At 38.3% G+C, this 64,978-nt stretch overlaps 1 protein-coding gene across 2 annotated transcripts; it reads left to right on the forward strand.

Moving 5' to 3' along the window:
• Positions 1–23,723: 23,723 nt before the first annotated feature.
• rargb (retinoic acid receptor, gamma b) lies at positions 23,724–58,981 on the forward strand. Of its 2 annotated transcripts, XM_056735314.1 has the most exons (9): positions 23,724–23,856; positions 33,742–34,168; positions 51,359–51,507; positions 52,028–52,169; positions 54,102–54,265; positions 54,728–54,904; positions 54,996–55,200; positions 55,514–55,672; positions 55,872–58,981. In XM_056735314.1, the coding sequence occupies exons 2-9, from the start codon at positions 34,012–34,014 to the stop codon at positions 56,195–56,197; spliced, it is 1,479 nt and encodes a 492-aa protein (XP_056591292.1). In that variant the 5' UTR covers positions 23,724–23,856; positions 33,742–34,011; the 3' UTR covers positions 56,198–58,981. The 2 variants fall into 2 exon arrangements, with proteins under 2 accessions (XP_056591292.1, XP_056591293.1); XM_056735315.1 differs by lacking the exons at positions 23,724–23,856; positions 33,742–34,168 and adding an exon at positions 40,449–41,067.
• The last annotated feature ends 5,997 nt before the right edge of the window (positions 58,982–64,978 follow it).

Consider the following 64,978-nt stretch of genomic DNA (forward strand, 5'->3'; position numbering starts at 1 on the left):
GGTGCTTGGGAAAGGTTGATACGGTCAGTCCGTAAAGTGCTAAACTCCATTTTGAAGACTCAGACCATGGACGAAGAAAGCTTGGTGACAGTGTTTTGTGAGGCTGAAGCGATTGTCAATGGCCGTCCATTAACGAAAGCATCGACAGATCCTCAAGATTTGGAGGCATTGACCCCTAACCATCTTCTTCTGCTTAAATCGCAGCCGTTGTTGCCTCCAGGGTTGTTCGAGAAGGAGGACGTTTATGCTCGTCATCGCTGGAAACAAGTGCAGTATATGTCAGACTTGTTCTGGAAGCGCTGGGTGAAGGAGTACCTTCCTGGACTTCATGAGCGCCAGAAGTGGAATACTGCCAAAAGAAACTTTGTTCCAGGAGATCTCGTGGTGCTGGTGGATGATATGGCACCTCGAAATACTTGGGTTATAGGAAGAATTTTGGATACTGTTCCAGATAAAAATGGACTGGTGTGAAGTGTACGGATTAAAACTAAAACCAGCTATTTGAATAGGCCAATAACCAAAGTCTGCCTTCTGCAGGAGGCAGAGGGGCAGTGAAGATCTTCAGATATAATATACATGAACTTTGACATTATTGACCTTTAAAGGACTAACAGTTGGCTTTGCGTTTTTGACTGGGGTCTGTTTCCCACAAGGTAATGGTGATCAATTATTACTATGAAATAATTTGGGGCCGGAATGTAGGAGCCACACGTTGGGTTTGACTTCATTTCTTCTTCTTGTACTGTTGTGTATGTGCACACGCATCGTGACGTCATTACTGTGAGTGGCACCGGGGGTGTGGTGTCTACATTAGTGTGTTCACCTGGGAGGTTATGGATCATGGCTGCAGGGCGACCATGGGGAGAAACTTTCTATTGACCGTCACCATTATAGTCACCATCGGCCAACATCATCACCATCGTATGCACTGTCTGAGGTATCTTTGCACGGTTTTCATGAGTAAATCAATCAACGTAAGTGCTTATGTTTTCTAAGCTTGTGAAAGAGAGTAATAAAGACATTACATCATGTGCAATGGTTCAGCGTGACGCGTCTTCAATTGTTAATCCTCATGTTTCAGCCTGCTGCGCCGTTTGGTTTAGTTTTTATGTAAAATACGCCGCAATACACTGTTTTACTTTAATACAACAATACATATCAATCACAGATGCAGAGTATGCAACGCAAGGTTTTCTGACACAACGTTGAATTTCATCCGACATTACAAGATCCACAAGGAAAGGTAAGAAAGTAATTTCTGTATCGTCAGTGTGATAAAATGATTACTAATGTAATTAATTAATCGTTTCTCTTTGTCGTAATTTTGCCTTGGTTGTTTTTTATTATTAGAAATGTGATCATCAATCATCACTGATAGGCCTACATCTCATCTCATATAGATGAATTGGGGAATCTAGCTGTGACGGCGTAGCCCGAATTTTTATGTTCTTAAAACATTAAAATAATCTTAAAATAAAGAAGGGCTTCTCTGTATTACATATAGGCTAATGTCTATATTAAATGCGCGCATGTTCAAGTGTTTGTGTGGACTGTGTGTGGAAGCTGAATAGCAGCTCGCTTATATACTGCATGACAGGCTGACATGGACGTGCCGGTGAGATCACTTGCACTCAAACAACTTTTCGGTCATACTGACGAGAATAATTTCATAGTTCGAATCTGTTGACTGTCTACATTTTTTATACTCACAATAACAGCAAAACGTGTTGTGCTGTTAAATAATGAAACCAGTTCAAATAGAAAACAAATATTCTCAGATTATATATTATGTATGAAACGTGCATATTGCGGGTCCACCGCAGAGATGACGATTAAGCATCATAACTTCATCACTGGGCTATATTAACATACATTTTATTTATATTCTGCCGAAATAAAAAAGATCCGTTCATTTTGATTTACAAGATTCAAGATCTAAGTCAATAAAATCAAGCCAAATGATTATTTTGGTCTAAATGAGTCTACTCCTCCAAGCTACGGTTATATTCATGAGCCACGTCCGGTTGGTCGAGGTGGTGGTGTCGCAACAATCTTTAGAGACTTTCTTACCGTTACTCGGAGAACAATGCATACATTTAAATCATTTGAAATGCTTGCGTTGAACATAACAGTTCCAAACAAAAGTAAAAAATCATTGGTCTCTCTTACATTGGTTACTGTGTATAGACCCCCTGGGCCTTACACTAATTTTCTGATAGAGTTCGCAGACTTCTTATCGGATCTATTGGTTAACGTCGATAAAGTACTGATTGTTGGAGATTTTAATATCCACGTAGACAGTGCTAATGATCCATTAGCTGTGGCGTTTAAAGAACTACTAGACTCTTGTGGTGTAACACAATACATCAATAGACCTACTCATCGCCTTAATCATACCCTAGACTTGATTATATCTCACGGAGCCGATCTAACCAATATCGATATTATACCTCAAAGCGACGATGTTTCCGATCACCATCTTATAATATGTACACTGCGCACTGCAGAAATCAGTTGTATATCTCGTTATCGACAAGGTAGAACAATCACCTCAACTACTAAAGATAGTTTCGTAAAGAACTTGCCAGATCTGACTTCTCTTATAACCTTTCCAACGAATATAAAATTGCTCGATGACATGACCAGCAACATGGGCACTATTTTCTCTAATACATTAGAAGCGGTCGCACCTATGAAGTCAAAAAGGATAAATGAAAAGAACATAGCACCATGGTATGATAACACCACTCGCGCCCTAAAAAGAGAAACGCGTAAACTGGAGCGAAAATGGAAACAAACCCAATTAGAGGTCTTTAAAATTGCATGGAAAGAGAGCGCAAGCTGTTACAAAAAGGCACTAAAAGCAGCAAAAGCCGAGCACTTCCGTAACCTCATAGAAAATAACAAAAACAATCCAAGGTTTTTATTTAGTACAATTGCTAAATTAACAAACAAACAGACTCCACCTGACCTGGGTATTCCGCCGCACCTTGGTAGCAATGAATTCATGAAATTTTTTACCGAGAAAATCGAAATAATACGAGACAACATAGCTAAAACCAAACCTCCAAGTTTGTCGGAAGAATTAGTTTCAACCGTCACCCAAAAAGAAAAGCTAGAGTGTTTTTCTCCTATAAATCAGGAAGATTTAATTAAAATTATTGCAACATCCAAACCGACGACATGCTTATTAGACCCCATTCCGACTACTTTATTAAAAGAGTTACTACCTGCTGTAATTGAGCCCATTTGTAACATAATCAACTCGTCTATTTATCTAGGACATGTCCCAGGACCCTTTAAACTGGCTGTAATTAAGCCTCTTATCAAAAAACCAAATTTAGACCCAAATGAACTTGGAAGCTATAGACCGATTTCAAATCTCCCGTACTTGTCTAAAATACTAGAAAAAGTAGTGTCAACTCAACTGTGTACCTTCCTACAAAATAATGACATGCACGAAAAGTTTCAATCTGGCTTTAGACCGCATCACAGCACTGAAACTGCGCTCGTTAGAATTACAAATGACCTTCTTATTGCTTCAGATAAAGGAAACATCTCACTCTTAGTCCTGCTTGACCTTAGTGCTGCTTTCGATACTGTAGACCATAAAATACTACTAGATCGTTTACACCATTATATCGGTATTCAGGGACAGGCACTGCAATGGTTCAGATCTTACTTAACAGACCGATATCAATACGTCCATTTAAATGGGAAATCGTCAAATCTTACGCAAGTCAATTATGGATTACCTCAGGGATCGGTTTTAGGACCCTTGCTTTTCTCCATATACATGCTGCCCCTCGGCAACATTATTAGAAAACATGGAATTAGCTTCCACTGTTATGCAGATGATACTCAGCTATATATCTCATCAAGACCAGATGATTCCTTTAAGCTATCCAAACTGGCAGAGTGCATCGAGGACATAAAACATTGGATGACTAGTAATTTCCTCCTTTTAAACTCTAGCAAAACAGAAATATTACTTATAGCACCAAAATTAAGTAAACCGAATATCTCCGATTACAGCCTGCAAATTGAAAGCTGCACTGTTACTCCAACAAATACAGTTAAAGACCTAGGCGTTATATTAGACGGCAACCTGTCATTTAAAAATCACATCTCAAATATCACAAAAACAGCCTTCTTCCACCTTAGAAATGTTGCCAAATTACGAAATAGTTTATGTGTTGCAGACGCAGAAAAGCTTATTCATGCATTTGTGACCTCACGGCTTGACTATTGTAATGCTCTACTTAGTGGTTGTCCTGTATCATCGATAAACAAACTACAGTTAGTTCAGAATGCAGCTGCCAGAGTTCCTACTAGGTCAAGAAAATACGATCACATAACCCCAGTTTTATCATCGCTTCACTGGCTACCCATTAAGTATCGCATTGATTTTAAAATTATTTTAATTACTTACAAAGCCCTGAACGGTTTAGCACCTACTTACTTAACCGAGCTTTTATCACGTTACAACCCATCACGCTCGCTGAGATCTCAAAACTTAGGACTTTTGACAATACCTAGAATAACAAAATCCACCAAAGCTGGACGAGCTTTCTCATACGTAGCACCTAAACTCTGGAATAGCCTTCCTGATACTATTCGAGGGTCAGACACACTCTCCCAATTTAAATCTAGATTAAAGACACATCTTTTCAGCCAAGGTTTCACTTAATGCATAGTTAATGAACAGCAGCTACGCTAATTATTCTCTTTATTCTCTTTCCGCCTCTGCCTCGGGATGCCCATCCCGAGGTAGGAAGAAGTTCCACCATGTCCAGATGACCGACAGATGCCCATCCCCATGCCCATCCCGAGGTAGGAAGAAGTTCCACCATGTCCAGACGACCGACAGATGCCCATCCCCAATTTGAGATTACACCAGATACAGCTGCAGACTGACTGACCATCCCAGCTCCATCTAAGGCAATTCCACCAGCTGCCAAGAGAAATATGACCATCGGACCATCCCAGCTCAGACCACTACATCCCCAACCAAGAGCAAAGACGGACTATTTGTCTTATTAATGCTGAAGTTACAATATTTGGTATTAAATGCTAAACTAAAATCACATGTCACCAGTCTGAGTGCAGCTATGACACGTCAGAGGGGATCTGGCCCTCCCGGTTGAGCCTGGTTTCTCCCGAGGTTTTTTTCTCCATTAATCAATCATTGGAGTTTGGGTTCCTCGCCACAGCAGGGCAGTGTTGGCCTGCTCACCGGGAGACTGCATTCATTCATTCATTTATTTATTTATTTAGAAATTAGATGTTATTTATTAGAATGAACTTACTCGTTGTATAAATACCATGCACTGTGCTGTGTTTTAACTTTTCTGTTTTTCCTGTTTGCCCCTGTAAAGCTGCTTTGAAACAATACACATTTTGAAAAGCGCTATATAAATAAACTTGAATTGAATTGAAATTAAAATGATCCGGGATTCCCAGTACTAGATGCAAATTCCCTAGGCCCTAAGTATTACAGCATCATATATTTAAAACATATAATAGGTAGATTTTCAGTCACACTACTTAGTTTATAAGCTTCATAGCCTGTATAAATGCTTAAGTCTTAAGTCATTCTGTAGTATTTCCATTTCTGTGTAGACCGTTTCAATTAAATTGAATTAGATTGTACTATACATTTCAGACAGGATTTCCTTTGTGTAAGCAACACTTTTATATTCAGATATTAATGTTGCACAGATATGCATATAATTCATATATAGCAATGTGAATAAGATACAGAATGTATGTATATAAGTTCATCTTTTCTGTGCAAAAATAAACATGTATCGAAAAAATTAACCTCTGTTTATTTTAGTACTGCGACTTGACTTGACTTGAAACTTATCAGGACTCGACTTGACCTGCTTAGGGCAAACCCTTGATTTGACTTGCTTGATTTGTCTAAACTGTGACTTGAGATTTGACCCGAGACTTGATGGTTAAGACTTGAGACTTGCTTGGACTTGACCATATGTGACTTGTCGCCATCTCTGTGCTGTATATTATATATTTTAATGTTAAATAATTATTGCTGGAGCCAAAAATTTATTAATGTACCACTTGGCGCTGTGGAACTGAGGAACACCTCATTGTTGGGAACACCTGTTCAGATAATTAATGGTAGCTGGGGATATTGTTTGGTGTGTGCATGGGGGGTGGGAACATATGGTTCTTACCTTAGCCACAGCCATCATTTGTATTTGCAATATTTTTACTTGTAATATTTGAATTCTTCATTAAAAAACACAGCATCAATGGATTTAATTGTATGGACATTGTTTAAATATAAGCTATGTGTGAAAACCGTTTCAAAGCAACAAAATAAACAAACGTTACTGCGTATGCTCGCTTTCGTGGACTGCCCTTAAACAAAATTCAACAAATTGTTTATTTAATACCATTGTATTATGGTATTATACAATAAAATAGACAGAACTATCCCTTTAAGACGTAAACATCATAGTTTAATTATTACCTTGAAATGTAACTGTTGCTTTCCTGAAAAGAACAACCCCGAAATAATAAACCTTGATGATGTATGCTATCAACAAATGCGAACTCCGGAGGATGCAGAAAAAATCTTGGGCAGCAAGTGTACCGGAAAAATGGGCCATATAGTCACCCTACTTTACTGTCCAAGGATCAGGACAAATTGTATTTTGATGCTTTGGGAATACTGTTTTATTAAGATTCAAGATTCAAAGTGTTTATTGGCATATGCCGGTGAAGAAACAAATTCCCTGAGCAATGAAATTCTTACTTTGCTGTCCACAATGAATGGCAGGACAGCGCAAAGCTATAGACAAACTATACACACATACATACATACAATGTAAGAAACAAAATAATAATACTATGCTGAAACATAATATAAAAATAGACTACGTATATGAAATGTATAAATGCTAATGTACAGTATTAACTTATGTGCAAAAAAGAATAGTGCAGTAATATGTTCAAATTGAGTGCAACTACACGATAAGATAACAATAGCAGCAGTAATAGTAACAGATTTGCAAATTGAGATGAGGCTGCATGAGTTATATATGCAAATGTACAATGGTAGTAATAACAGCAATAACATTACAAATGTTCAAATGAGATGAATCAGCGCGACCGACTGTTCTCTGAGCTACCTGTTAAGAGTCTTATAGCTGAGGGGAAGAATGAGTTCCTTAATCTGGAAATCCTGCAATTTACACTCCTGTACCTTCGTCCTGAGGGTAGGAGTGTGAACAGTCTGTGTTTGGGGTGGGTGGGGTCTTTAATGATGGATGCAACTCTCTGCAATGGTAAATGGACGGCAGAAAGGGCAGTGGAGTCCTGATCCTCTCTGCAGTCTTCACAATTCTATGCAGGCGTTTGCGGTCTTAAAGCATTCATAGGTAAAGTTTAATAAATGTACTACCTTTTGCAAACCCCAGATTGTAAAGTATGTAACAACTACCCATTTAATCAATTGTTTGCATATCCCTATTTTACATTCCTAAAATTCAGGCATTACAAAAGGAACATAATTACTGCTGGCCTAAAAGACGAATTGGAAATATTTAAATAGGGAACATTGGGCATTGTGTAAAAAACCTGTAGTAGTTATCCGGACTGAAGGGAAAAATTATTCTGCCAGAATTTACAGTATGTGATGGCCTATAAAATGAACAAGAGTAATTCATTTAGTACATCACTATACCAATACAGAACACTAAGCCATTTTACACAGACAGATGAGAAAATTAACAAACACAATACAGTAAACAAAACACTAAAATATTATTGAAATGAATCGTAATGTATCGTGAAAACGATTATTTTCCACAACTCTAATATATATATACATGAATATCCTTTCTTTCTTTTTTATTTACCATGCTGTTAATGTCAACGTATTTGATAGAAAATGAACAGTGACACAACACGTTTCTGTAAGTGCTGTAATTGTTTGGTTGATCACTATAATCAACTAATTGGTTCCCTGCTGTGATCCCTTCCTGTTTGCTCAGAGCACGTGGTTTGAGACAGAGCTCCGTCAATTTTTTCTAAATATATCGTTTATTCCTGTTATTTCTTAATATTTATGTTCTAAATTGATAACTCGGAGAGGGTAAAATTTATTCTTAAGTTTATCCCATACCAAATATCGTCATATAACACACAGATAAATTTGTTTTATAGGACCATTCCCTATTATCACTCAGGCGACAACTTTGTTTTTCCTACAACATTTCAAATGCTATTAGATTGTTAATGATAATCTTAAATCCTTAATTTTTATATTTTTATTAAGCCTTGTTGTGCAAGCACTGTTGAGCCTGTGCATAGGCAGCAACTTTCGCCAGAGGGGAACTGGAATCTCCTGGTTGGGCCTGGGTTCCCCTGAGGTTTTTTTCTCGATGGGAGTTTTGGCTGGGGGGGCTGCTTTAGAATTTAGAAATCATACTTGTATTCAATGTGTCTCATGTACAGCTGCTTTGTAACAATGAAAATTGTAAAAAGCGCTGTATAAATAAAGTTGAGTTGAGTTGAGGCTGTTAGCATTTCCAGCCTTTAGTTTCTGAATATTGCCTTTACTGCTTAACCCACTTTTCTCATTATGACACCACTAATGGCTAATGATTCAGATATGTGTTTAACGTTACCTTTGAGTGCAGATGATGAATCTTTCTTCGCACTTCAGTCAGAACTGGAAGCATTGGAGAAGCAGATCCACGATCTACTCGAGAGGCAAACACATCTGCGAGAACGTAAAATGGTGCTGGAAACATCCCGGGCTGACGCTCGCAAAACTGCGGTAAGTTTTCGACGTGATTGTAATACCCCTACCACTTCTACTCTGAGTGTTTATTTGCACAGAGCCCAGGCTTCAAGATCATGACGAGCCGAAATGAATTTCACTCCTGCACCGGCACTGTTGGACTTTAAAAAAATGTCCTGCATGTCCAAAAATTGGAGAGAGGCGAATTCTAATCAAACTGAGGTTTATTAATCAGATTAACAAAAATACAGCGCGCTGGGTTGCTGGACAACACTCCTCTGTCCTTCCCAGGAACAACAACCCCCACAGCACATATTCACAGCATTTATTGTTATTTCACGCCGATCTCTCTTCTGCCGGGGGGCCAGGATCCCCCTTGCCTCCACCAATCACCAACTTCTGCCTTATCTCGTTCCTGTGAAACACTTCTGAAACAACATTCCAAATACCTCCCCCAACCCCCTAAACAACTGAAGCCGAAGATGCCTTTTCTCCCCCACAAACTCGCATTCCTTTGTTGCAAGCACTTCAATATCAGCACATAGCTTGGGTATCAAATGTATGTATTAAAACACTCACAATATTATGACTTCACCTCTATATAAGACAAAACTAATTAAATGATTAAATGTAATTACGTAACTAATTAAATGATAAAATCCTTCAGCACGCACAAGGCGAAAGGCGAAGTCCAGGACCAGGGCGTAAACTGGAGCGAAAATGGAAACAAACCCAATTAGAGGTCTTTAAAATTGCATGGAAAGAGAGTGCAAGCTGTTTCAAAAAGGCACTCAAAGCAGCAAAAGCCGAGCACTTCAGTAATCTCATAGAAAATAACAAAAACAATCCAAGGTTTTTATTTAGTACAATTGCCAAACTAACAAACAAACAGACTCCACCTGACCTGGGTATTCCACCGCACATTGGTAGGAATGAATTCATGAAATTTTTTACTGAGAAAAACGGAAAAATACGAGACAACATAGCTAAAACCAAACCTCAAAGTGTGTCGGAAAAATTAGTTTCAACCGTCACCCAAAAAGAAAAGCTAGAGTATTGTTCTCCTATAAATCAGGATGATTTAATTAAAATTATTGCAACATCCAAACTGACAACATGCTTATTAGACCCCATTCCGACTACTTTATTAAAAGAGTTACTACTTGTTGCAATTGAGCCCATTTATAACATTATCAACTCGTCAATTTATCTAGGACATGTCCCAGGACCCTTTAAACTGGCTGTAATCAAGCCTCTTATCAAAAAAACAAATTTAGACCCCAATGAACTTCGAAGCTATAGACCGATTTCAAATCTCCCTTACTTGTCTAAAATACTAGAAAAAGTAGTGTCAACTCAACTGTGCACCTTCCTACAAAATAATGACATGCACGAAAAGTTTCAGTCTGGCTTTAGACCGCATCATAGCACTGAAACTGCGCTCGTTAGAATTACAAATGACCTTCTTATTGCATCAGATAAAGGAAACATCTCACTCTTAGTCCTGCTTGACCTTAGTGCTGCTTTCGATACTGTAGACCGTAAAATACTATTAGATCGTTTACACAATTATACCGGTATTCAGGGACAGGCACTACAATGGTTCAGATCTTACTTAACAGACAGATATCAATATGTCCATTTAAATGGGAAATCGTCAAATCTGACTTACGCAAGTAAATTATGGATTACCTCAGGGAGAGGTTTTAGGACCCTTGGTTTTCTCCATATACATGCTGCCCCTCTGCAACATTATTAGAAAACATGGAATTAGCTTCCACTGTTACGCAGATGATACTCAGCTATATATCTTATCAAGACCAGATGATTCCTTTAAGCTATCCAAACTGGCAGAGTGCATCGAGGACATAAAACATTGCATGACTAGTAATTTCCTCCTTTTAAACTCCCAGCTCAGACCAATACACCCCCAACCAAGAGCAAAGACTGACTATTTGTCTTATTAATGCTGAAGTTACAATATTTGGTATTAAATGCTAAAACTTAAATCACATGTCAGCAGTTTGAGTGCAGCTACACATAAGTGGGGATCTGGCCCTCCCGGCTGAGCCTGGTTCAATCATGGGAGTTTGGGTTCCTCGCCACAGCAGGGCAGTGTTGGCCTGCTCACCGGGAGACTGCTTTTATTTATTTATTTAGAAATTAGATATCATTTATTAGAATGATCTTACTCGTTGTATAAATACCATGCACTGTGCTGTGTTTTACCTTTTCTGTTTTTCCTGTTTGCCCCTGTAAAGCTGCTTTGAAACAATACACATTGTGAAAAGCGCTATATAAATAATCTTGAATTGAATTGAATTATAGAAGGTTGTGACAGAACCAAATCATCTCTGCTGCATAGCTGCATTTCTCCAGTTGCTAAATATGTTAATGTAGTGATTTCTTCTATTTATGGTGCAATGGAGCTCTTATAGATATATATATATATATATATATATATCTGGTGCTCTTATAGATATATATGTGTTATATATATATATCGGTCACAAACATGTAATGTGTTGTGTCTTATTAACTCACTGTTATTCAATTCAATGTCATTTTATTTTATAGCGCTTTAACAATTTGCATTGCATCAAAGGAGCTATACCGTTTTTCCAACGGTTCCAATAAGAATTAATCACTATTGACTAAACGATAACGGCATAAACGTAGAATCATTGTTGTTGCTGTGAACTTTTGACACGTTCGTGAATGTACACCGGTCTGTTACTGAGGGAACATTTCTGTCATGAAACACTAAGGGTGGCGAGGACATGGAAACAGAGGACCCAAGTGCAGACAGGGAAGTAAACAAGACTTTAATAAATAAGAAAATACAAAACAAACACCCACGAGGGGGTAACATAACAAAACATGGAAACAAGAACAGGAACAGACTAGACTAGACTAGACATCACAACAAAATAAACTAGACTCACTGACAAGACAGAAACTTTCTCTTCGTTTCTCTTCATTTCATCTCGCGTTTCTCTTCTTGGACTCAAGGCATTCAGGTGTTGTCATTTTTGGTTTCCGGTTCCTGATTGCATCGCTGCCGGCGGCTAGTTTGTATCCTCTGACACTTGCTTCACCTCACATTTGTTCTTGGTCTTATTATTAGTGTATTTTACTATCGTTACCTATCACTGTCGTTGCCGAATTATTTATAACTTTATATTTTAAACCTATATTAATTGAAACGTAACGCCGCTAGCAATTTTGCGTGTTAGCTTGCCTTCTGTTTACATTGTGGAATATCATCTCCCCCTATTTGTCTTGTGTGCTAACTGTTTCTCTTTTTAAGTGTATATACTAAGACTCATCAAGCAACCTTGGTAAGTTAGGATTGCACTTCATACCCGGTGAGTTATGGCTTATATTCCTATTGTTGTTACTTGCACCTCATGTCATATGTTTAGCTTAGCCTTCTCTGTCAGCGGCGAGGGTTTTACATGTGATAAATGCAGGGAAGTAGTTAGGCTGACGGAGAAGATCTTAGAATTAGAGTCTCGCATCCAATCTTTATTTGAGGATAGTAAGAGTGTTAGGACTGTAGAAAACACTTCGGATGCAAGCAATGTTAGCGCACACAGCTCGGTTCCGGTTGAAAATCCCCTGCAGCTGGGAAACTTTGTGACGGTGAGACGGCATAGTCGCAGGACAAAACATCACTCAACCGTTCCGATTAAAGTCTCGAACAGGTTTGCCCCGCTCAGTGACGCACCGACTGAGAAACCTGCTGAAAGTGCCCTAGTGATCGGTGATTCTATTGTCCGGAACGTTAACATAGAGACACCAGCCACCATAGTCAAATGTTTACCGGGAGCCAGAGCGCCTGACATCAAGTCAAAGTTAAATGTGCTGGCTAAAACTAATTGTAAATTCAGTAAGATTGTTATTCACGTCGGCACAAATGATGTTAGACTCCGTCAATCGGAGATCACTAAAGATAATATTAAAGAGGTGTGTGAGCTCGCACGAGATGTCAGACAATGTAATATTGTCTGGCCCCCTTACTGCTTACCGTGGTGATGAGATTTATAGCAGATTATCATCACTAAATGGCTGGTTGTCTGAGTGGTGCCTGCAGAATAATATAGATTTTATAAATAACTGGAAGAGTTTTGAGGGCAGACCTGACCTGTTGAAACGAGATGGTCTCCATCCCTCCTGGGATGGGGTTTCCCTCCTCTCTAGAAATTTGGCACACAGTCTTAATAATGCTAAAGTCTGACTACCTCGGGCCCAGGTCAGGAAGGAGACAGAATGGCTTAACCAACTGTCTGCTTGCTGTCTCGCGTTACAGAATACACAAAATATACAACATGTAATAATCCCTTTTTACAAACAACATAAAATAGAGACTGTTTCTGTCCCCCGGATTAGCAAACATAAGATATTGTGTAAACCTCTTGAAAGTAATTTAATAAACGTTAAACAAATCAAACATGAACAAAATACAGATAATCAACTGTTACGACTCGGATTGCTTATTAGATCTCTCTCAAATAAAGCACTTTTTGTTAACGATTTGATAACCGATCATAAAATAGACATGCTTTGTTTGACAGAAACATGGCTAAAGCCAGATGATTTTATTACTCTAAATGAATCCGTTCCCCAAGATTATTACTATAAACACGAGCCTCGTCTAGAAGGTAGAGGGGGAGGTGTCGCTGCACTTTACAAGAATTCTTTTATCACCTCTCAGAAGTCTAATTTGAAATACAATTCTTTTGAAGTCATGGTACTTCACGTATCGACACCTAATACTAAGGATAAAACATTTTTTAAATTTATTCTAGCTATTGTATATAGGCACCACACAGATTTTATTAAAGATTTTGGTGGGTTCTTATCAGAACTAGTACTGGCCGCAGATAGAGTCCTTGTCGTCGGTGACTTTAATATCCATGTAGACAATGATACAGATGCCTTGGGACTGGCTTTTCATAGACACTCTTAACTCCATGGGCGTTAGTCAACATGTGTCAGGAACCACTCACCTTCGTAATCATACTTTAGATTTAATACTTTCTTATGGTATAAATGTGGACGATGTTAAAATCGTTCAGCAGAGTGAAGATATTTCGGATCATTATCTGATATTATGTTTGCTTCAATGGCCTACGGCTGCAAATCAAACTCCTTGTTACAAATATGGTAGAACGATTACTTCAACTACCAAAGTTGCGTTTCTCGATAATCTGCCTGAATTGTCTAAAATATCTTGCATGAGTAAAAGCGTTGACGATTTTGACACTACTATCGAAAATTTTAACTCTACTTTCTCTGGAATATTAGACACAGTTGCTCCTCTGCGTTTAAAGAGAATTAAAAATAGCAGCCCAACACCGTGGTATAATGAACACACTCAGACTCTAAAAAAAGCGTTCCGGAAAATGGAGCGCAACTTTAAGAAAACTAATTTAGAGGTATTTCGTATAGCATGGAAGGATAGTACTCGAAATTACAGGAATGCCATAAAAACGTCTAAATCCTCCTACTTTTAACACTAATAGAGGAAAACCATCACAACCCGAGGTTTTTATTTAACACCGTGGCTAAATTAATAAAAAATAAGTCGTCATCGATGTCAGATTCTGATTATCAGCATAACAGTGATGAATTTATGAACTACTTCACGAGTAAAATCCAAGATATAAGAGAAAAAATTATAACAATGCAACATGTAGTGAAATCCGCTGAACAAACTAACTACAGCACCCCTAAGGAGAAATTGCAATTATTTTCTACAGTAGATCACGATGAACTGTCTAAAATCATTAGATCATCTAAATCAACAACATGCATGCTAGACCCTATACCTACAAAACTACTGAAAGAAATGCTCCCAGAAATTATAGATCCTCGTCTAAGTATTATTAACTCATCTCTGACATTAGGACATGTGCCTAAAGCATTTAAGGTGGCTGTTATAAGGCCTTTTAAAAAAAAAAAAACTCGACCCTAAAGAACTAGGGAATTACAGGCCTATATCGAATTTACCTTTTATATCTAAAGTTCTGGAAAAAGTAGTTTCAACTCAATTATGCTCCTTCTTCCAAAGGAATGACATTAATGATGAATTCCAGTCTGGATTTCGAGCATGTCACAGTACAGAGACTGCTTTTATTAGAGTTACAAATGATCTGCTTTTAGCATCAGATCGTGGCTGTATTTCATTATTGGTGCTGCTAGACCTCAGTGCTGCATTTGACACCATTGACCACAGCATACTTCTACATAGACTCGAAAATTACTTCGGCATTAACGGAATAGCATTGAAATGGTTTAAGTCTTATTTATCCGACCGTTTTCAATTTGTAGCAATAAACAATGAGGTGTACCGCAAATCACAAGTCCAGTACGGTGTACCACAGGGCTCAGTCTTGGGGCCTCTGCTCTTCGCATTATACATGCTACCTCTAGGAGATATATTAAAGCGACACGGAATTACCTTTAACTGCTATGCGTAACAACCAAGAATACTGCTTAACGATTGACGGATGCTCCATAAAATCCTCGTCATCAGCTAAGAATCTTGGCGTTGTATTCGACAGTACTGTGTCATTTGAAAGCCATGTCGCCAACACCTGAAAAATTGCATTTTTCCATTTTAAGAATATATCCAAATTACGTCATATGCTGTCACTGTTAGAAGCAGAGAAATTAATTCATGCATTCATGACATCAAGACTAGATTACTGTAATGCACTTCTAGGTGGTTGCCCTGCGGGCCTATTACAAAAACTGCAACTGGTTCAAAACGCGGCAGCTCGAGTTCTTACACGTACAAAAAAGTATGAGCATATAACCCCGGTTCTGTCAACCTTGCACTGGTTACCTATAAAGCATCGCATCAACTTTAAGATCTTGCTTATAACCTATAAAGCCCTACATGGTCTAGCGCCGCAGTATTTGAATGAACTTCTATTGTATTACAGACCTCCACGTACATTACGCTCTCAGGCGTCCTGTCAGTTGGTAATACCTAGAATTTCAAATTCAAGTGCAGGTGGTAGATCCTTTTCCTATCTAGCGCCTAAACTTTGGAATATTCTTCCCTGCACTGTCCGGGAGGCAGACACACTCTGTCAGTTTAAATCTAGACTAAAGACTCATCTTTTTAATCTTGCATACACTACACCTCCATAATTATCAATAATATTAATCCTAAAAGGATTTAGGCTGCATTATTTAGATCAACCGGAACCCGGAACACATCCAACAACAAATTATGTACTTGTTGCATCAAAGAGTGCAGAACAGTACTCTACTCTCAGCCAGTCTTGTCTCTTTGTTCCAAGGTTACCGCAGGATGCGGTTCATGCCCAGACCCGATGGAAGAGCTGAGAATGGGAAGCGGTGACCTGACAAGAGCTAAGAGGATAGAGCTGGATAAAGGACGCGACAACTTTGTTTTTCCTACAACATTTCAAATGCTATTAGATTGTTAATGATAATCTTAAATCCTTAATTTTTATATTTTTATTATGCCTTGTTGTGCAAGCACTGTTGGGCTTGTGCAGAGGCAGCAGCTTTTGCCAGAGGGGAACTGGAATCCCCTGGTTGGGCCTGGGTTCCTTGAGTTTTTTTTTTTTGATGGGAGCTTTGGGTTCCTCACCACCGTTTGCATATTGTTTTGCACTATCTGCCTGGCCGGGGGGGCTGCTTTAGAATTCATACTTGTATTCAATGTGTCTGAATAAAGTTGAGTTGAGTTGAGAAACTCACCCACATGACAAGCAATGAACCAGCACAAGACGAGAGACACCAGGTCAATATAAACCAAATCAAGAGGGGACAGGTGCAGGGGATAAACTAATTAACACTAACTAGGAAACAGGAGGGCAGGAACAATGACAAGACCGGGGAGAGAGAGAGAGAGAGAGAGAGAGAGAGTATGGCAACCAATAGGTGCCAAAATAGTCTCTGTCCAACATAAAACAAAGGATCCTGTCTGATTCCGCCTCAAAACCAAGTAATACCTGACATGGTGAGGTGGAATCATGACACATTTCTACCCCTGTAAACATAATGTGGCGCAAATTGGTGATTGGTTGCTTTATCTGTCAGTCATATGGCCTCTTTGGCGGGCCTTGGCCAAAGAAAGCGGCTACAGTTCCCAGACCTTCAGTATTAGCAACAGATGCTATTTACAGTTAGCTTAAATATCAGTAGGTTCTGTTTACACAAAGAGAAAATAGCTGAATTTCGTTGCGATATGCTACTACTTCCACTCAAAAGAAAATAGCTTTATTTTCTTTGGATTTAGTATAGTAGTAGTTAGATGCTATTGGTACTTGCATACAGCGGTAGATACCGTTTGTTGCAAAATTTTCAATGCACAACAAATGATTAGGTTGAGGTTGTAAATCATTTTTATTAAAAAAAGAATATTAAAAGGATTATCATTTACTGAGATAAATCCCTACATCTACCTCTAACCCTAACCCAAAACCTAAGCTTTATGATTAAACACTTTTTTGCCAATTTTTAAAATACTTTCTTAATTTTATTGTAAACAAATGCCTTCATGACCTGATATGTGGTGGAAAAAGTAAAAGAGCGAGTTTGGCCTCAAGGGGTTAACTACTATACACTTTACATTACTCATTTCTATGCCATACTCCCTTTGAAGATCATATTTCTTGATTTGGTAACTTCTAAGCAATGTTTATATTTCCTGGAAGCCTCATGAAACCCAGCAGTTCCATCGAAGAAAGGAATGCATAGTTGATTTAAAAAACTGGATGAGTAACACTTTTTTACTACTGAACTCGGACAAAACAGAAGTGTTACTTACTGGACAAAAAACCGCCATACGTAACAACCAATAATACTGCTTAACTATTGACGGATGCTCCATAAAATCCTCGTCGTCAGCTAAGAATCTTGGCGTTGTATTCAATAGTAATCTGTCATTTGAGAGCCATGTCGCCAACACCTGTAAAATTGCATTTTTTTCATCTTAAGAATATATTTAAACTACGTCATATGCTGTCACTGTCAGATGCAGAGAAATTAATTAATGCATTCATGACATCAAGACTAGATTACTGTAATGCACTTTTAGGTGGTTGCCCTGCAGGCCTATTACACAAACTGCAACTGGTTCAAAATGCAGCAGCTCGAGTTCTTACACGTACAAAAAAGTATGAGCATATAACCCCGGTTCTGTCAACCTTGCGCTGGTTACCTAAAAAGCATCGCATTAACTTTAAGATCTTGCTTATTACCTATAAAACCCTACATGGTCTAGCGCCGCAGTATTCAAATGAACTTCTTTTGTATTATAATTCTCCACGTGCATTACGCTCTCAGGCGTCCTGTCAGTTGGTTATACCTAGAATTTCAAAATAAAGTGCAGTTGGTAGATCCTTTTCTTATCTAGCGCCTAAACTTTAGAATATTCTTCTCTGCACTGTCCGGGAGGCAGACACACTCTGTCAGTTTAAATCCAGACTAAAGACGCATCTTTTTAATCTTGCATACACTACACTTCCATAATATTAATCCTCAGAGGATTTAGGCTGCATTATTTAGATCAACCGGAACCAGGAACACATCCTGGTTGTGTGAACACACTCACACAAAGAGTGCAGAACAGTACTCTACTCTCAGCCAGTCTTGTCTTTTTGTTCCAAGGTTACCGCAGGATGCAGTTCATACCCAGACCTGATGGCAGAGCTGAGAATGGGAAGCGATGACCTGACAAGAGCTGAGATGATAAAGCTGGATAAATCACGCGGCAACTTGACACGATTTTTCTACAACACTTCAAATGCTATTAGATTGTTAATGAAAATCTTAAATCTATAATTTACCTTATTCGTAAGTTTTTATTTTTATTTAGCCTTGTTGTGCAAGCACTGTTGAGCTTGTGCAGAGGCAGCAGCTTTTGCCAGAGGGGAACTGGAATCCCCTGGTTGGGCCTGGGTTCTCCTGAGGTTTCTTTTCTCGATTGGAGTTTTGGGTTCCTCGCCACCGCTTGCATATTGTTTTGCACTATTTGCCTGGCGGGGGGAGCTGCTTTAGAATTTAGAAGTTAGACATAATTAATATTGCATATAAGAATTTATAGTCCGTTTAATATTTGACCTGTGGTTCTCTCTCCTATGTGTGCTTTCACTGTGCGTGTGTGTGTGTGAGTGTGTTTGCGTGTGTGCGTCTATATCAATGTGTTTAAGTATGTATGCATATTGTGTGTGTGGAGCATCTGTATGTCTGTCTTTTGTTGTTTTTCATCTTTTTCTTGTTTTAACAGGTATGTGCCTTTAGTTGTTTTTCTTGTATTCAATGTGTCTCATTGTACAGCTGCTTTGTAACAATGAAAATTGTAAAAAGCGCTATATAAATAAAGTTGAGTTGAGTTGAGTATACTTCCCCCTTCCGAAGTGTCCTTCGCAGGATGATATATCCAGTTTTTAATGTGCCATCAGTTGTTGTTTTGAAAATGTAACTTCTAGCTGTGAATCCTGTAGTTGTGCCTTTACTATCTTATCTAATTTCAGTATTATTTGACCACTCCCTAATATGTGACTTTGCTACCTAGACTTCCTAATGAAACCATAGGCTCAAAGTTGTCTGTAGAGAATTTCTGTTATGTCACTGTACTATCTTCCTCTAACCACAAGAGGTCAATATCACCTGAATATTAATACTGGACTTCATTCCTAACTCTCGCTGCTGTCTATGCTGGATGCTTATGTTCTTTACATTTGTATTTGTTGTCTATCTGGACACTGAAACACAAACCAAAATATAGGAACCAAGTGACAAAGTGCTTTTTTACGGGAAACAGCTCTGCACATTAATGATGGGTATGTGTAAACAATGTTTAACACCAACAATTACACACATCACCTTAGGCATGTGACATAATTTTATGAAGTAATAGATTAAAGGACAGTGTCTCTCTAGCTGTGATTTTAAAGTCATGCTCCTGGTAGAAATGTTACAATTGTTTCCATATGTGCATCAAACTGCTTTTCCACTCCTCCTTTCCTTAACCCTAAGCACACCAGCACCACCATTAAATTTAGATTTTTTAAAACACTTTTATGACGTCTGTCTTAATCAGAACAACCTGGCACATTTTGGCACAGCTAAAAACCTATGGAAATGCAATCATCGTGGGGATATGTTAAAGGAAAATCATGAAATAAATGAAAGAAAAAATAGAGTAAAAACAGAGAGAGACTGTGGTGAGCAGCTCCATTATGAGGCGACTCAAGCAAAAATAGATGTTCCATTACAGAGGAATGGAAACTAGTGGAGGCTTAAATGAGGGAAAAAGGGGAGAGAAGAAAACGACCACTGCAAGGCAGACAGCAGTGGGACAGTAATAGCAGTTGACAGACATGAGTTCATAGCACGTTCATGATGACATCGTTGGCTGATTTAAGAAACATTTATCTCTTAATAAATGCATGTAATTGTGTAACATACACCCCTGCTGCATTATAAAGATGAAAAAAGTTACCATTTTTGTGTTTACACAAAACCACCACCACTAAGTCGAGGTGAGGTGGATGTTAGCTAGTGTTTTCTATATGCTTGCAAAAGTGTTTTGGGTGGTTGCTAGTGTATGTCCAACACAATCTATAAGCAATTTTTATCATATGACTAATTCAAATTAATTTGTATGATCTTGTTTGTGTTTTAGTATGATCCGCATTTCCAAAATTGATGGTTGGGTATAGGGCTACAGTATAATTTGTATTTATTTATATATATATATATATATATACATTTTTTAAAGAATGTATTGTATACAATTCACAACATACAAAGAGAGAAACTGGATTACGGACACAAGGTTTACATTTACGCATTTGGCAGACACTTTTATCCAAAGCAACTTACATTGCTTTATCGTATACATTTTACAAAGGTATTTGCAATCCCCTGGGAACGAACCCACAACCTTGCGTTGTAAATGCAATGCTCTTAACTCTGAGCTACCGGAAAGCTTTTAATGATAAGACAGGACAATGCACAAAGCAACACAATGGGAATATATACAGTCTGATGATGAGGCTTATGACAGTCAGGTGTGGTTGATTCAAAACATGGGGCCGGTGAGGGAGTGTGGAGAATACTGGGAGGTGTAGTCCGGGGGCAAAACTCAGGGGAACAGAATGTTTTAATTACCCTGCCCAGTACAAATCACTTAGGGGCGATTAACATTTCTCATCTTTTGCACACACAAGTTGATCATTAAAGATGCACTGAAATCAAAATGAAAGTTTCTTTCCTTTTATTAAAAAAAAGTTAGCATTAAGGACATCAATAAACTGACATGCTCCTTAGAGCCAACAAAGTTCCTATTTACAATATATAAGCTTTCAAAAGCTTTCATTGTTACTTTTGAAGGGAGGCGGGGCCTCCCAATGTCTCGTGCTCTCTGCTCTTTTCAGTTGAAATTACGTCAACACATCAGATTTTGCTGCGTGTCCATGTGATTCAGTGGGTCGTTAAATGTAGATGCTTGTGATGCTTAAATGTAGATGCTCGTTTAAGTCGCGACACGTCAGGAGTGCTGAGAATCGATTTATCTTTTGCCCGAACCTTCTCGTCTTCATGACGAACTCGGCTCATGGTTGCTTAGCAACAGCTCCATGCATGCTCCACAGCTCTTTAAATTTTTTTTTAAAAAGCAGCGCCATTTGCGTTTTTAGATGCAAAATGTGCACAGCCCCATATGTTTTTAAAGTGTATAACATTTTTTCTGAAAATGAATGTCTCTGGGCTAAGCTGCCCCTCAACCGCCCCTGCTGCTTACAATCAATTTTTATCAAGTTATTGTAATTGTGTGATTTTTACTGCCCATTTTGTCAGTTTGTCAATTGTAAGGTTAAATAGCACTAATCAAATTGTCATTGCATTCTAAACATTGTTGGTGGGGGGGTCTGTTTTTTGAACATTTATCTAGGCTATTTTATGCACACAGTCATGCCTACATGTCCCAAACTTTCCTCTTCAATTTAATGCTTAATTTTGCGGAGCATATATTTAAAGTCCATGTAAATAGCCGGCAGATGCTATTTACACCAGGTCTGCCCACCAGTATCTGATTGGAATAGAAAAAGTACGAGAACCACCATGATTTAAACAGTGACTTTAGTAGCATAGGCAGTAAAGCATGCTTTCGGTTGTTTTGACGTGGTAGACCTACATTATTTTACCTTTATCCATCATACAGTATATCAAATTTTAAATTCATTTATTTTAAATAAAATTCAAAAAATGTGGTAATGCTTTAGATTACAGCCCACAATGTATCGCATAATTAAACAGAATTTACAACCTAACTAATTTTAATTTTAATCCCTACAGTTCATATCTGTAGGAAAAGAGAAACAAAGTTTAGGGAATAAGGGGTTGGAATCAGGGAGATTTAAAATATATTTATATTGTAAGTATTTTAAGTACAGGGTACCATTTTCAAAATTACCTATCACATGCATGACCTACTCTTCTAGACAACACTATATTTTTTACAAGAAATGTGCTTAATCTTCTGCCTGTTTCTGTACATTTCTGTCACTCTTTTGTAGGTTGCGCTTAATACTCCAGAGAATGCTTTGCTAACTGCCACCAAACACTACAGGAAGATCGGACTTAAGATGTTTGGCAGAGGGTGTAGATTACATTTTATTATGTAAATACCGTTCAGTTACTTACAAAGGCTGATTGATTCACTGATTATTTCACCTCAATTTAAAGTCAGTATATTACAAGGAGCCGCAGGGATTAGTTTTGTTTATTGCTTGCTGCACAATACCGTCTCTCTACAACCAGCATTCTAGAAATCATAGAGAACTGCACTTTCTGAAAAAAATTATCTTTATTGATCTGGTAAAGAGAAAATGTCCCTTAAATCTTGGATCCTAAGAGTGAGTAAATAAACATCACATTTTATTTTGGGGTTAATATTTCCTTTTACAACACATTAAGCATGTTACCGTAAAAAAATATTGGTGTTAAAAACATTCCTTCCCCAACTGGTATGTGAAACTTGTTATATAGGTTGTTACATTGTATTATCATGTATAGACATGCATCTACAGAGGTTCAGTGTCTGGAAGAAAAAAACATGGCAACAAAGAGAACTGACCCAAAATCTAATCCCAGAACAATCCCAGTCAATTTTTGGACTACAGTGTTTATAGAGTATATCATCCGGAAACAGTCACTTAAAACCACACATTGATCATGATATTCCCACAGAGCGCTACGCAAGGGGGGGCGTGTGTTGTGTGACTGATGAGTGATGACATTTGTTTTGTGTGTGTGTGTGTACATGAATGTAATAGCATTCGTTGCACACAGGAAGTGGGATTAAACATAATTTTTTGGAGGGGCATATATCATCGTGGACTTGGAAGAATAGAAAATAAAACCAAATGAAGAAACAGTAGGATGGTTTGTATGGGGATTGAAAGAAAAGAGTAGAAAAAAGCAGAGCAAGCAGTTTGAAAAGCAAATGCGAGAAGAGAAAGAGAAGGATAATTGGATGTAGAAACTGATACCTTAAAGAAGGTGGGAGGTGATGAAGGGGGCTGGAGAGATGCTATAAGAGCAGAAGTATAGAGGCAGATGGCATCGGAGGGGGCAGAAAGAGGGAAACTTAAGCTTTCTGGAACTGATTTTCCATCCCTACAGGCATTCCGCAGCTTCTAAAAAAAGCCCTGTATATTTGATGGACTGAGTTTACATGTGTCACATGACAGGAGCTGCATTTTTAAATCGAAGGGCATAATGATTTCTGAGAGGAAAACGGAGGGATTAAAATTGAAAATGTGTGAAAAAAGGCAGAACGTTACTGTATTCATGAGAGCAGGTTTTAAGAGCTCGGCAGAGACAGTCTGATTGAAAGAGGGAGGGCATAAATGGCAGAGCGAATGAGGAGGTAGACTGAGTGTGGGGGTGAGCGAAAGAGAAAGGCAGAATGCAACAGGCTTCTTTATTCAGAAAGAGAGACACAGATCTGAAGTCCACTGAGCTTCACTCGTCTGTTCGGTTCAACTCTGTCTTTCCATTGCCCACCAGAATCACCACAACAGGTATGTTTAATCTTGGATCATCATTTTCACAGATGATGTTGAAATACTGAGAGAACTTTTTACAGCTTTGTTCCTAATGTAGAGCCGTGCTCATTAGAATGAGAAAGACATGTCAGAGCAAGAATATATGTGTGTGGAAACATATTAAACAGACTTAGACTGCTCTTTTGTATAGGTAGTTCATGTTCAAACACTTTTGCATGCAAATTTAAAAACCTTCACCTAAACCAAAACCAGTGACATTTAAGTGAAAGCAAAGAGATACGGCAGAGTGACATAATTCACTCATTGTTTTGGCTCAGTTTTGTTAATCCTCCTGCGGAAAACAGTCCAGTATTAACTGCTTAGTATTACTGAACTGCAAGAGACACCTCAATGAGTTGAGCTGGGCAGCCATCAAAAGAAAATTGCTCATCAAGATCATCAGGTTCTTCTCACTGAGACATTCATGATAACAAGTTCAGGCTGTTGCTCAGAATTGATCAGAACTTCACCAATACGCAAACCTTTGTTTTCAGTTGCTTTGGGAGTTACTTTGTTTCTGTTACATGATACTGGAAAAAATCTAATTTATTGGCCACTTTGCTTTGGATCTTTTAAACAGTGTACCACAGACCAAATTTCTAGGTGTCCTGAATAAGACTAAAGCAAGACTGTTTTCTCTGTTTTAATTTTCTCAAAGACTACCTAGCTGCACAGGGCAGTTCATAGTCCTTCCAAATGACAAAACCAATAAAATGCCTGTGATCTGACTGCTGTTTTAATGAAATTCCAATTTTTCTTGTGACCTTTACATCCGTGTAAACATATAAATTAGAGTCATGCTGACGGCAAAATCAGATTCTTATGCAAAGAAGATATGCTTAATTTTCATTCCTGCATCTTCGAAGCATATGGCAGCAAATGTGTCACATTCATCTTGAAGGCTACTTCACATTTTGAATAAATACATTTGTTATCACAGACATTTTACAGATCAGACCTTCTGTATGCTCCTCTATAAATGCCAGGTAAACACCTTAAACAGCAGGGCAATTATACAAATTCAATGGGAACATTTAAGGGAGCTGATTTGAATGTTGTGAGTGATGCGTGAGGATCGCTGGATGCTTCCTTACAGGAAAAATGTTGTGAGTTTGCACAAGGAGGTCAACAAAGAACGACTCCACTACCTGTTATTTAGATCCCCTCTTCAAAATTTACAGGTTACAGGAACCTGATGCTTAAGGTACCCAGAAACCGATGCTATAATCAATGATGAATCATGAAAATTAATTGTAAACTCAAAACCCTTAACACTCAGTCTTGACATCTGCCACTCAGCATTTAACAAATACATAAAAGAGCATGTCGTCCAGATACGTGTTTATTTGGCCCTGGAAAAACAATAAAACAAAACATTTCGCTACAGAAAACCACAGTGCCCACAGTCTGCTGTTTTATTTACAAACAGAATTGGGTTTGTCTTATTGAGTGATTAATACAGTATCCCACTCAAAATCATAAGTTTGTCAAATTAAGTTAATTACACCTACTACTGTGTAAAAGACGTTAAGTCTTTTAAGTATTTAAAATGTTATCATTATTTTACACTATTAGCTTTCTTGTAGCTCAGTGGTAAGAGCATAGCATTAGAAACGGCAAGTTCATGGATATGATCCCAGGGATTTCATATACTTAATAACAAATTTGTAGAAAAATGCCATGTAATTCGCTTTAGATAAAAGCTTCTTCTAAATGCATAAATGCATTATATTTGTTTCGTCATATGATATTTTAAGCAGGAAAAGCAAAGTGAATTTACAAATTATAGATACAAAAACGTTAAAAAAAGATGCAAAAAATATTACTATGTATTTAGTGAATTCTTTGGTTGTATAGAAATTTGCACGAAAAACATTTTTACAACGTATTTTGTGTATTGTGCAAAAGAATTGGAAAATATGTACATTTTAAAAATAATCACTGTTATTTTTAATATCCATTATATGCGCCCCTGCATGAGATTTCTGCTTTTGACATCCTTTTAATTTTTTTATAATAATCTAATCGCTTTGGTCTGTTTCTCCAGAGCTGTACTGTAATATTTTGTAACATTTTTTTGAGTTGTTTGTTTAAGTTTGAGGTGGCTTGCTATCTATAATGAAAATAATAATGTATTATAATGTCTCCCAAGAGAGGGCAAGAGGAATGAATTTATATTTTAATCTCATATAATGATTTTACAACAATTGCCGAATTGAAGTATACTTCCATGACTTTGCTCATTTGTCTGTAGACATTTTTTCTTATACAGGTTTGAAGGTAGACATCTTTTACATTCATTAGAACATTATTTTATAACATCATAATTTACTTGAAAAGTCATGCCTTAAAACTACCATTACTATCATTACAGATAATTTGCTAATGTTTACAAATAAATAAATCATGGTTAAAACACACCTTGAAATAGTTTGTAAACAAAATGTTTTTTCCTTTCCGAGTACATGAGTACAATAATTAGAGCATGTTTGCATGTGTGTTTAGCTCATCAATCAATCTTTCAGCTCGAGGACAGCAGCATCTCATCTGACGAGTGATGTTGTTCACCTTGTCTAGCATGCCTATTAAACAATGCTTCTGTATTTCCTGCGCTACGTTTGTGTGTGGCTATCAGAATCCTGTGTCGAAATACTTCATGTGCATCTCCCACTTTTAATTTGTTCTTTGATATTTGTGAATGACCGTTACTATCCTGTACCACCTGAATTAGGAAAGTGAACAGATAAGTTCACTGTAGATGGTACAATTTGTGGACAGGACATAATTCATGTAAGTTTTGCAGGAATGTAGCCCATCTGGCTCGCCATTATGTAGTTATGTAATTGCTTCGGCATTCACAGCGCGTTTTAAATTTCAGGTTGCAAAAAGGATGATGAGAAAAGTGAAAAAAGAAACAAACAACAGTTGGCCGAGATACTGAGAAAAACAAAGCAAGTGACTTGAACCATTTGGAATTTTAAAAACAGTTTACACGTAGCTTATTAGAGAAATCTGCCACGGTAAATCTAAACAGATGTAAGGCTTAGAAATTAAATTAAAACAGGACACACACTGTCCTGCCATTCTCATATATATTCGATATAATGCAGATGTGCAGTAAATATTAAAAAAATGTCTATGTTGACAGGAGTGAATGCAAGCATAGAAAATTGCCACATAGTTTATCTAATTCCAATATCATCCACAAAACTAGTAGAAGTTAAAAATCACAAATGTAGTATTAATGCAATAAGCCCACAAAGCAGTGGGTTACAGTGCATTTTATAAAAGCTAAGGGCATTGTGTCACAATGAGAAGCGGAGTTATGCAGTATATCAGCCAATCGTATTATAAATTCTAATCTGCAATATTCGAATGAGACAGCTTTGATGATAAATGTTATTATTTGAGTTTACATAGTGAAGAGGCTTCGGAAAATAGATGCAAAGTGTTTTTCAATTCACTTATTTTTTTTAAATTGTTTTTCACAATTTTGCGTTGTTGCAACGCAGTTTTAAATTTACAATTAGGCAGTGGTGCTCACAAAAATAAACAGAAATATGACAGGACATTTGATATTATACACATGGTAAAATACAACGTAGCTACACTGATTAAACCTTACCTGAACTAATACTGTGTTGGATTGTCAGCCAAAAGCTGGCGATTGTTTAAAAGCAGTATCACAGTATGCGTAGTATCTGCACATACATATAATTTACACACGCTAGAAAAACATGTTACTTAACTCATTATTTGCACTTTGTGTCAGTACCTAGGCAAAGTCTCAATTAGAAGCTGACATCTGACCCATGCTCGCTGCTTTAGGCGCTTTAGAAGTGACCTCAGCCACAACCTTTGAACTCCTGGGGTCAATCAGCAGGTTCTGTTCAACATAACGGCACCATTGTTTCTTATTCAGACTGGTTTTGGCATTCATCATATTACAAACCAAGTCACTCTTTTTGTAAAAGCAAAATGGCAATTTAAAGACTCACCTGGGGATATATTTATTTCAGGCCTGTGGAGATGTGAAAAAGTAGCTGAATTAACTAACGCACTGTAAACATGTGGTCCCTTAAAACATATATAGTGTACGTTTTTCAATTAGCCTACTAGAATAGAACAAACCTAATCGAGACATGTAGTTCCTTATTCATTGCATTCCAATACAGATTATCGTTCGGGCCTGAGGAAATTAGTTAATAATGCCTTTAACTGTAAAAACGTAGTTATTCAAATATGAATGATTTCAGCTGAGCATCTTTGCTTGCAGGAATCCCATCCTGTCATTTATGAGCGTAACCGATGGCAGCCCATGCCACCAGTATCAATTTCAAACAAGTTCTCATATTTATTAACTGTACATCGGTGATTTAAACAATCTGGACACATGCACACTTGTATACAATAATGGCCATCTGTATCTGATGAGTCCGTAGATGTGTGTGTGAAAATCCGTGCCTTGCATATGTGTTAATATGTCAGTGTTTTAAGGCACCACATCTTTTAGTCTGAAGTTCATAACCTCCCTAAAGGAACCTTGATTTATAGCTTATATTTCAGCGACGCAATTATTTTCACCCAGAGCTCATGTTTTTCCAGACATGTTTCGCCTTTGTGGCTGTTCGTCGTTTCTCTGGAAAACTGCAGGGCTCATGGAGGTGCCAAACACACATTCAGTAACCACATCAAAGGCAAGCTGTCTCGAACTTGGAGCAGTGCGAGCGTGTGCGTCATACAAGGCCGTGATCAGGTACTGAGGTGGACTTTTATGAAGGTCCCCTTTCAAATGTACACAAACAGGTTATTTCAAATGAACAAATCCTTACTGTTGAGGTGAAGGGCCCCAGCAGCACTGCTAAAATCCTCAGAAAGTGCTTTATGATTCATTCTGTGCCAGGTTATGACACACAGTGTGGTTAAATGGTGTAATATTGTCTTACATTGCCTAATATTCCACAGACATTTAACATCTGAAGTTTGTGTCTGTGGCAGAGGGTATGTTATGTGAGCCCATTATTCCTCCATACGTTTATTACTCAGTAGGTGTCTGATTTGGTCCAAAGTGCCATTTTTATAGCTAATGAAATGTTCCTGCAAAGTTGGAGTGTTTTATAGGATTTCAGACCAATTACTATAGTCAGTAAACAGACACTTTTGGCTTGTAATTAAAAAGGTACGTGGCTCATGTGAAACCATGGTTTAGAAAAAATATTTTAATTTTAGATGTGGAAATGAATGGACAAGCAAAAGCATAAAAACAAGAGAACATCCACAAGAATATCTAATAAAGTTTCTTTCATAACTTTCTCTATAGGATGCCAGAGGATTGTGGTGCAACTTTTATGTTACATGCATTGTAATTCATGCATTACAAACATAAATCCAATCTGACAACAAAAATGTCCACAATAGTTACATTATATCAATGATTTTTTGTGAAGCTTGTCCATATTTTGCATTTGTACCATGACAAGATTTTTTTTTTTACATTGGGCTGCTGATCAAAGTATACAATTAATAATCTACTGCACAATACTTTGAACGAAGTACGTCAGCAAATGTTTGTGTAATAACACTACGTTATTTCAGCAGGTGTATGAAAAAGTGTATGAAACTGTTTTAGTCTATGGGTAATATTGGACTTATTAGCGCAATAAGATGTGGTGGTGCTTCCAACCTGAGATATTAACACAAACATGAGCCATAGGTTTCGCATGATGATTTAAATATCTGTCTCCTGTCATTATGGCACTTTTTGACAGTTAAAGACTTGTTAAAGCTGATAAACCTTATAGTATATTTCAAATCCTTTAATCCGACATTGAAGAGAAATAATTTTTAATTACCTTATCGGAACAAATGGCTGAGTTCATGCCAAACCTCGATCTGGGTAAAGTGGTAAAGTGACGACACGTCCACACCCTCTATAAGTGGCTTGAATTTCTCCAGGTGTGGAGGTAACTTCATTCAGTCGCTCCCTCATTTGTAAGTCGCTTTGAATAAAAGCATCTACTAAATGAATAAATAAGTTGACATGCTCAAGGGTTTGTGAAGCATCTGTTTGGTGTTAGTGCTAGCTTTGAAAACCTAGAAGTGGAAGGGTAGACTTTTTACAGCCTGACATCATTTGAGAAGCTTTTTGCATTCTCAGTTCTCTGAGTGAGTTAATGAAACTAGTGCACTCACCTGAAGAACTAGTTTTGTAATCTTTAAAGAACACCACAGAGTATGAAAGACCGGACAAAAGTGGTTCTAAGTCATCTTATTTTCCCAGATAAAGCATACATTCTCAGGATCTAAATGATCATTTGATTGAAAGATGTACACATGGAATAGTGATACTCCCTTCGTTCACTCTGGTAGGCTACATGAGCAGAGACCCAAACCGTGCAAGCCTTGCCAGGCGGCCGGCCCAATGAACATGTACACATGACGGAGGGCCACTGGAGAGGGTGAGAACATGTGTTCATCTAGTAGATAGGATGGGTTTGGGGTTTTGTGTATGAAAAGTAGGAGAAAAGAGAAAATATAAGCTTAGTTTGTAAAATAAACAAAACTATGTGTATTTCAAGGGAAATCAAAACAAAATCTGACAAAATGTATGTATTATATGCAACAATATTACTAATTATATATGTTCCCAAATGATGGTTCTGGTAAACTAAATCAAACTTATGTCCCAATAATGTGGGGGACATTTTTTTATATAGGAAAGGTTTGTGCTATGTTTACATTTGGGAGTGAAAGTTAAGGAAATAGAGTTTGTATAAAGTAAAACATGGAAATCCATCACATGTGGGCGTGTGTGTTTTAAACGATATAAGCCATCTTTTCTTGCATAGTTGCACATTTTTGTTCATTTCACTTGTGAAAATAAAACTGTTGCATTTTATATCCTGTAGGACCTCATTCACACTGCCCCCCAAGCCCCGACCCACAACACACATTCACAGTAGACTTCTTTCTTATGTCCAATGTGTATCTAATTAATGAACAACCACTGCACAAGAGAGGAATGTTTCTGAACTGGCTTTACTTCTCCCTTTTGTTTTGCTCTTTAATTCATTTCAAATGAATCTTTTCACTCAAGTGTGATTAAATGCATATAGTTCCTACAAACATTTTCCCTCTCTGCTTTCTTTCAGTCGTGCATATCATACTATCATGACTATATATTCCCTCTTTCTGAAAACACATCCTTTTGTTTTATGTTCTATTTTTCTTTTCTTGTTCGTCTCATCAAGCTGTTGAAAATGAATGAACTACTTACAATGAAAACATGCAAAGAAAGAGCGTTTTAAAGGGGAAATAGGGATGGATAAAAATGATGTCAGGAACTGAGATTTGGCTATTTTAAATGGGTGTTTAATAAATGAACATGAGTCATATCTCTGAGCCAAACCAAAAAGAAAGTATAGTTCTTTGTTTGTGTGCGATTGATCAGAGTGGGATTGGCTGATGATGGTTTCTGAAACGTGGCTGTTCTGCAGAGGCCCCACATGTGGAATAGTTTACTGCAGTCCTGTTCCAAGTGAACACAGCGACAGACTGCAATTAAAAGAGAAAGAGAGACCGAGTGTTTTCTCATAAGAAAAACTCTGTGTATGTCTTTGTGTGTTCAAAGTCGGGAAGAATGGTACGCTTTGTGCTCCAGACCTTGTGTCACGTTTGCATATGGTCCCTGCAATAACAAAACAACCAAATGTTTCAATGTGAAATGTTTTTTGTCGGTTGGGGTTCAGAGGTTTGATGGGTAAGATGTTACCAATAAAAGTAAATGGGTTCACATATAAAAGTAAAAACCTTACAAAATAAACAACAACAAATAACCATCTGTTTGTCAGTTTTTCCATTAATTTGACATTAAAATATTTGGTAACGTAGATTGTGGCCCACAATGTAACGCATAAATAAACAGAATTTACAGCGTAACTAATTTAAATAATAATGTACCTCTACAGTACATATCTGTCGGCAAAGTGAACATGTAAAGTTTGGGGAATAAAGTCAGGAAATAAAAAAAAATATTTATACTGTAAGTATTTTAAAACTAAAGGGTAACTATTGTAATATTAAGGGGAATGAATGACCTGCAGTATGCTATACAACAATCTAAGCGTGAACATACTGCATTTTATAATCTCTATGTACCCATAAATAAGCTATTGTGGATATTAACTAAGAACGGGGTTCTTATTTTATCATTATAGCAAACATGAAATAAGGGGAAATTATTTGTTCAGTTGTTAATCAAGCAAAACAGCACAAATGAAGCAGACAGTCTGTCATCTTTAAATTTGACTTTAGTTTTTCTTATTGATTTAATGATTGTTTGTCACAAATGTTTTTTTTTTAATTATGAGTTATTATTATGAGTTTTAATGTGTAAAATATGCAAAATCAATGTTGATCTTTTGATACTATAATCAACTATTTCAAAAGCGGTTTGATTTGGATGCTTATATGGCATGTAGTGCCCTCATAAATATTTGTTGAAATGTTCCCCAAACTTTATATATTGTTCCTCTTTATCTACAGATATGTCCTTTAGAGGAACATTATTGTTACAATTATTTACACTATAAATTCACTACTTTTGTTAGGGTGACTACATAACTAGGCAAGGCAAGGCAAGTTTATTTATATAGATCATTTCATACACAAGGGCAATTCAAAGTGCTTTAGATAAAATGATTGACTTTAGATTTTAAGAAACAATAAAAAAGCAATAAAATTGATTCAAAATGTGAGTGCAAAAGAAAAATAAATTAGAAATAGAAGTGCAGTTGATGTAAACAGCACAGTGCTCAGGTTGTGAATGCACAGCTAAACAAGTGTGTTTTTAATCTTGATTTAAAAGTAGCTACTGTTGATGAATGTCTGATGTCTTCTGGAAGCACATTCCAGCTACGGGTGGCGTAATGGCTAAACGCTGACTCGCCTTGTTTGAGTGAACCCTTGTTATCTGACTTGATCCTAATGATCTGAGAAGTCTGTTTGGTTTATATTCAATAAGCATATCTGAAATGTATTTAGGTCCTAGACCATTGAGTGATTTATAGACAATTAATAATACTTTGAAGTTGATTCTAAAAGTAACTGGTAACCAGTTCATGAATAAATGAACACAGAAATATTCAACGGAGAAGACATCAAGATGTTTGGAAGTCAGTGTCATATAAATATAGAGTATTACAGTCATGTACATCAGTTAAGAAGCAAAATGCATTACACTAAATCCTGAAAGTCTGGAAATTTGTGTTCTGGAACTTTCCATCAAGTCCTGATGAAGGCAGAAGGAGGGGTTTGCTGAATGCCCTCCACCCTGGGCATGTGGCAGTAGAACAGAGACAGCTTTATTGAGTAGCGCTTCTGATTTAAATCATATGGCATCGCCTGGAATCACTTCATGGCTTGGAGGCCGTTCAAATGAATGCCCAAACAAGAGGCTCTATTTCTCTCATTCATTTCATTTGTTTATTGGCTCTCGTTGTCTTTCACAGCATTTCTGTCTTAATCCAAATGACTTCATGTCTGTTTGGATATGATCAAGTTTGGGTTTGTCCCTATTCTGCTAAATGTCATGTAATGTCTTTTTATATCATTTAAATTACAAAAGAAACATTTTTGTTTAGACATGCAACAGTAACTGTTTTTGCTCTGTTTATTTGTTTGCAGTCTGAACAGCAAAAAATATATATATTTTTTCTTTGCAAACTCAATCTAAAGTTCACAGTTTATAGTCTAAAATCGAAAAATGTTGGCCTTTTTAAGGTACGTTTATTGCTTATGCAAGTTACAGGAATAGCCTATTTATTGTGTATCTTTATCTTTCTCTTGTGTTTTCTTTTGCAGGCATCTGTTGCTTTTCGTAGTAGTAGCACATCAGTTTTGGATAACTTTTCCAGTTCATCTTCTTTTTACATCTATGCTGAAACAAGCACAACTAATGTTTACAATGGATGTATGACTGTCATTTGTAGCTCCTTTTTGACTTACATCAAGACAATATTTTTGATTAAAAAGCATTCAAGAGACGCTTACATTTAGAGAGGAGGTACAAGACACGCCTTGACAAAACCCAACAGGACCTTTATTCCACACTGGGAGAACATCATTGTCAAAATGGCAACCAATAGGGAGAGGCCTTTGAGTCACATGACAGGGTTTTACCCTTTTGCCTTTAATTCGATGAGAAACAACTCCCCCTTTGATCTTCTGGCGAATGGCAGTCTATTTGGACGATTTGGGGCAGACCTACCCAAAGAGATGGCAGCACTTTGTAAGTACCTTTCATTAAAGCCTCGCATTGTCCCAGTAACATCATATGTTAACAACTGTTTTTCTGCACTCATACTTTATATAAACGACGTATGCCCACACATCATTAATAATGCAAGACATGGGTTTTGTCTTTAATATCCAAGAATCGATTTCCTTACATTTTAAACCTTTAAAATTGGTTAAAGCTTTAACATTTTTAAATCGGTGAAGAAGAGTATTACACAAGTCGTTGTCAGGATAATTAGGATTTTTTAATAATCAATCCATAATAAATGATTATTTTGCACCTGTAAGATGCTTTGAATAATAAAACACCACTTACATCTCATTGTATGCTAAATACAATAATAACTAAGTTGGTTGGTATTAATAAGAGCTTAAAATGTTCACATTCTGTCAGTAAACTGTGATTTGGGTTTGGGGCATTTCTGTGTGCTGATGTGATTCAGGGCTTGTTTTTTTATGTGGTTGGCTTTGTTTAGACATGCACATGCACTGTATGAAACAGACCACATGTCAGTCACCATCTTCTAAAGTAATCCTGCTGACACACACAGGCAAATTAAAAACCATCTCAAACGTCCATTTATAATTAAGAAGGGTTGAAAGAGTGAATAAAGCTCCAGCAAGAGCATTTCAATAGAAAGAATATGCCAAAAAAACTGTCAAAAGACGGTGGTTTAATGGTTGTTGTAGATAATACAATCAGTGCTTTACTGAATGTGCTGTGCCTTCACCTGCCCTCAACATTATACACTGAGTATGTTATTGATGTGTCACCATTGGAATTGAGGGCAATGATCTGTATGTTTTTGACCTGATGAAAATAATGAATACACATCTTGGATTTTACACCCTGTCTGGTTTTATACTAGACATTCTGGGAAAGGTGAAGGTTGTAGGTAAATTATTATACTACAGACTAAAGTTCGGAAGTGTGAATACACTTCATTCGATTTAATTTTATTTCTAAAGCACTTTACACTCTTAAAAGTGCTGGGTTGTTTCTGACCCATCCTGGGTAAATATTGGAAAGAACACAGTACTTGGTTAAAAATGACCCAATGCCGTATGATTTCGACCCACCTGCTGGGTTGTTTGCAGTCATGGTTGGGTAAACACAACCCAGCAATTGGGTTAAAAATAACGAGCATTGGGCAATTTAACCTAGGAGTGTGTTTTGTCCAACAGTTACCCAGCATGGGTCAAACCAACCCAGCACATTTTAGAGTATACACATTTTGAGAGATGCACTTTTGGAGAAAAGAAAAGAGAATACAAGAAAAAAGTTTTAACTAATTGTCTATAAGACAACTGTCTACATAGAAATTGACAGAAGTTGATGAGAAATACATCATATTTTTACCTGAATCAAATATACCTGTCTTTGGTCAAATAACTGCCACAAAAACTATTAGAACTTCATGAAAATAAAATGTAACATAAAATATATAACTTTGAGACTACAAGATATTCGGACAATTAGGATTATAATTTATCAGTCAAATTACACTATTAGACTTTTTTGGCCAATTAAGAGAGAGATAGAGAGAGAGAGAGAGTGAGAGAGAGAAAGACTGTAACCTTTGTGGTTCTTAAAGCAGAATATGTTAAACATGTGCTTTACCCCCACCTGCTGTAATAGGTTGCAGTGTGAAACTGTGGCTGTTTTTTTCACAATATTATTATTTCCATAGTATGCTATCAGTAATCAGTACGATTCATTTAGTTATGATCAGTACTGAAAACAAAAAAATAAAACTGAAATGTAACAATATACCTGAAAAATTGCAATAATACCATATGCAAATTAAATACATATATGTATTTTACAAATGTAAAACCCTAGCTCAATGTCAGCAGAAGTGAGCAAGTCAAAGACAACATTGCCAGGAAACCAAAACTTCACTGTTGTTTATAAGTCGAATTTAAAGTATCATAAAATGTCACAAAAATAATACAGGCTATAACTGTACAAGCAAGCGTGTGTAAATTTGGTTGGGAATCCAGTATAGATTCTAGCTTCACAAGTGCAGATTGTGCCATTAAGGTGACATTTAAAAAACACAACACTTTTTAACTTATTTGAAGAGAGACAGAGATGCCAAACACAGAGGTTACAGCAGGACTGAGACTGTGAAGGCACAAACTCCACATTGTGCCTCTTTATTTATTTATATGGAATTGGAGTGGAATTTCTGGGGTTTGGCAAGCTCTTTAAACCACTTGCGGTGTGTGTTTGTGTGTGTGTGTGTATGTTCGTGCCCTGGTAAAACCTACAGTATGAGAAAAACAGCTTAAAACACATGTTTATTTAGAATTTAAATAATGCAAAAGGTTTGTGTGACGGTTTAGTTTAGGGGTATAGGGAAAGAGAATGCATCTTGTACAGTATAAAAGTAATTACGAAAATGAAGTCCCCCAAAGAATGGAAACCAGTGTGTGTTTGTGTGCGTGTGAAGGGGGCAACGTAACTGAGAGTATTTGCACAAGAGAGGATGCAAGAAAGCTGGCCATATTGGCTAGTTTTCACATGTAAATAGCAGCGGGAAAACTATTGGCATAATATATTACCATTAAAACAGGAGCCAGTCAGCTGATTTCATGCCAGTAGCATTCGCCAAATTTTCTGCACTTAAAATTTTCTGTTTCTTCGGTTTCAGGAATAGCCGGAAAATTGCAACTACTACAGGACAAAAGAGAGACTGTTATCAGTCTATTATGACAGGATTTCTTTCATGAAACACAAATAAGCAGATTCTCACATCGTTTTGTTCCAACTACTGAACGTTTAAAAAAACATTACATGTGGAAATGATTACACTTTTCATTGGATATTGATTGTCAATTTAAAATATTTTTTTGCATTTGTATGTATATGTGTGTATGTATCAGTGCTAACCTTTAATGAAGGAAAGCCTGTTTTCCCCCTTGAGGCTCAGATTACAATTCATGACCAGCATCTACGCACACATACACCACAGACCCCCACAGAACTGCACATTCCAAAACAAGCAAATCCAGCACACATGCAATCAGAAATCCAACCACAAAAATATGAGAGCTCGGTTTAAGATCCATGCTGGAAGAGTAGTTAAACAGAGTGAGTTTTGTTCAGTTCATCTGTGCAGCTCATGACGCCAGCGCTGGAGGATAAAAAAACCTGTGTGAACCCTGCAGACGAGCTGCTGACACCAATTGAGAAAAAGAGAGATGCTAAGATTGGCAGACATACAAAAGAAGAGGCACGGATAGACATAATGATTGACAGATAGATGAAAAGCAGCAGGGCTCTAAAAAGAGAAAGACCCTCTTATATAGTCAGTCTGGGGCACCTTTTCCTGTCTGCTTTCTGCCTTCTCGGCCCTTGGCTTGCGCGTGTGAGTGGAGGGCCTATAATTGCCTCAAGGTGTGGAGAGAATAAAACTGGCTGAGATTGTGCAGCCCGCCTCCCTGCTGTGTGTGACTGTGTGTGTGTGAAAGACGGAGAAAGAGCAGGCGAGCGTGCGAGAGACGGGGGATGTGTTGAAAGACAGGTGAAAATGTTGAGACAGAGAGAGCTGAAGGTATGGGGTGAAACAGGGGGTAACGTATGTGCGGATTAACAGATGTCGACGAAACAAAAAGGATGAATGTTTTACAAAGGATGAAACAAAACAAAAAGGATGAATGTGGGTTCGATCCCAGGGGATTGCAAATACCTATGTAAAATGTATAGGAAAAAGCAATGTAAGTCGCTTTGGATAAAAGCTTCTGCCAAATGCATAAATGTAAATGTAAATGTACAAAGCTGCATAAGTTTGAATTGCATTGTGATCTGCATTAAAGTGGTCGTGCAAAAAAGAATATTTCGCTTAAACTTTGTTAACACACAATATTTAAACCCATCTCAGATTACCATTAAGGATCAATGGAAAAAAAGGTTCCTGTAGCTCCAAGAGCACAGCATTGTGGTAATGTTACAAAGTTGTGGTGGGTTTGCCAAATTTTGCTAGTCTATTTTGTTGTAAAACATTCAGTAACAAAATCTTTTAGCAAACAAAAGTTTCTGTAAAAATGACTGGTAAAACAAACAAATATAGAATATGCAAACTAAAAAATATATGAGATGCAAAAACATACAAAACACAGTGAGCCAGTTGAAAATGAAAGAGAGAGAGAGAGAGAGAGAGATGGGGCAGCAGGAGAAGTTTTGGGGGGAAGTTAGCGCCCCACTGGGGATGGCTAATAGAGTTCATTCCTCTTGAATGAGGGGAGGAAAAGGAAAATGCAGGGAAGGAGGAATGGTGGTTTATATAGATTGTGGCTTTGAGTATATTTATTGTAATGCCATATGGTTTCTCTTGCCCTCCTTTAGAAATGTAATTATAACTGGACTTATGAGTCAGTTATGTAGACTCGCATGTCATATCATTTAATATGTTAAAACCTTATTTCTGACATCATTAATGACTTCTTCAGTTTCTGGCAATTTTACAGATTTGGACAAGCTGAGTGAAAATGTAGTAGTTTGGATAGACCAGTAAGAATTAGAACAGGTAAACTGTTTAAAATGAGAGGTGACGGACTAATTTTATCATAAAAAAAATTCACATATGTGCTTTACTGTGCATGTAGTTTTGGGTTCCTCACCACCGTTTGCATATTGTTTTGCACTATCTGCCTGGCCAGGGGGGTGCTTTAGAATTCATACTGTGTTCAATACATTCAATGTGTCTCATGTACAGCTGCTTTGTAACAATGAAAATTGTAAAAAGCGCTATATAAATAAAGTTGAGTTGAGTTGAGTTGAGAATCCAAAAACTTTTGCATTCAAACCAAAAATACATCTGTTCGATTCCCAGTATTGACAAAAGAGAAGGAAAAAAATGATATGCTGTATAAGGAAAGGATGTGATTGCTGGACATACTAGAGAGGTGTGTCCTGTAGTTTTTAACGTATACTTTAACCACTCTGCACCGCTTCGTGGGATAGGTAGTGATGTGCTGACACTGTCACAATTTACAAGCCTTAAAGCACATTTAATTTAAAGTAGCTTTTCATATTAGTTTGTACTTGGTAAATAAATGTATGTAAATATAAAGATCAGGCACTGCACAGGCAACAACTCTTTACATAATTCACTCACACTAAGAAAACAGATTCTGTATTTCTCAAATGCAACAGTAACTGCAAACTAAAAGCAATTTGACATTACTTAAATATGATAAATTTCATTGTGCTGATTCTTTATTTATTGTGCCTTACAATAATTTTTGATTATTGTAAGGTGTATTAATATTATCGTACCTTCACTTTAAAAATTATGGGTTGATTTCAACATGTGAATGGGTAAAATAAGTACACAACATACTACATGGTTCAAATTAATCTGTGCTGAGTTATTGCTACATTTTTGTTACAATTAAGCATTTCTTTTATACTGACAATGGGCATACATTCCCTCCAGTGATAACTGTCCAATGCACATCTCTGCAGACCAGCTTCATTGCACAATGTTTTGGTAATCTTCTGTTAATCAGTGCCACATTTTGTACTGGCTTAAATATGCTTTTTTTTAATCCTGATGCCGATTTGTTTTGTTCTTTAAACTTGCCTATTCCTGAGTGATTGGATTTGCTGATTTGAATCGGGTTTGGTACGTTTTATTGAACATTTGTTCTTGAAGCTCTGTTTAGGTGATTTTTTTGTTTTTCACACATAACTGTGATCATGCCCTTTGTAAAGACACCTATCCTCATAGCTGCAGTGTCCAACTCTAGAAACATCCTCTTCATAGTTCATAATTGTCATCATGATCATTGTTTTGTGAACTGATTTCTAAACTGGGCTTAAAAAAGTCAATATAGCATTATGTGACTGCCATTAGAAGCTTTAGGAAGCTTATGGCTTAAATCCTAATACTTAATAAAATGCTTCACGGAATTTTGCACAGAATATTTAAATACTAATAAAATGATTGAGAAGTATGCCTAATTGCTATTTTTATTTTTATCATATCTATCATTTGCTTTAATGACACCATGTCAAATGATGCAAATCATGTGTTTAACATTTTATTTTTGGTAACATGGATAATAACAATGATGTTTTAGAACATAATTTTTTTATACTATTTACAATCATAATGCAGATTTATAATGCATCAAAATCAAGAGGAGAAAATTGAAACGAAGCCATCAAATCTTTCGGATGATCGGATGTCTTATAGAAAATGGCATCAAGAGAAAGTTTTTGTCTTTCAGCCAATCACACGAGGTCCCGCCCTCTGCCTCTCTCTCCTGCCCCTCCCTCACGCTGTAATTCTTCCCCTCTCCTTCAGCTGTGAGCTGAACTAGTTGTGGTGACTCCCTGGGAGAGAATCCAGCTCAGATTGCTAAACCACAGTGTGTTAACTCACTCCATGTGTTTTGACTATCCGTTTAGCTTTAAAGAAGTCGACATAATCAAGAAATTCTAACAGTGGAGAGTAGTCTGGTGGTGGTCATCATAGAGCTAGATGGTGACCATTTTGCAGAGAAGACAAGCTACAGAAAAGTCACCAAGAGAAAAGGAACTGGCCACTGTGACAGCTACACCTGAAACCTGAAGCCTCAAATCCCTAACCAAGATCCTTCTGTTATTAATTGCAATAATAAGAGACTCTCTGGAAATCTGTTGTTGTTGGGCTCTTGGACTGTATCTGGGCTTGACAGGCAGCTGAAAGCAGGGCGCAGAACATCTGGGAAAAGCTTTGCAGGTCTTGGTGAAGCTGGACATCATGTTTGACTGTGTGGAGGCTCTCGCTGTCGGGGCTGGACCCATGTTTGACATGTCGGCTCAGAGTTCCTGTATGCTCAGGAAAGCAAGCTCTTTCTTTCCTGGCTTCTTGTGGAGCAACAGCACTTGCCTGCAGTGTAAGTCTGATGTGTACGAATATCTCTTCAACTATCATTGATGCAATCTGAATCTAGATCAGTTCTTGTCAATGGACACAATTATGAATTACTGAACTTATGATAGATGATAATACATGGTGTTAATAGTTATAATGATGTTACAAAAGGTGCAGGTCAACATTTTAGTCTGGATTCATAAATATTAGACATTAGTGTTTGAATCATTGTAAGCATCATGAAAATACTATCTGGCTTGTAATATCTTCCCTTACTTAATTAGTAGTAGTTTGCTCACCTGCATATGCATATGTACAGATACTGGCAGCCAGATTAGACAAATGTTTAAAAAAAGAAATAAAACATTTCTTTAATGATTCAATTAGAAACACAATGGAAACACAGTGATATGAGATGAATAACGAAGTAATACATGTAAAGAGAATTAGGGAATAACAATTTATAAGAATATTTATTAACTGCCTCATCTCAGTGGTCGCCTAATGAGATCTGAATTATTTGCATAGCTGATTCATAAGATGCTAACCACTTATTTAAGATAATGATTATCAAGAACAGATCAACCATGTCATATAAGTTATGCAATTATTCATTATACTGGTTTTCCATTAATGACCTACAGCTGCTAGCTGTTATAGGATAGTGATGTTATTTGAAAACACCTAATACATGCAAAATATACAATACCCTGCCTATAGGAACATTTGTTCTAACCATGCTGGAGCCCATCACAGATTTGGATAAAATGTCAAAATGTCAAGGCCCCTTCATTTCAACTTTAATCTGGTGGTCTTTGTAACCATGTTCATACCATATTAATTTCATACCATTCACGTGCTATTTAAATTCTGGACATTTTATTCAGTCTGAGAATTTGAGGTGGCATTTAAGATCAACCACAGTTACAACAAAGAAATACAGGAGGAAAAAGAGAAAGATAACCTAGACGGTGAAAGCCCAATGGAGTATTCATAATGTGGGAGAAAGAGCTGAATTTAGAAACATGAATGACAGGAGAAAGCTCATCCAAATGTATCTGTGTGTGTTACTCTGTGAGGGCCTGAGTAGATTTCACATGCCCCTGCTGGAATTTGCCCTTGCGTCGTAATAGCACTTTATAGCTAGACTGGGCTGCATGAAAGAACATTGTAAATAACATTAGCCTAGCCCACAATGCATCATTTACGATGGTCTGTTCTCTCCTCTAACCTATTGTAAAGCAGCCACAGAGGCAACAGCTGAAGACCCGAAGTCATACCTCACCATCTAAACTTGAACTTGTCGGCTTTAGCTAGTGCTTCCAGCATTGGTTGTTACTAAGTTGAAAAACAACAACAACATCTCTGTGTTATCACAATGTGTACAGTCTTTGTTACTTTTAAATAGCATAGCACAAACATGGTGTTACTATTTTACACATCCTTTTTAAGAGTGTAAGTTTTGCAGACCTTCCCCCAAGTTTATGATGTTTTAAAAAAAATGGGTGGTTTCTCATACAGGGCTTAAGACTAGTCCTAGACTAAAATAAATGTTTTAGCTGTCTTAACTGAAAACAACTTGCACTGACACATCATGAAATACAAAAGTCTTGAAATTCACAAAAGTAATGTTTTTTGTCAAGCATTTTTGTAAAAACTACCTAAATGTCCTAACTTAACGAAACCCTGGTCTTGGCTTAATCCAATCCCTGTCCTGGAAACTGCCCCAAATGTATTATTACTTTGACAAATGACTCAACACCTATTACTTTATCATACACCATTTCTATATTTCCACTGATGTGCGCATGTAGCCTAATTTGTATAAATTTCTATACATATGGCAGGATAGCCAAGTTTAGTTGAGATGGACTTCTTGGTTGGGCTCTTGTCAGGATCAGAAGACTTCACAAGCAGCTGATCCTTTGTGTGCGTTTTTGGTCCCTCAGTTGGGTGAGGGACACTGAGGTTCAAGGAGGCTTGGGGGTGACCAAATGTTGACTCAGCTTCATCCTGAAAAGGCAAAATAAAAAGGGTCAGTTTATGAGGTGCTATAAAGAAGAAAGGAAGCTTTGTACGCATACCATTGAATGAAAGGACCAATCCAAGTTTAACAACCTGCGTCTAAGAAAACCAGCTCCTGTTTTTCCAGTTTACCTTCAGCCAAGCGAGACATTTGTTGTTTCATGTGTACAGTGGGTTGGGACACTAGTTCTTATTAAGTTTTTATTTAGTCAGACCTTATCGTGTTATTAATTCAGTCATTCGCTGTTTTGTGAGTCACTGGGTTTGTTTTGTTAATGTGCATGTGTGTGCCATTTTCTGTTTGTTTTGTTAAACAGACAAAGTTGCATATTGTTTTACTAGGCAAATGGAAAGCCCACACTCATGCGGGTGTGTGTGTACAGTACGTTTGTGAGTTGGTTGCATGCTTTCGGTTTGTAACTTGTCAGCAGGTGGGCTATTTGTTGTATGTTAGGATTTGTATTGTTGAAATGCATTTTATTGGCTCATCACCTGCACACTGATCACTTTATAACTTTCAATCTGTCCCCTTGAGGTGATGGAGTGCAGGACTTAAAAACACTAAAATGTCTGGGGTTTCTCTCTTTGAAATAGTAGTATTATTAGTAGTATTAATAGCAGAAATTAGTAGGATTTAATTTAGTTTAATCTAATTAGTCTACAAAATTCTGTCATTTTATTATTTTACCTTACACAATAACCTTCATTTATTTTTACATTGTTGAAAGCAGAAATCTTTTATTTTTTATTATTCATTTTATAAATTGCCAAAGCTATCAGTGGAATTTCGTGATCTCACAGAGGAACTAACACTATACATGAACTGGCCAGGTAATTGATTGTGTCCTCTTTTTTTCTTTACCTGTTATTCTGTCTATAGTGTTAATGTCAAGCTACTGTACATGCATGCTCACATAATGAGCATTAAAGTATTTTTCATATATACTGTAATTTCACACAGGTTCCTGGATTGAATGGAGCACAGCTTGTTAGAGGGTTAAATGAGCTTTTAGTCTAGTCAATGACTGTGACCTTTGTTACAACTGTTGTGTTAAAAACAACACAATTGTTCTTTAACTGAACACATCTCTGTGTCTAGTTAATGACAACACATTACATTTAACTCAACATCGTGTTGTCACGTTAATTGATTTAATACAGAATCACCACGCAATGAGTCATAATCTGTTATTTTGATGTATGTATGCAGCTTCAAATGGGAAAACAAGAATCGACTCAACAAGCATTTACTGTATGTGAATGTGGAAGCATTTTGTTACAAAGGGCAGAGTAACCAGGCAAGAAGCATATCCACATGCAACTAAAGATTTAATAAGATAAAACAAAAACGAAACAAGGTAATCCACAATCTGAGACAATTTGCAACAACGACTGACACCCAACAAATAAAACAAGAGCTTAAATATACAGGGAAACGATATAACAAGAAATACCTGGGGCAACGATTAGCACAGAATAAATGAACAAAAATAACTACAAAATCAAACAGGAAACAGGAAGAAACAAGTCCACAATACATGAGGCTAGGGACTCAAGATTCAAAAACCGCTTATTGTGAAGATGAACAGTGCAAAGCAAGACAGCAACCACAGCCGACAGAGCAGGCGCCAAGGGCAGAACCTAAGGAATGGACACCTCAGGGACCACCGACTTGGGACCACTGGCGAGGCTGCCATGAGAGCTGGAGGCTCTGGGCTGGTGGCCATCTTGCGAGCAGCCTCTGGACTCCTCAATGTGGGGCATGCAGGCCTCTCCACAACATCCACTGTGAAGGGGGACCCAACACAAGCCAATGCAAAGTCCATGAACTGTTTAAATGACCCTCCAGGACCATTGCGGGTCAGATGTGTATTAAGTGGTTTGTTTATTACGTAAATGTAAAAGTTAATAAGAGCAAAATCTAGTAGTGTGCAAGGTGGGCAATGTCTAAGAAGTTACTAGTGTGGTCCTCGAGAGTTTGGTTACCTTGGCATAGACGAATCGAACTGATGGATCCTTGTAAGGTCAGTCATTCTGTTACAAAGAGTAACCAGGCAAGAAGCAGATCCACATGCAGTTAAATATTTAATAAGATAAAACAAAAATAAATCAAAACGAAACAAGGAAATCCACAGTCAAAGACAGAGCCATCACACAACAAACAAGGGATTAAATACACTGGTAAAACAAGATAACAAGAAACGCCTAAGGCAACCATTAACAAAAATAACTACAAAATCAATCTGGATATTGGACTTTCAAGGAAAATGGAAGAAACAAGTCCAAGATAAACTGAGGAATCACAGAACAGATCATGACATATTTGATGAGTATGTTTTAGTATGTGTTTGTGTGTGCTTTCCTCATTCAAAGATGGAGTTTAATCTGTTGCACAGAATTGTTTATTTTAATTCAAATTTAAACCCATCACCCCAATATCACACAAGTTTACTTAATCATACCATGAAAACTACTAACCTTAACCCTGCCCCCAATAGAAAATGGGCTGTATTTTTTAAATGTTCAAGTTGAAACATTGACTCACAAACATCTCTATAACGCAGAATGAATCTTTGAGATGGTGCAAAACCTTAAAACATACAGAATCTGTACAATTAATTGACAAAGTGACAATTGTAAAAACTTGCTCTAAGGGCAATCCAACTGTAACAATTGAAGAAAAACAAGAAAGTTCTATAGTAAATTATATTTAAATCCCAAATCAACCACAACCAATAAAGTTTGGTGTATTAAAACATGTTTACACAGTAAATAATTTGTTAAACATGCTTCAATTTCCAAAAATATAGCTTAAGTTTTGTAAATTTTTGTATAAAATAAAGCATAAGTCTGTTTGTTTGGCTGCTGAATATGTCTTTGGTACAAATTTAAATTAATAACATTAAGAACTTGTTGGAATTACAAACAACTTCTTCTGAGCTTTGACTCAGTCATACAGTTCAATCCATCCACACATACGACCACACATAGAAATGAATGAGGCAATTCATCTCTGCTCTACATCTGCAAACCATTACATTTAGTGCGTGTGTGTGTGTGTGTGCGTTTTTACAGTATAAGGACGCACAGTCCTCAAAATGCAAGGTGTTTTCATGTGTTTGGCCACGGCCCCTACATTATGAGGACATGCCGATGTCCTTGTAATTCAAAACAAAAATTAACCTACTAAAAATTTAAAAGTACAGAAACTTTGTAATAATTCTTAGGCTAAGGGGTAGAGTATACAGTTTGTGCACTATAAAATGATTACATCTATGGAATGTCCCTGTAAACCACCAACATGTGCGTGTGGTCTTGTTTTTATATCCCTTATTCCTAAACCTGAATACACACCAACTCATGGGAACTCGTGTCATCGTGGGGACCAAAATTGAGGTCCCGACAGGCAAAAAAGCATTTAAATCGTCTAGAATAATATTTTTGAAAATCTAAAAATGCTAAAAGTTTTCTATGATCTTCACGGTAAGGGGCAGGGGATAGAATATACAGTTTGTACAGTGTAAAAATCATTATGCCTATAGAGAGTGTAGAAACATTCTAGATGCACGTGTTTAGATATATAGTATATGGCACACAACAAATGTCTGCGATATGGCAGCAATGGTCTCATGGCTTGTTGCATTTTCCTGTATAAATGTTTTTACAAACATTATATTCAATTACAGATTCATACATAGTAAAATCTTTTGTATTGTTGCATGTTTACTTTAAAAGTAGCGTCCCTTGAAGCCAGTGTCTTTCTTATAACTTTGCTATCACATTTCAAAATATAAGGTTGCTGGTTTATAATATAATATGAACGTCTATATTTATAATATAATATGAAAATACATTTCTCTGAAAGACTTCTGAAATCACTTATTTGACTAAATTTCTTTAAAAAATGTACCAAAGTTCCTATCAATTAGGTTTAGCTTTGTTAATATCAATGTTTCATTGAGTTCAGTTCAATATAAATGTTAGGTCTTTCCTTTTCATGTCAGTTTTCTCTGGCCAATAAACAGTGTGTTTGTAAAATGTGTTATTTTGGCAAAAGAATCAAATATGAACTAAATTCAGACTCTAAAAAAATTGATTAATTCACTGTTATCTCAACAATACACTTTTCACACAGAAATCAAGAACCAGTGTATGAAACCAAAGTCCGTTTACAGAAATCATGCCACTCGGCGGCCACGTTTGCAACGCCTCTGGGCAGCTTTTAAGACAACGGTGCAACTGAGTCCACAGTCCTATCCACTTGAATGGGGGAAGGCAGATTTTTAAAAATCACTGGCAAAAATCATATTGACCATTTCATTCCTCGCCATTTATTGTAAAAGCAGTGGCACATCTTATTAATATTAATATCTTTGTTGCAGTGTTGTTTAAAGGTCCATTGTATGAAATTTGGCGTCAACTAATGGTGAGGTTCCAAATTTGCAACCCCTCCCTCTTCCTTTTGAAACCCTAAGGTGCCTTACACAGCGGATGTTGATCATCGTTTGGGGCTACAGTAGAAACAACATGACCAATTCCATGTAAGAGGTATCGTATGTAGATAAAAATAGCTCATTCTAAGGTAATAAAAACACAACGCTTCGTTATGTAAGGTCTTTATACACTTCTGAAGACACAGTTATTTAACGTATATTGCATTTCTGTTAAGAGATCCTCCAAAAATCACACATTGGACGATTAATGCTGCTGGGATGATATTTTTATGGTGGATTGGTTACTGATTTCATAAAGGATGAGTACTTGATACTTGATACTAATTGGTTTTAAAACTAAAAAATTGTAGACTTCAAGGTGATCTGCAAAAATGATTTAAATTCGCTAAACTTAACGCAGAAATTCATAGAACTCAAACCATTTTAGCAAACAGATTCCCTTAAACAATTTAAGTTTTAAAACCACTAAGTATGACTTTTGATTGCAGACTTTGTCCAATTTAAGAGCAGTTTGTAACTTTGTGAGATTTCTTCTCAAACTGAAACATGCATGATGCTCCTCTGTAGAGTGACAAAAGAAGCTGGTCAACATCATAATGTCAAAGTCAGGTTTATTGTCATAACATTGCTATAACATTGCAGGCCTATGAAGATCAAATATATAGTAATTTTTGAAAACATGCTGGCAGTCTTGCTGAAGTTGCTGAAAGGCACAGATCTTTTGATTAATTCTTTCATATTCGAACCAACAAATCTGAGCCGATATGAAGAACTCAACAATTGTCATGTTAATGAAGTCTGATAGAACCTGCCTTCCCTTTCACTTGGTTTGTTGTCTAAATAGATCAACGCTGAACTAAAGAAATGTAGACTTAACAAAAAACGGCTGCAATAAAACCCTTTCTTTAAATGTTAAAGCTGTGAATGCAGTTGTTATTGGACGTCACACATTTTAACAGTGTCATTACCTTAAAAAATTCGTAACACATTTTTCTGCGAGATTATAATCTGAAAAGGATTTATTTGCTTCTTCTGGACTGTTGCTTCAAAAACAACCATTAAGTGCTTCAGGTATTCTCCAGGAGGGAGTGTTCTACATAGCAACATGAGAAATGAAAAAGATAAGGAAATAGCGGTCTGTCTATCTCCTTCTTTAGGTCAGTCACTTATTTCTTTGTTGGTGCTAGTTTTGCACTCTTGAAGCACAAAAGGATCTGATGTTTCAGCACCTCTATGTCACTCAAGCAATGCTGCATTATAAACACACAAAGCCAGTTCAGAATAGGGTTACTACATAAACACAGTGATCAGGTTGCGTGCTCTATTATGAAAGCCCTGCAAGCTGGGACAAACACCCACCCACTCGTCCATCACCCTTAAAACTGTGTTTCAAAGAGGATCGCGTATAAAGTTTACCGGCATTCCAGAGATCCGAAGTTCTTGATAGCCATGGAAGATTACATTTTACATTTGCAGTTGCTTTAATCCAAAAATACCTACTTTTTAATTCAAATTAGAAAAAATTGAGGACATGCATAATCTTGAAATCAAACCCATTACCTTTGCTAGGCTAGCAATCCATGTACAGGTTGCTGTAGTAGCAGCCAAGTAGCAGCAGAAATAAAAAACTGTATTTGAATTCTCATATAAATGATTGCAATTGCTTTTTTTAACGGTTAATAGCAATGTATTTTGCCCAAATTATATATGGTATCCTGACTACAGTCCGAACAGTTTAATATATCTATTACTGTTAACAAAAGGCTTTGAAACATTTAAAACACAGATTTTAATGGTTTAAAAATAAAGGTTTTTGCAAAACACTTTTCAATAAGGTTGTAATGTTTTTGCTAAAATTCGTCAATACCATTACAGCATTTATTTTTCTTATTATGTTATAAGGTTGTATCATTGCTTATGCACAATGATCTAACAAATAACAACTGAATAAGTCATATCTAACATTAACAATGATTATTAATAGGTGTGTGTGTGTGTGTGTGTGTATATACACATGTATATGTATTCCATCATTTGATTTCAACTAATGCATTAACTAATTTTTTCAAATACGAAGTATTTCCATGTTTTTTCATAGCGAAATATCACATCGCTTATTTAACCAATTTTATTTATCTTTTTAAGTTCAAAGTATCTGAAGATGGTCTTTGTTTTGATGTTGGAATTAGAAATTAATTCAGGTCAACAATTGAGATCTGTTACCTAAGTGTGATTGTTGGTTAAAACATCTTAAGAAGCCACTGTCAAAGCCAAGGTCAAAGTGAAATTCATCATCTGCCTCACACTATTTGTCCTTCCTCAGTTTTGAAAGAGATGTTCCCCTCTATACTTCTCCTATTTTTTAAAGTAATTTCAGAATTGTTAAACTCTGCCCATAGGGTGAGAGCATATGACAGCGAGAGGAGAATAAAGAGAGAATAAGAGCCACATTTGAGTTACTGCAGTATTCAGAGGGGGTGAAGACCTCTGTGAGCTATAAAACCTGGACTTCTGAAGACCCTGTTTTGCTGTCCAGAGTGAGGGGACAGCTGATTCTGCTGTGAATAGCTGTCCAAGGAGACTTGGTGCCTATAAAATACTATCCAGGCGGACCTCAAGCCTTGGTCAGACCACAGACTGGCTTTACAGGCGATCTTATGAGCGTAGACCTCCAGTAAAAAGCCAGTCATCCAGGCCTGAGGAATTTAGGGTCCAGGAAACAAGAGTGTGAGGGGTGAGAGGGTGTCTAGAGGTGAAGGTTGAATGAAGTGACAGTGGAGGGGGAACATGGGGTTCTTCACATGGTGGTGTTAAAATTGGGCAAGCAGTGTAATGTTAAATGTCTGTATGGCAGGTGTCCAGGATGTTTATGAGTAACTGCACTACCATTTGGGTTCATGACAACTAATACAAAGACTCTCAAATTTGCACACATGTTCAGTACTAAATGTTATCAATCCACCTTACTTGCATGTTGTTTATCTTTCAGGCAAATGTCCTATTTCATCTCATGATTTTAAAGATGACTGTTATAAAATTAAATCTTATCAATTTTGCTCCTTTAAACTTCTTAACAAACCAATTTTTGGTTACAAAATATTATTCTTAATTGCTGAAAAACAGAAATTGAAGTAGTAGTAGTAGTAGTTAAATCTACTAGTAGTTTTTTTTCACTTCAACACCAAGAGTGTTTATTTATGCATGAAGGTTTTGCTTTGTTTTACATGGTTAAGTGAATCCCACACATGAATAAAAATCAATACAGATTGTTCCTTTGCACATGCCGTAGCTCAGTCACCCTGATAAATAGGGCCAATGAAGTGATATGGAGGTCAAAGGACTTTTTATACTTTAATTAATTTCGCATTACCAACTCATGTCAGAGTCTTACCACCTAAACTATTTTAAAGACCTAACAGTATACTGAAGCATCACGATAGATAATAACAATAACTGTTAATTATTGGCTTTTGATTTTGCAGTGTATTATGGGTCATTGTTGTTACATCACCCTCTGGGAGAAGTATAGCGCCAATATACTACATAAAGTGCTTTAGTAATGAGATACTAGATATTAACGTTTAAGTTTGTTCTGATATATCTGAGAACAAATCAGAGAATTAGAATTATAGTTTGGGTTTCATTTGAGATGTTTCACGAGATGTGTTGTTAATTAAGTTTAATGTACTAAAACGTGTTAAAATTTATTAAAAAAGAAGTGGGTTGTTGCTGGCTTGTAGACTGATAAAAGTTTTTTAGAGTTTCAAATCAATCAAATAAAAAAATATTTGTCTTTCTCTGTCTTTGTTTCTTTCTTTGTTTCTGTTTTTGCAGCGGTGGAGACCCAGAGCACAAGCTCAGAGGAGATGGTGCCCAGCTCTCCCTCTCCACCACCACCTCCTCGTATCTATAAACCTTGCTTTGTGTGTCAGGATAAATCTTCTGGGTATCATTATGGAGTCAGCTCCTGTGAGGGGTGCAAGGTATGAAATCACAAACATGAACAAAATCTGAAAGTTTGTCCTGTCATGTTAACTGTTTTAATCTCACTGTGAAAAATTACTTGTGATAAATACAGAATACCCGAGGACACGTATGATTATAGTAATTATATAGTAATTATATTACTGTATACAACACATGGCAACAATTTGAATATGTCTGAGTGCATTTTTGTTTTTACCAACCAAATAGTGCCCTCTATTGATTTGGTTCAGGAAGTCCAACCTGTCACAAAATATTTTACAGAAGTAGGCCTATGCTGTATTCATTCAAGCTTTATTTAATTATATTTTGCAATACATGCACTTTGGTGTGCCCAACAAAATATTAAATGTATTTTAGGTATGGTTTTGTTTACAATCACAATAATGACAATAAAATGATAATAATTACATGAGATTATTTAGTTTTTTTATGTCATCAGCTTTTTCAACTAATTACTTCTGAATCTGATTCAAAATATTTACGTCACATAATTAACCCATTTTCCCTCTTTTTCAGGGTTTCTTCCGTCGCAGTATCCAGAAAAACATGGTGTACACATGCCACAGAGACAAAAACTGCCAGATCAACAAGGTGACTCGAAACCGTTGCCAGTACTGCCGGCTGCAGAAGTGCTTTGAGGTTGGAATGTCTAAAGAAGGTGAGAAACTAGACGATGTGAGTCAAATTATCCAAACACTGCATCATAAAGGGACTTTGTACAACTATTGTAAACTTTTGTACTTACTCGAAACATGATCACAGAGGCACTCAAAAATGCTCAGCCATAGTGCTGTCGGTTCACTGAAATATGAATGTTTTTAGCAAACACATCGTTATCGCTTGGTGACAAATTGCCTCAGATCTATAAGAGCGGAAAAACCTTACCTGGCTCATATATTAGCGGAACTGGATCATCACCCTCCGTGAAAATTGTCTATTTAAGCAGCAATCTTTAACTTTTAGCGTCAAGGTTGCTATATGTGTTTGAAATTTTGCACATTACTTTGCACACAAATTACATTCATATATTGAAATCAACAGATGAAATCCTAAAACGTTATTCTTAGCCTACCACTGTGAAGAAGGCTGTGTTTTGAACACTGTTTTTAAGTAGGCCTACATGCTAAATAACTGATTTTATAAGAACAATTATGCCCTAGCTTTAAATTATTTGAAAATTACCCTCATTATGCAATGTAAAAATGTTATGAGGTTTTATCTACTTAAGCTCAGTTCCTAAATCTTTTACAATAATGTGTTGAGTGAATTGTTGTTATAAAATATCAGGTTTATTGCAGAAGCAATTTACATATACACAGTACTATTTACAAATATACAGACTTATACAGATGACAGTGTGCATATACTCAGTACACACATTGCACTATTAGACATACTTACAGTTATCAAACACATTATACACCATATGTACACATTCTGGATTATGTACACATAATCTGCTGCACCTTTGCATATTATTGTATGTAAACTGGATTCGCAAATGTCATGGATGTCTATTGGATGGTATTCAGTTGTAGCAGATAGATTGTTGTATAAGTGCAGTGTGTAAGTGTAGTCCAGTTTGAACGGTGATAAAAGTGCAGTGCATGGCATACTTTTAAGTGGGAGTATGCTGTGGGGTGTGTTAGTTCTGGCTGTTCATTAGCCTGATAGCTCATTAGCCTGAAAGCTATCCCTCAGTCGGCTAGTGGGGGATCGGATGCTGCAGAAACGTTTTCCTGAGGGCAGCAGTCTGTGGGACGGGTGGCTGGAGTCACTGATGATTCTCAGTGCTTTCCATATACACCGCCTGGTGTAGAAATCCTGGAGGGAGGGAAGCTCACCTCCCACAATGTGGTGGCCAGTTCGCACAACCCTTTGCAGAGCTTTGCGGTTGCCAGCGGTGCTGCCGGTCAGGATGCTCCCCACAGTGCAGGTGTAGAATATTCTGAGGATGCTGGGGCTCATTCCATTTCCATTTCCATTTATTTCCTTTTATCCAAAGTGACTTACATTGCGTTATCCTATACATTTATACATAGGTATTTGCCATCTCCTGGGATCAAACCCACAACCTTACATTTTTAACGCATTGTTATCTCAGGAAGAAGAGGCGTGGGTGTGTTTTCTTCAGCACTGCATCTGTGTGAGCGGACCATGTGAGATTCTCAGTGATGTGAACGCCAAGGAACTTAAAGCTGTTTACCCGCTTCACACGTGTCTTGTCGATGGGTGTGTGTTCTCTGCTCTGTCTCCTGAAATTGTGTCGTCAGCGGATTTGACGATGACGTTGGAGCTGTGTGGCTGTACAATCATGTGTGTACAGGGAGTACAGGAGTGGGTTGAGGACGCAAGTTCATGTGATCCAAACACATCTGAGTCAAATCAACAATATGATCTAACTTAGTCTAGCTGTTTCAACAATTCATTTTTACAGTGTATTTATGATTTAAAAAATATCAGCATAATTCAAAAAACAAATCTCTGTATAAAACTCTCCATCATTTGCAAGGGAAATTCTTATTTTTTTAACAGTGACATTAGGTGCCGAAAAATTGTAAATGTCACGCTGTGCTGTTTGTTTTTCCAGCAGTGCGGAATGACAGAAATAAGAAAAAGATGGTCATAAAAGAGGAGGTGTTTCAACCAGAAAGCTACGAGCTGAGCGGAGAACTTGAGGAGCTGGTCAACAAAGTCAGCAAAGCACACCGGGAAACTTTCCCCTCGCTTGGTCAGCTCGGAAAATACACAACCGTGAGTCCGAAATGCTTGTATTTACATATGCCGCCTCCTCCTGTGTGCCAGCTAAAAAACCATGAGAAAACTGCTATTGAACATCAACACACACAATTGCAAACCCTTCGTTTGCTAGCAAAGTACAAACTAGACTTCTAGCCAGTGTCATGTTTTTTAAGCATTTCCTTATTTTCATTTAAAGACGTGGTAACCGATTTCCAAATTACGCTTTAGACAACTGAGTGAGGCCAAGTACCAAAACAACCTTGTAGCCAATCAGCAGTTAGGTGCACAGTGCACTGGACAGACATTAGCCGAGCCGAACACTGACGAAAGCGAAAGATGGGGGTAGGGGTGTGTTTGTTTTGGTGATTTGAACATCAACAACGGCAAAGAGAAATCAGACACCCTGCCTATAATGATGATTGTTATTAATTTATGATAATGTTTGGAGACATTATGGACGTTTCTTTGTTTCAGAACTCCAGTGCGGATCATAGGGTTCAGCTAGATCTCGGACTATGGGATAAATTTAGTGAACTCTCCACCAAATGCATTATAAAGATTGTGGAGTTTGCAAAGCGTCTGCCTGGTTTTACCTCCCTTACCATTGCCGACCAAATTACATTGCTGAAGTCTGCCTGCCTTGATATATTGGTAAATACATGCAAAACTTCACCAACAAAATCTTGAATGTCTTAATGTCTCATCATATTAGAAATAAATGTTACCTTAACCATAACTGCAGATGCTGCGGATTTGCACCCGCTACACTCCAGAGCAGGACACCATGACCTTCTCGGATGGCCTGACCCTCAACCGGACACAGATGCATAATGCTGGTTTTGGCCCGCTCACTGACCTGGTGTTTGCTTTCGCTGGTCAGCTTCTGCCTCTGGAAATGGATGATACAGAGACTGGACTCCTTAGCGCCATCTGCCTCATCTGTGGAGGTAATTGTGGGATTTTCTATCTTTTCAGTAGTCGATGCTACATCTTCCCAGCAAACAAAAACACATTCTCAGAATGTTTTGGTAACATTTGTTTTCAAATGTTTGTCTAACAATATGGTAATTGCAGTTTTTATACTTTAAAAGTGCTTAGCAATGAAATAAAATGTTGATAAAACGCTCTGTGAAAATTTCTGCAAGAATGTTTTAGATAACTAAGATATCACTCTCTAACAGTTTGACTGAGTTTGGTTGTTGTTTTTGTTTCTTATTTACACGTCTCTGATGTGTACCCTGTGATTGGTTGGATGTGTAGACCGCATGGATCTGGAGGAACCTCATAAAATTGACCAGCTGCAGGAGCCTCTGCTAGAGGCACTGAAGATCTATGCTCGGCGTCGACGGCCAAACAAACCTCACATGTTTCCACGGATGCTGATGAAGGTCACTGACCTACGCGGTATCAGCACTAAAGGTAAGAGGGGTATGAACACACACTTACTAACCATGGATGCCATAAGCTTTCAAATGTTACTTTTAAAATGTATTTAAACACCACATAGAGGTGCTACATAGTCTGCACAGGGTACGGCAAATACAACTACTGTTTTAAGAAATAGTAGTTACTATAATTTGCCATTCGAAACGTACACGTTTTTTGGTGTCTTTTTTAGGGGCTGAGCGAGCCATCACACTCAAGATGGAGATCCCAGGCCCTATGCCTCCTCTGATACGAGAGATGCTGGAGAACCCAGAGGCCTTTGAGGAGAGCTCTGATTCTGGAGACAACGCCACTGACGCCCCCCTCCCACTCCCTGCTATTCAAGCCATCAAACGTGAGAGGGACGAGGATCCGGTTCTGGAGGATGAAGAGGATGAGGAGGATGAGTGTGCGGAGGAGCGACGGGAGAGAGCAGGAGGCAGTGAGGATGAGGAATTGGGTCTGCAGCAGGTTGACATGGGTGGACCCAGAAAGAGTTTGACAGGAAGAGCTCAGTGACTCACAATAGGAGGAAAGCATATGTGGGTTAGACACATCCCCGGATGACATTGTAATTGCTGTCAGAATTCTGATCGGCTATTACAAATAGATTTTTATTTTGTCATTCAAATAAATGATACATTAATCGATCCCAAAATAACTTAAAATTTGCACATATTGTACTATCCCTTTACTTTACAAAAGCAATAGAAATGACCAAAAAATGGACAAAATATAGACTACATATACTAGCACTGTTACTACAAATAGTGCTCCTCTAATATGCACTAAAATCTCTGACCTTGTAGTGGAGATGGAGGTTGGAGATTGAAAGAAATAATGGAAAAGAATGGACGTTAGCTACTGTGCCATATTGAGACCATCTCGGGAAGCTCCTTTTTATATCCCTTTGTTTGAACTTCTAATATCTGGAGATACCAAGTACTTGAGAATGCATCCCCAAGGCCTTGTTCTTTAGGGGAAACATTTGATGACATGGATTATACATACGCATTTGGAAATGAATGAGAAATTTAAAAAAGTCAACAACAAAGTAAATGGTTGAAACTTTTCTGAACTGACATTACATAGCTCTTGAAATTGAACTCTCGTCAGTTGAATTTCTGTGGTACGAAAGCCGTTATATATAATTAATTTTGTTTATGCATATTTTGTCCTATATGATGTGCCTTTTTACCAAACACTCCTAAATGTTTGACTAAATTAATGCTCTGGCGGAAACCCTTTTGTCCATTCAAATGTTTGCCTTTTATCACATTTATGGTACATTAGAGCATTAGAAGTAATAGTGTAAACTCATCTGAGGTATGTAGCCCATACATTAATCTATACCAGGTTATAGCTCTCAGGGCAGATCGAGGACCAAAGATATCTCAGCATACACTTTTTCCACATACATTATACTGTACATTATTTATAAATTGTTGTAAACTAGCATAAACAAGATGAAAAGCTGAAATGAAATATTTGCTATGGGAAAGACATGATTAGGTACTCATAGTGATAATACATATGAGATGAGCATCTAAGCATATGCATAAACGTTTACATACGTCGTTATATGATACAGTGTTACCAGAACAAACAAAATCATCATAAGCTCATGTTTGCTCCACTAACATTTCAATTGGAATATAGAGGCAGCACAGGACGAATTGTAGGGATTAAGCCATACTGTGTAACATTATTTTTTATGCAGACTTGTACTTTTTTGATTGATTTCCCCAAAACTATTTTCAGCAATACAGTATAACAAAAAGTTATTTTTTAAAACATTGTCCATCTGAATATGCAAACATTCATGTCAAAATGAAATGCTATTTTATTTATTGCATATTTATAAAAGAAGAATAAAATAAAATACATACATACGTAGTTTAACACTCAATCGACAAACTTAATATTTTTCATTGGTCTATAGTTTGCATAAACCAATGGTATGCATGATTGGTTTATAGTAATAATAGGTAATAGTATTTAGTATGCCAGATTATAGCATCACTGTAATAAATGTATGACCTCTCCAACTCAAAAAATTCATTTGGTACATTTTTGAGTTTTACAGTGATTGTATGCTGGATGAATCTGTTGTTGTCATAAAGCAATGTGCCTGCACTGATCCAGATATGTGACAGGGTAGACATGACATTCAGGACCATTGTTATTATGTTGCAATGTGATTATTAATTCAAGTGACATGAAGTTCACTTTTCAAGACTCTATACTTCCACGTCTAAATCCATGTGTCCACAGAGGCGATTACGCCTGCGACCGGAGTGTTTTTCAATTGTTTTCAAAGGTAACGCCGCGCTATAAAAAAAAGCCATCAGTTGACAATTCTTTTGGCGCTTTGTGCTGGTGCTATGCGTTTTTCCCACGATCGGCGCCAACGTTCAACTGAGCTCCCAGAGTTGAAAAATTTTCAGCGGATGTTTTCAGGCAAGCTCCTGACGTTTTCAGCCGCGTAAATGCGCCTCGGTGGACACAGCCCCAAAGCTTGATTATATTTGCAGAATTGATGGACAGAACCTAACATATAGGTTTAGTCGGCAAGTCTTTACCAAGTTTACCAAAGCAAGGCATGTTGTTTATGTGACCACAAATGTGTGCATGTTCCAAAAACATTTACAAAATCATGTGAGAACCAAGGGAACACATATTGCTGGAATTTACATATAAAATCCTCTCTAGAATTGCATTACCCCTTTAATGTCAGTAGAAACCCATAGATATAGCAATCCATGGCAAAGTGTCATTGTTTTTCCATTCTTTGTAAATTGTGTTGTGTTTTTTTATGAAGAAAGTTATTATGATGGCTATAAGATCTGTGTATATGACCAGCTGCGAGTTGTTTTGGAATTTAAACATAGGAAACATTTTAATTTTTATTTCCATTTAAAGGATTATTGTTAAGGACAACACATATGATTTGTTTTATGATTCAAATGCATTTTTTATTAGTTTTTTTTTTTACTTCATTTTTTTATATGTTGTGGGGAGGGGGGATTCCTTATATATGGATTTAATCGTTGGCACCATTTCCATGCTTGTCTCATTTTACCCTTTTCATCTAGCGTTTCTGTTAGCTTTGTGCCTGTGGTAGATCGCTTTGCACAATTCTTATGGAAACTATTACAAGCATTTGACATGTCCAACTGAAGACTATTAAGATACCAGTGGTATTTATAGCGTGTCCATGTCACAACCTTACTTTGTTGATACTTTCTTGTGTTTTGTATTTTTGTGTTTTGATTTTATAAATAAATTGCTAATCAAACTCTGTATTGTCATACTTTAAATGTTTTGCAACAAGAAGGTCAATTTGCCTGTATTTCTAAATCACAGAAAGATGTTTTAAATCTTCTAGTTTGTCTTTAGGACATCCCTTTTTCTACATCCAACAATCAATAGTTTATCCAGATTAAACAAATGTATTCACCTTCATGGCTTGCCAGATTCATGAGACTTTTACCAAACATATTTACCCAAAGCGACTTACATTTTATTATACTATACATTTTATCTGAGTACGTGTGATGTGGGATCAAACTCATGACCTTGGCTAGCGCCATCCTCTTACCACTGAGCTACAGGAAAGCATGACATCACAAAATTCAAACATGGCATTAATGTTTGTGATTAGTTGTCATATATTTTGTTTTTGAATAGATAATACACGATCTGTCCGAAACCGTCCCCTATACCCTTATTCACTATACCCTTCAATAATTCACTAATATAGTCCACTTGAAGGAGCGAATGAAGCTCAGGCTGCACCCACCTGAGGTCTTTCCACTCGACTGCTTTCATGACATAATTCCCGTATTTGACTTAAGTGTTCTAGTGAAATATGTCTCCAAGGCAAAAGTCCCAACTGAGATTCATCTATAACAGAATCGACCACATTCCTCAGATGCTTAGCCAGAACTAACTCCAAGAATTTTATAATCATTATTGAACAAGCATATCGGACGTCAAATATCGAAGAGACCATCTTTTTGGGGCTTTAGGATATGAGAGAAAAAAGATCTTGAGATAGTCTAGGATGAAGAAAACATGCCATTATACTTTCTATACAACATTTAAAAGAAATAGGGCTACCAGTCCATCCTTTCCTAATGATCTGTTAAGGTTTAGATTGTTAATAGCTCCAATGACATTCGACAAGTTCTATCAAACTATTCAGATCACAAAAATATCTATCCGCCTCACTAATTTTTATTTCACGAGTTCACCTACACAGATAACAGTGATGCTGATAGGGATAATGATAGAGCTTGGTTATGAAGGTAATGCGTATTTGGCGTGTTGTCCGGGAAGCGGGCTCCGAGCTCGCCAGATCTATCCGAGCCCGAAACACTCTACCTTGGTACGAGTGAGTGCGCCGAGCTCGGAACCGGTCTGAGCCCAGAGCACACCCCCCGGGGTTCCTGCGGGATATTGAGCTTTGGAGAGGAGCCGGGGTGGAGGAGGGATGCTTAATCTTATGAGATCGAACAGGTAAGATGGTTTCCTTATTTATTAGCAAGCTCGCTAGGGCTGATTGTGTATACGTTGTGATTGCTGATTGTAGACCAGCCGGCTGATTATATGCTTCGGCTCCTCCCGAACTTTGTTAATTAAACATCATTTCACGAGTTCACCTACACAGATAACAGTGATGCTGATAGGGATAATGATAGAGCTTGGTTATGAAGGTAATGCGTATTTGGCGTGTTGTCCGGGAAGCGGGCTCCGAGCTCGCCAGATCTATCCGAGCCCGAAACACTCTACCTTGGTACGAGTGAGTGCGCCGAGCTCGGAACCAGTCTGAGCCCAGAGCACACCCCCATAAAGCGAGAAAGTGGGACAGCCGCCGGAGTACGCATACCCCCCAAAGCGATGCTGAGCGCTGCGGCGGCGTGGCCTGCGTTCGGGTAGAGACGAGAGGATGAGGGCTCCTTAGGAGATGTGGTTCGTTATGAGACAAGAAGGGGTAGGGGTTCCTCCGAGGATGGTTGAGACTGAGAAGGTGAAAGGTGTCTGCTGCAGTGATGAGAAGTTTGAATCCACGAGTGGCTGGTAGTAGTGCGTAGGGAGAGTTCCTAATATGGATTTTTCGGGAACCGTCCAGAATGAACATGGCTTCGTGTGTGTCCCTGTTGTTGAGACTTATACTGGAAAGAGGCGACTGAAGGAGGGAGCCGGCTGTAGTGGAGCGCCTGACGGAGGCTCCTGCTGGGGTGATCATGCTGTAATGCTTGCTTCCGTGGAAAGTCGTAGGTGGCAGGAAGCGAAGCGCAAGCTCTGGCCTCTGCGGAGGCGATCGCTGCGGCGACGTTGGCTTCGCCGCCTTAGATGGAAGCGCTGGCCTCTGCGGAGGTGATCGCTGCGGCGACGCTGGCTTCTGCGCATTAGATGGAAGCACTGGCCTTTGGGAGGCGATCGCTGCGGCGACGCTGGCTTCTGCGCATTAGATGGAAGCGCTGGCCTCTGTGGAGGCGATCGCTGCGGCGACGCTGGCTTCTGCGCATTAGATGGAAGCGCTGGCCTCTGTGGAGGCGATCGCTGCGGCGACGCTGGCTTCTGCGCATTAGATGGAAGCGCTGGCCTCTGTGGAGGCGGTCACTGCGGTGATGCTGGCTTCTGCGCCCTAGATGGAAGCACGGGCCTTTGCGGAGGCGATCGCTGCTGCGACGCTGGCTTCGGCGCTTGTGGTAGGTGCATAGGCGTCTGAGGAGCCAATCCCTTCTGCAACGCTGGTTTCTGTGCCTTACATGGAACCATGGGCATCTGTGGAGCCGATCCCTGCTGCAACGCTGGCTTTGGCGCTTGTGACAGAAGTGCTGCGGATGATTACTAGTTGCAGCACTTGGTTCCATGCCTGAAGTGGAAATGCTGGCCTTGGCTGAGGCGGTTGTGACGCTGACTTCTTTGCTTGGAATGGGAGTGCTGGTCTCTGCCAGGGTAGTCGCTGCTGCGATGTTGGCTCCTGCTGTTAAATCTGCTGCTGCAGAGCCTGAGACTTGGGCACTGGCCCCTGAGCCGGTTGAAGCAGTGGTGAGATCTCCTGTTAGAGAGATTTAGGCTGGCATGGAGGATGTTCGAGCTCGTGTGTGTGAAGTATGGATTCTCTAGATGATTTTGGAAATGAGGGTTCGATGGGCTTCCCTGATGATAGAGCGATCTGACCTGATGTAGCTCTTGAAAGCTTCTGATGTCCAGCGCCCTAGTGCTTGGATTTGAGACTGCGAGAGGCCTTTTTGGGCTGCTGTGGTTGCTGCGCCTATGAGGAAGGAGTGGCCGGAAAAGTGGTCTGCGGGGATACCGGATAGGAGCAGGACAGCTTTTAGGTGCTTTTGGAACCAGAAGCGTGTAGCTGGGCGGTTAGACTCGTCGACGAATAGAGGATCCGTTGCGGTTTTGGTCTGGGATTTCCTGAAGTGGAGGTAGGCTAGGAGGGTCTGGTAAGGTTGAATTGGTGAGTGGAGATTGAATATATAGATGAAATGTCCTCTCCTGGTTTGGTCCGTCTTGCTCTGTTTAATGGAGAATGACATCGTCTCTGAATCGACTACTGACAGGTTGGATACCGTTGGGTGAGTTAGGGGGTTGAAAATGGATGTTGTGGAAATTTCTGAACATCTTAGAAATCCGAAGAATGCTAGGATAAACATGGTGTCGAGTGTGCGATCGACGTGTTTGGAGTGGTATCCTTTACGGAGGATGGAAATGCATCTGGTCAATATATCCAGGGTTATAGGTTGCCTTGCATCCTGGCGAGCAGGCTGGGTGCGTTGAATGCCCTTGATAAGCATAGATGTTTGGGAGCTGGCTATGGCTTCAGATGGCGAATTGAATATGAGTTTGTGGAAGAACTGAACTCCACTCATGTAGCCTTTAATTGAGCTGGCCTGGAGGTTTTTTGAAGAGTTTAGGAAGGAGATGAAGGAGGTGATGGTGAGGACAGAAAAATCCGGAAAGGGAATGTTGAACGCTAGGTGAAAAGACTTGAAGCTTTTCCATGCAGTGAGGTAAGATTGGAGGGTCCTGAGGGAGACGGCTTGGATGATGGAGTTTAGAGAGGCGTCGAGGAGGGTTTTTAGGGGGTGGTTAGCCGGAATATCAGCTCCGAATAGGGAGGTACCGGTGTTGGCAAAGGGTCTGCTTCGGGTGCCAGCAGCCTGAATTTCTGGAAGGCAAAGCGAGAAAGGGCGTCAGCAGTCTGATTTTTTGATCCGGGAATGTGTTTGGCAGTTAGAATGAACTGGTCGCAGGCTGAGATCCAGATGAGGCGTCTGAGGAACGGCATTATGGCGGGGGAGTGAGAGCGGCCTTTGTTGATACAATGGACTGTTGCCTCGTTGTCACAGTGCACGATTATGCTGGAAGCTGACCACTCTTTTCCCCATAGGGATGCTGCGACGACCAGTGGATATAGCTCAAAAAGAGCTGAAGATGCTAAAGCCTGGGGAATCTCTAGGACCTGGGGGGGCCAGGTGGACGCGAACCAACGGCCTTGGTAAAAGCCTCCGAAACCGACGGAAGGGGCGGCGTCTGTGAATAGGTGAATATCGACGGGGGAAGAGGCCATGTTACTGTAGAAAAATGACAAGCCGTTCCATTGTTTGAGGAATTTTATCCATAAGCTCAGCTCATCGAGGCAGGAGCTGGATATGGATAACGAGTCCTCTAAAGCGTGTGCGGATGATGCGAGTGAGAGGAGGTGTGAAACGAACGGGCGGCCTTGCGGGATTATTCTCATCGCGAAATTTAGATGGCCGAGAACAGACAGAAGCTTGCGTTTTGAGCAGCGGGGATTTGCTAATAGGGAGGACGCGATCAAGATCGTTCTATCGATTTTCTCTTTCGGCAGAGAAGCCTGGAATTTAAGCGAGTCTAATTTAATTCCGAGAAATTCGATGGACGTGCTTGGACCTGAAGTTTTGTCTGGGGCGAGGGGAACGCCGAGATTTTTGAAAACCTCCTGGACTTTTGCTAGATGTGCCGCCGGGAACGAGTCGGGAGACGAGATGATTAAAAAATCATCGAGTAGGTGGATAAGGTACGGAATTGCATAATTGTTAGAGAGAATCCAGCAAATTGCCTCTGACAACATGTCGAAAATGTTTGGGCTGCTTCTGCAACCGAAGGTGAGACGGACAGAAAAGTAAAATTTATTGCGCCATCGAATGCCGAAAAGGTGCCAGAAGTCTGGGTGGATTGGCATAACTTTAAATGCGGATGTGATGTCTACTTTTGCTAGCCAAGCGCCACGACCGGCATGTTTTATTAAAGTGATGGCTTGATCGATGTTATGGTAGTGCAGGGAAAATTCCTCGATCGGAATGAGGCTATTAATGTTAGGGAAGGCAGAGCCGTGTGGTGACGAGAGATCAAAAATGAGGCGCTTTTTTCCAGAGAATTTACGTGTTGCTATGCCAATGGGGCTGATGCGAAATGCAGTAAAAGGGGGAGCGTCGAAGGGGCCAATAATGAAATTAGCGTCGATCTCTTTTTTAATGAGGAGATCGACTGACTCTGGTTCGGCGAGCGCAGACTGGAGGTTGGGGCATATTAAGCTGTGTGATGGAAGACTGATGACGCCTGGGTCGAAACCGTTCGAGAGACCGGTCAGAAGATAGTCAGTGAACTGAAAGTCGGGGTGCGAGGACAATTCGGAAGACAAACAAGAAATGTTCACGGGAGTCGAAAGGTAATTTTTTAGGTTTTTATTCTGTGTTTGAGGCAACGGGCACACGATTCGAGCGTGTGCTCCGCTACAAAATGAGCAAACGTGCAGGAAGCGACAACGTTGCCTGGCGCATCTTCCGACGTTGAAATTCCTGCAAGCCTCCAAATTGGTGGGTTGCCCCTGGGTTTGGTGAACTGGGCGAGTTGGCAGGCGCGGAACAGAGCAGGTAGATTTGGGAGGCGAAGCTGAGCGTGGGGGAAGAGAGGGGGTGACTAGGGGACAATCGATTGTGGTATGCGCTACTGAGTGACATACCGCACATGAAATATTGCGGACGCCCAGGAAAACCCTGTTATGCAGCTCAGTGTCCAATGCTCCCCAGTAGGGGCACTGGTTCCACTGAGCCACACGAATGGCACATTTGGCAGAAAAAAGTTTGTGATACGTGTAGAAATGCGCGCCCCCATAGGAGAGAGCGAGCTCTGCCACGATAGCGAGATAATCGCCCAGCTCGCGTCTCCTATGAGGGAACGCAGTGCAGATCACGTCAGTGTAGCGGGAAAAAGCAACGGTAAATTCGGGGAAAGAAAGCGTGCGGGTGTGGC

This window comes from Triplophysa dalaica, chromosome 21 (assembly GCF_015846415.1).
Source record: "Triplophysa dalaica isolate WHDGS20190420 chromosome 21, ASM1584641v1, whole genome shotgun sequence".
Taxonomy (NCBI): Eukaryota; Metazoa; Chordata; class Actinopteri; order Cypriniformes; family Nemacheilidae; genus Triplophysa; species Triplophysa dalaica.

Coding starts and splice junctions, on each gene's coding strand:
- rargb (XM_056735314.1), top strand. CDS start 34,012: ATGGCAACCAATAGGGAGAGGCCTTTGAGTCACATGACAGGGTTTTAC. Junction 54,905..54,995: donor CTGCCTGCCTTGATATATTG/GTAAATACATGC, acceptor CCATAACTGCAG/ATGCTGCGGATTTGCACCCG. Junction 55,201..55,513: donor CATCTGCCTCATCTGTGGAG/GTAATTGTGGGA, acceptor TTGGATGTGTAG/ACCGCATGGATCTGGAGGAA.